Genomic DNA, 72,089 nt, shown 5'->3' with positions numbered 1-72,089 from the left:
GTGACCTGCTCATGCGCTATATACTCTAGACACACTCTAGTGCCCAGAGTCTATCAGTGTGGTGCTGGCCCATGATAGAGACTGCACATGGGCCCCCTCCTCTCTTGAAACGCCCCTGACTGGCACCCTTCCTCTCCCAATAATTTCTGAATAATTACACTCTGTACTTTCAATTTAACCTGCCTACTTGAGGGCACACAGAAGTGACCTGGACCACTTTATGATAATGGGGCTCAGGCTCCTGAGCCTGCCTATCTAGACTTAAAGTGCCCTAGGCCTAATTGTGGTACCCCAGGACCTGGGAGTACCTCATGTTGTGTACCCTTATATATGTGTTGCTGGACATTTGAATGTATTCATTGGTGACAGTGGCTAATGTAGCCAGCTTCAGGAGCTGGCATGCGGTGGGAGAGACTGGACTTCCAATGCAATAGAGAAACAGTGCCCCACGACCAGAGGGGCTTGTACTGACAGTTGGGCGCCAGTTGTTGTGGGTCGTTGGTGAGGTAGCTGGACAGGAGAAGGGGCTGCGCTGTCTTGATGCTTACCTGAGGGCTGCTGCCGTACTCCGGGACGAGCAGCGGAGGTCTCTGAGGTGGGGAACATCTGGTGGGAACAAGCTGTGTCATCCGGGGAGGTTCCTGAGAACAATCAGCCTAAGAGGGGTGTGTCGGACGACCCCTAAGGGAGTGCCTCAGGCGGAGCTGCGGAAATATAGAGACCGAGCTTGTAAAGGAGCCGGAGGTTGAGAGCTGATACTGGAGGGGTAAGAACAAGAAGCTGCTGCAACCTCCCAAATAGACACTCAGTGACATTAGCGCCTATTAACTGGAGGCCTACAATTGTCCACCATTACATATGCATAGCAGTCCCTTCAGAGATCAGCGTGGAGTTTATAGACTGCATTCATAATAGTAAGATTAACCCCCTGATACTGCATATTGGAGGTTAGGTACAACAGTTACCAGCAGTGTTAGGGTGACACTTCAGTGCCAGCACTTGTAATACTTCCGCTATAAACTTAGGTTGCTAAGCAGAGAAGGTACTGACTGTAATACCAACACCATCGCAGCAGGATAAGTTACAGAGGATTACAGTGTTGCATTAATTAGAGACAAGTACTGTAGCTGGAGCTGTTTAAGAACATCTGTACAGGACTTGGCAAAGACAGAGTAGATTGCCAGTTAAATAATTCCCAAAGAACTGTTCTTCATATCCCGGGCAATGAAGGGTGCACCCTATTAACTATTTCAGCGCTGAACTAGCATTGTATGATACTTTTAAAGAACAGTAGTTTGAGGAAAATGTTTTCCTAAAAAGGTGTACAGAAAAGTAACACAAGTTTGCAATTGTATTCTTGATGCAACCTTATCCGTTTATCATACTCACAGGAGGCTGTTTGTATAATTTAGAGATGTTAAGGGAATTGCATAATTAGTAATTCTTAATTGCCACTAGAGAATACTTACCCATTTATAGTTTGCAGGTTCGAAGTCCAGAGTTCGCTGGTGATCTTCAAAAAATTAAATAAACGAGAGTGTTAATGTGTGTGTTACTGTCTACTGAAATGCATTGTTGATATATGAATATTGGCAAGTGTTTCTTTGTTCTTGCAAAGTACAATAATCATAAGAAATGATTCACTAGCTCTATCTTTACTGTTAAACTATGTTGTATATGATTACATTGTGAATAAACTCATAGTTTAGGGTATCACATAATGCCCAGGGTCACTTGCAGTGGCACGGGTCTAATGCCTACAAATGAGTTCAACAGGCCTGTGGGTCTTTTTCCCATGGGTCTATTTCCCGACTACCCTGATGGTCTAGGGAGTCGTTAATTATAGATAGGCCTCACAGAGGGCCTACCTATTATGCTGGGAAAGGCTGCTGTGGGGAGCTTAATTAGCTCTTTTTCTCCCCCCACTAGCAGCACTCTCTGGTCCTCAGCTTCCTTCTTCTGCCACAGGTCTGTCCTGGCCAGCAGTGCTGCCTCTTTTTCCCTGCCTCCAGCTGATGCAGTACATCTTCTTTCCTGACTGTCGTGTCTTCTGGCCTCTTCCGTGGCCGACAATTCTTCATCCTTTTGCTCTTCGTATGCCTTTGAACTGACTGCTCCGCTCAGTGCAAGTGGGCGGAGCTATGACATGGGTAGCCGCAATTGGCTTTCTGCGGTTGCCCCTGATTGGCTGCCAGTTCATGAGCGCAATTGGTTTGTGGTCAGCACCAATTACAAACAGCCACCACTTCCTATTGGCTGCCAGTGTGCTGCCAGAACTTTGATCCAGGGAGCATGTACTTGGCCTACCACTGGATAGATTTGGATGAAAACTTCACAAAGGGGTGGCAATTGGTCTGGGATGCCTAACGGAGTGGTTAGGGTCCTGGTCAGACCACACGGTGAAATTCGCCGGTAAGAATTTTGGGCCTTACACTGGATGAATTAGGACGGCATCACATAAAAAAACTTAATAACTTGAATATTTAAATCCGAGCAATGCTTCAGCTAATAAATAAAAGAGGGGTCTATGTACTAAGACCTGACAAAGCCTGACAACAGGCAAACGCGTCGATCGTGGAGGACATCGATGGGACAGTGAGAGTTTATTCATCACAGCACAGCGTCTCAAAGTCTGCTGGCAGACACCTTCTCACCTACAGTACTTACCGGATCGCTAAGGAGGTTACAGAGAGGACCACCATATACGTTATACTTATACTCCGAAAGCAGATAAGTCTCCTTTTGGAGAAATTTGTGGATACCATAACCACCTATATGGGAGAACAGACTGATTGTGCATTACGAAGGCATTTCATTTGCAGTTATTGCGCACTAGAACCAGTCATTGTGGAGGGTTACTAAAGGTATTTGAAGGTACTCACTGTTTTTGATCTTGTAGTTTCCCTATTGATACATACACACAGAGTCGCTGCACAGTGTACTTTAGCTGCACAGAACCTGTTTGGAATACCTATACATCAATTGACTGTGCTTATTATTATTATTATTATTATTATTATTTCAAGTTGGAGTGAGTCGCTTATTAGCGCATACTACATACCCCTAATTTATTCAACTTTAGTAAGTCGCTAATTAGCGCTACTGCTACACGGATTACCCATAGAATATAATACTTGTTGTCTGTTGTTTTTGGTCCGTTTTGTCTGTATATGCTGTTTAGTATACCAGTATTAGAATTTAGTATATATGATATATTCTACTCTACTTGAGTATTTTGCATACCCCTTTAAATTATATTAAGTAAATCTATCTTCTACAAACTATACTGTGTCATAGTTTCTCAGTATTTTAGTATATTATTCTTGCTCAAATAATATATATATATATACCCAGACAAATGGCGGCACTCCGAATGAAAGAAATTCTATAAACACATAGCTGTGTGGAGCAACGTTTCAGCGCCTTTAATCAACGCTTTTGTCAATGCTTATAATACAAAACAACAATAATAACTAACCTTAAATAGCTAACCACATATAAACCAAACATCTGGCAAGCCTCGTATGCGGTGCCCGATAGCAGTCGCACAGGAAATTGCATCATGATCCCCTCTTTGTGTAACCATGGTGACGCCTATACAAAGCAGCACAGCTGCTGGAATACACGTCACACCGTGATCGCTGCAGCGTATGTGAATACACTAACATCATGGTGATCATATATATATAAACATTAAAATTGCAGCAGCATATAAATATAAACATTACACAGTAAGGATTCTCTACGTCAGCACACCACATAAAGTGATGTAGCCCACTTGAAAGTGGCTACCACAAATGAGTGATTGTGAACAAATATAGCAACAATACGATAACAACAAAAAGTACAAATAAAAATGAGCATACATACAAAAACATACACAAATATCAATGAATGGAGAACAGCAATAAATATACAAAAGTATTCAAAATAGTAGCAAAGCCAATAATCAAGCTGTGTCAACAGCTCTGTGAGACAATTGACTTAAATGACACACATGGACTTAATGCTATGTACTAGAATTATCAAAGGACACTGGGCCTAATTCAGAGTCGCTCGTAAGCGGCCGCTCGTTCGCTCCGAGCGATGTTCGCACATCTGCGCATGCGTATGGGTCAGAATGCGCATGCGCCAACCAGTCAGTGCGGTCGGAAATCGTGTGTTCGCAAAATAGCGAGTGCCTGCTAATTTGAGTGACAGGATGAGGCGTTTGTGGGTGGTAACAGGGGAAGGTGCTTGAAAACGGGGAGTGGAGATCCGAACGCAGGCGTGCCAAACGGTCAAAACGGGCGTTTTTAGGGTGTGCATAATTAACAAAACAGCGTCATCGGCCACGTCACTTGGTTGTCTCTTAGCCTGAACTGTTCGCATGATTGCGGTAGGAAAAACCTACCACAAGCACTGCGAGCAGTTCAGACGCTTTTCGATGTACTCGATTAATCTAATAAATAGCGGAGATGACGTATGATGCGAACGGCCAGGGGGCGTTTTTACAAAATAGCGAGCGCATATTTCGTTCGCTCGCTCAGACATAGAGGTGTCACCAGACCGCAAAGAGAGAGCGCTCTATTTAAATATCCGGCAAATAGCGTCCAGCTCTGAATCAGGCCCACTGTTGAAAAGAAAAAAATGATGTCTAAACACAAGACAACTCAATGTGTCAACTGGACAACAATAAAGATGCACCCCATTTGCAGCTATTATCTGTACCAGCGAGTGCCGGATATTTGGATTTATATATATATATATATATATATATATACACACACATATATACACTTATTCATTGAAAATCTATTGTATTTATTTACATTTTTTTGTATTTATTATTTATCCTTATGGTGAGTGCGCTGGCATAAACCCCATCCTTTAATCTATGTACTAAGCCTTGGATGGAAAAAAAGTGGATGGAGATAAAGTACCAACCAACCAGCTCCTGTCATTTTTCAAACACAGCCTGTGACATGGCAGTTAGGAGCTGATTGGCTGGTACTTTATCTCTGTTCACTTTATCTCCATCCAACGCTTAGTTTAAAGACCCCTCAGTTATTGCACAGATGTGTGAGATAAATCAGACTAAACTTAGATCAAAGGAAAAAAATTTGGTGTAATAGTTTCCATATAGTGTGTTATGTGGCTTGCGCGCACCCAATACCTGTGCTGGTCTCAATTCTCCTTTTTGAGGTTAGCTGCAGGCTGGTGCTGAATTCCTTCTCCTTCCTTCTGGTACAGGCTGCAGTGTCAGTTCTATGTGTGGTCCCCCCATCTGCACTGATGCACTGGTCACGGGAGGTCTGTGCTATACCTTACTGGCAGTTAGCACAGTCATGCTAGTGCTGCAGTGGGGGATAATGGGTGTCCATCCCATCCTTGTACTGGAGGCTGTTAGCTGTTGCTACCGGGTTCGCTGGCGGAGGGAGCTTGGCCGCAATGTTTCACCTGGCCAATGATGTTGGACTTCGTCGGGGCTGTGGGTTTGTTTTGCAGAGGGTGTATATAGGTGTCTTTATGTTGTAGATATCTTAGCTGGCTCCACCCTATTCCCTTCCTTATTGGTTCTGTGATCTGTCAGTCATTCTCTTAGTTGAAAGAGTGATGACTAGCATGAGAATCTACCTTATGGTTTCTTATTAATATTTAGCATTTGAAAATCATGCTTCTAACTACTAAGGTCATATATGGAACAGGGAGGTATAGTAATGTTTGTTATAATCTTGTGTAGAGCTGGCAAGACTACATGTTATAAACTGATAAGCTGCTAAGGCTAAATGTGTCTATGGGCGTTCATTGGAGTTTTATGTCTACAGTTTGATAAATTCGACAGAGGTAGACAGAGTACAGAATGATAGTGTTATAAATGTTATCAAGTGGTGCAACAGTTTCTTGTATTTTTTTATCTGATATGGTTGAAGATGGTACCTGTATGATAACTAGCTATCATTTCTTCTACATATATGGATGTCACTTGGAAGTGTTGTGATCAATATAGATAGGCTACATATGAGAATGTTACTGCAGTGGTCTGACTTGTAGATAATTTAAGGAGTTGAATTTTCCTCATGTGATTCCTTCTTGTTCATGTTTAGTGTTTCCTATTTCCATTGTTTGTAGTGCAGGTTTGGATGTATTTTCATGGTTCCAATTTTAACCCCCATATGGAGGAGAGGAAGGGGGGAGAGGAAGATAGAAAACAGGGGGTTCCACCTACCTGACCTGTGGTTTTTACCGGGCAGTCCCTTCCCTGCTTAGCTTCCAGTTTTGGGTGTGATTGGGCATTGCCAAGGAGGTACAGTATGCATATAGGGATTTCCGCTTTCACACTCTGTCATTGTCTTCATGCTGTGAATCTTTGTTTCTTGTGACACTTGCTTAATATAATCTCTTCACCTCCAAGGTGGTTTCGCATTCTTATGGCATGAAATAGGAGGCTGGAATCTTGGCAATGGAAATTGTTGAAGTGGTCAGAAACATTGTGTGCATCATACCCTTTTTCTATGTTTCTGATGTGTTCATTTAGGAGCTGGCTTAGGGCCTGATTCAGAGCCGCTCGCTATTTGCGGTCGTTCGTTTAAAAAAAGGGGTGGCTATTCAAATGAACCGTTCGCACTTTGCGGTCTGTTCACACCTCTAAGTCTGAACGAGCGAGCAAAACTTGCGGTCGAAATTTTGAAAAATACGCCCCCTGGCCGCTCGCATCATACGTCATGTCCGCTCTTTATTAGATTAATCGAGTACATCGAACAGCGTATGATCTGCTCGCTATTCTTGTGGCTGGTTTTTTCAACCGCTATTTTGCGAGTAGTTCTGACTAAAAAAAAAACAAGTGACGTGGTCGCTGACGCTGCTGTATTAATTATGCACACCCATAAAATGCCTGTTTTGACCTTTAAGCACGCCTGCATTCTGAATTCCACTCCCCGTTTTCAAGCACCTTCCCGTTACCACCCACATACGCCTCCTCCTGTCACTCATATTAGCAGACATTCGCTATTTTGCGAACAAACGATTTTCGGCCACACTGACTGGTTCGCACATGTGTATTACAATCCGTACACATGCGCAGTTGTGCGAACATCGCTCAGTGCGAATGAGCGGCCACTTACGAGCGGCTCTGAATCAGGCCCTTAGCTTCCTCTTGGTTCGTCCTATGTATTGGAGACTGCATGAGCATGCTAGAAGGTATATGACTCCTTTAGAGTCGCAACTTAATTTTTCTTTTATTTTAAATCTTTTTTTTTAGGGGTGTTTGAGTTAAATTGTTGAATTGGGTAGGTGTGTCTACTCCCAGTACCTTTGCATGCCCTCCATCTATAGAGGTAATAAAAGCCAGGGTTATCTTTGTTTAGCCAAGTCCTTTCCCCTTGTATTTTCTTCTTTTCTTGTGGTATGAAACTGCTGACCAATTCCTGTTTAATGTTTAGTGCTCTTCTGTAGACAAAGCTTGGTTTGTTCTGAATAATGCCTTGGAGTCAATCGTCTTTTAGTAGCAGGTGCCAATGTTTCCTAACAATTCTTTCTATGTCTCTGTATTAATCACTATACTGTGTGATAAAATAGAGGTTAGGGTTTTTTCCTTGTGTTCTTTGTAAAGGGGGGTATCCACTAGACGATAAAGTTGAACGATTGAACGATAATGATAAAATTGTTCGATAATCGTTTAAACATTGTTTGCAAATCGTGCAGTAATTGCTTCTAACGATGTACGATGCGCGCTCCCGCTGGTCGTTTGATCGTCTCCTCCATCGACTGAACATGCAGGTCAATTTCACTTGATTGCTTACACATCGTTTACACATCGTTTACACATCGTTCACGCTGAACGATCAAACGATGAACCACTATCTGCCCACTATAGCTGAAAGCTCTCAATCACAGATTAAAACAACATAATTTATTGTTAGATCTTTTGCAAATCGTTTGCAAATCTTTTGCAAATTGTTCAGAGTGGAAGATCATATTTCAAGGGAAACTTCAAGGGAAAATCGTTAAGAGGTTGGACAGGGATAAAATCGTCTAGTGGATGCCCCCCATAAGTTTACAAAACATAAGAAAAACTGCACTATTTGTCTTTTAATGACACAGAAGAAAGTGTTATCTAAATTTTATCTAAACATTACTTTTATTGGATATATATTAAAAATGTCCCAATTGGACAATTTCCAGCTAAATATAATAAAAAACAGTTTATAAAGAATAAAGATATGTGTAATAGTTGGAAAACATGTAAAGAATATGATGTTAAGTATTTTATATTTACTTTATTTTGCATGTTATATTTGAGCAATATCTCTTATCTTAAAATCTCAAGAACACTTTTAGATGAAATATTAGTATCATCAATTTGGAGATATAGGTCTTCAATATTAATTCCTAGATATTCAGCAATATCTGTTATTCATTAGATCTTAATACTGGAGGTATAAAACATAGGTATAGGGATTAAATATTAATATGTGCATAATGTTGTTGGTCTTATTTTTTTATAAATAGCCCATGTTATTATGGGATGCCGGCGCTCGGGATCCTGGTGGTCAAAATTCCAACATCAGCATCCTGACAGGATTAGGATACCGACAGCTGTCGGTAGGTATCCTGACCCTTCTCCTACCCCTAATTCTATCCCTAACACTCCCCCCATAGTGCCTAACCCCTAACCTAACCTTCCCCTCCCCCTAACCCCGCTACTTACATTCAGGATGATATTGTTCGGGATGCCGGCACTTTGATTCTGACAGGTGTCGGGATTCCAGTGCCGGTATTCTAAGCACCGGCATCCCATATGCCAGTATTGCCCGGCCCCAGTTATTACCATGGCATGTAAATATTTCAGACAGACCAAAATTCTATATAATTGACAATTATTGCACACAGATCCCTATATTAACAGTAAGTGCTCTTACACAAATAGGGATATAGGTCATTTAATATTCTTAATCGAATACCAAATGCTTACTATTGCCTCATCCTCTAGCGTAATTGTCCTTGTTCTAAAGTTCACTTTAAATACTCTATGTTTAGCCTCAAGTGGGCAGATTGACTGAGCAGAGGGATGATCTACTTAATATGATCTCTTCTATCCACTGAGGTATTATCTATTCCCACATAAATGTAGGTCCCCCTAACAGTAAGCAATCTCCAAAATATAATAAATTCATAGACATTCAGCAGTCTCTGTTATTGATTAGATCTCCATATCAAAATGTGTATGGATCAAATATTAAAATGTGGATAATAGTGTTGGTCTTATTATCTGTAATTGTTGTTACAGTGGCATATTAATATTTCATATGGACCAAACAACATAGGTCCTTATTTTATAATGGATGCTCTTACATAGCAGAGATATAGGTTATTCAATATTCTTAATCGTGTACCAAGTGCTTATCGTTGAGTATTCCTTTGGGGTAAAAGCTTTTGTACAGTATGTTTCAGTCCTCCGGTGCAGCCAGTTATAAGCAGGTATAACCGTTATTCTGTTCAATTGAAATATTCTGCATTAAGCCACAATTGGATCAAAAGCACAAAGAAAGAAAGTAATTCCTTAATGGGGCACTCACGGACTTATTTTTCATACAATTTGACAGAATGTCAACTGGTTTGGAAAGATTGTATATGTATTTAAATATAACTTTTATTGGTATTTCAAATAAAAAAATGTTTTATGTTGTCCGCGAAATATAAAGTACACAACATGTGCAAAAAGTATAATAGATGTGCAAAATGTATAATAATAAAAATATGATCAATAAATTAAATAATTATAACCACTATGAATCTCCTGTGTATTTTGTTCAATAAATGTAATGGTGTTCCATGAATATTTTTTATAATTTTAGTGATTCATACGGGTGTCTATAGAACTGAGGACATATCATATTCATATATATAAAGGCAACCTGCATATAAAAAAATAGATCCAAGGTCTTATTCGCTGACCAATGATGTCCCTTCTATCAACACTGAATGTATATTCAAGTAAAGGAATAATTCGTATAAGATGTTTAATCATTTGGGGTAACCCATATTCTCATCCAGAATCTGCGCAATCCTTACTGTTAGTAAAGTGAGACTCAGCTTGTGCTAGGAGAAACCAGACAGATTGTTACTATTAGGAATTATAGCAAATCCCAAACTCTATATGATTTAAAGCTTATTCACACATTTCTTGTCTATTGGGAAACATCGTAGTCACTTAGGAATTATTGCCAAATATACGTGACTCGCAACTGTTTCATAAATACCATATGTTATTCACATAGCCTGGTGTCATGCGAGTTGTGAGGTACATACTGGTAAGGAAAGCACTAATAAAAATAAAACTTGATTCCCAATGTTATTAAGTGGGATAAATTAGAAGTTTGTGTATAAATCTATATATGATAAACTAGACATATTTTCAAGTTCACATAGGCTTCATATCTTTATTAACAGATATCTTTAATTGTTCCCATCCCTGCTGCGTCCAACTGTGGTTAAGCTGAAAGTCACTGTCTCTAAACAGCCGATGTATTCATCAGAATTATTCAGATGTATTATGCATAGTGCGTGGGCTGTTATTCTGTCATCAGATTGTGTATATAGTTGTTAATAGTCTGATGACACAAGTCACCCTTTAGGGGTATCACAGATAGTGTAAATAGTTCCACTCAATATATCTCACAGAGTATCACAATATGGCATCATAGAGATAATGTGGATCACAGATCAGTAACAATCTGTGCATAGACTCTTATCTACAGTGACAAATCCCACATATGAGATGAGATATTCAGGTAGATTGGTCACCCTTGGTAGAGTTTGCAGGCATGTACGTGAATATACTCTGTTTTTTGCATCATAGTATAGTATAGGGGTGTGCACCGGCCACTTTTCGTGTTTTGGTTTTGGATCTGGATCTTTCTTCGTGTTTTGGATCTGGATTGGTTTTGCCAAAACCACCCTTCCGTGTTTTGGGTTCTGGGTTTTGTGTTTTGGATCTGTATTTTTTGGAAAAAAAGCATAAAAACAGCTAAAATCACAGAATTTGTAGGTTTTTCTGCTCCTATGCTATTATTAACCTCAATAACCTTAATTTCCACTCATTTCCAGTCTATTCTGAACACCTCACACCTCACAATAGTGTTTTTATGTCCAAAAGGTTGCACCGAGGTAGCTGGATGACTATGCTAAGCGACACGAGTGGGCGGCACAAACACGTGACCCATCTAGGCGTGAAATTGCAGTGGCAGACAGGATGGCAGTTTGAAAAACTAGGCCCCAAACTGTACATAATGCAAAGAAAAAAAAGAGGCGCAAGATGGAATTGTCCTTGGGCCCTCCCACCCACCCTTATGTTGTATAAACAGGACATGCACACTTTAACAAACCAATCATTTCAGCGCCAGGGTCTGCCACACAACTGTGGCTGAAATGATTGGTTCGTTTGGGCCCCCACAAAACAAGCTGGCAATTAATCTGTCCCTGCACAAACTGGCTCTACGGAGGCAAGATGTCATCCTCATCCTCCTCATCCACCGATTCCTCACCCTCTTTAGTGTGTACATCCTCATCCTCACAGAGTATTAATTCGTCCCAGCTGGAACCACAGGTCCCTCTGTACGTTCTGGAGGCTGGTCTCCCTGGAAGAGTTGATAATTCATTTTATGAACATCATCTTCTCCACATTTTGTGGAAGCAACCTCCTACGCCTTTCGCTGACAAGGTTCCCGGCTGCACTAAACACTCTTTCGGAGTACACACTGGAGGGGGGGCAACTCAGGTAAAATAGAGCCAGTTTGTACAGGGACCTCCAAATTGCTTCTTTTTCCTGCCAGTACAGGTACGGACTGTCTGACATGCCTACTTGGATGCTGTCACCGATGTAATCCTTTAACAGACAGACGCACGCTTGTCGCTGCTGCTTTGAGGATGCAAGTGCCGCTACAGCCCACACAATTCACAAAGACAGAAAAAAAAAAAGAATATTTTTATTGTTTGTGGAGCGCACTTTGAGGGTTACACCACCCTTTAACAGACAGACGCACGCTTGTCGCTGCTGCTTTGAGGATACAAGTGCGGCTACAGCCCACACAATTCACAAAGACAGAAAAAAGAAGAATATTTTTATTGTTTGTGTAGCACACTTTGAGGGTGTCACCACCCTTTAACAGACAGACGCACACTTGTCGCTGCTGCTTTAAGGATGCAGGTGCGGCTACAGCCCACACATTTCACAAAGACCGAAAAAAAAAGAACAATATTTTAATTGTTTGTGTAGCACACTTTGAGGGTGTCACCACCCTTTAACAGACAGACGCACGCTTGTCGCTGCTGCTTTAAGGATGCAGGTGCGGCTACAGCCCACACAATTCACAAAGACAGAAAAAAGATAGTTTTTTATTTTTTGGAGCACTTTGAGAGTTACACCACCCTTTAACAGACAGATGCACGCTTGTCGCTGCTGCTTTGAGGATGCAAGTGCGGCTACAGCCCACACAATTCACAAAGACAGAAAAAAAAAGAACAATATTTTTATTGTTTGTGTAGCACACTTTGAGGGTGTCACCACCCTTTAACAGACAGACGCATGCTTGTCGCTGCTGCTTTGAGGATGCAGGTGGAATCTAGATGGGATTTGGAACCGGGGACAAACTACCTCCATCAATTGTCTAAATCCCACTGCACTAATGGCGGATACCGGACGCACGTCTAACACCAACATAGCAGTCAAGGCCTCAGTTATACGTTTTGCTTCAGGATGACTGCTGTCGTACTTTATCCTCATCGCTAGGGACTGTTGGAGGGTCAATTGTTTAATAAAAGTAGTGATGTTCCTACTTCCTCTCTGGGATGATGAACAACTCCCAGCAGCAGCAATAGCACTAGGAGGAAGTGGTTCTTGATCTTTCCCTATTTTATTTTTATCGGAGAAAGTTTGGTCCTCCATTTATGTTATATTGATATATACGTGCGGCTTAAGCGCACACAAACACAGAAAATATTTTTTTATTTTTGCTGGAGAGTAGTGCACTTTGTGGGTTACACCACCCTTTAAGAAATGAGCCAGCCGGCTCTTTACTTACGGGACACAGGCGCACGCTTGGCGCTGCTCCTTTGTTGATGCACGTGCAGCCACAGTGCACACAAATCACAAACACAGAAAATATATATATTTTTGGCTTGGAGTGTACTTTGGGGGTTACAGCACCCTTTAACGGTCAAGCCAGCCGGCCCTTTACTTATGACACAGGCGCACGCTTGGCACTACTTTGTTGATGCACGTGCGGCTACTGCGCACACAATTCACAAACACAGAAAATATATATTTTTTTGGTTTGGACTAGAGTGTACTTTGGGGGTTACAGCACCCTTTAATGGTCAAGCCAGCCTGCCCTTTACTTATGACACAGGCGCACGCTTGGCACTACTTTGTTGATGCACGTGCGGCTACTGCACACACAATTCACAAACACAGAAAATAATTTTTTTTTTGGTTTGGACTGGAGTGTACTTTGGGGGTTACAGCACCCTTTAACGGTCAAGCCAGCCGGCCCTTTACTTATGACACAGGCGCACGCTTGGCACTACTTTGTTGATGCACGTGCGGCTACTGCGCACACAATTCACAAACACAGGAAATAATTTTTTTTTTTGGTTTGGACTGGAGTGTACTTTGGGGGTTACAGCACCCTTTAACGGTCAAGACAGCCGGCCCTTTACTTATGACACAGGCGCACGCTTGGCACTACTTTGTTGATGCACGTGCGGCTACTGCGCACACAATTCACAAACACAGAAAATATATATTTTTTTGGTTTGGACTGGAGTGTACTTTGGGGGTTACAGCACCCTTTAACGGTCAAGCCAGCCGGCCCTTTACTTATGACACAGGCGCACGCTTGGCACTACTTTGTTGATGTACGTGCGGCTACTGCACACACAATTCACAAACACAGAAAATAATTTTTTTTTTGGTTTGGACTGGAGTGTACTTTGGGGGTTACAGCACCCTTTAACGGTCAAGCCAGCCGGCCCTTTACTTATGACACAGGCGCACGCTTGGCACTACTTTGTTGATGCACATGCGGCTACTGCGCACACAATTCACAAACACAGAAAATATTTTTTTTTTGGTTTGGACTGGAGTGTACTTTGGGGGTTACAGCACCCTTTAACGGTCAAGCCAGCCGGCCCTTTACTTATGACACAGGCGCACGCTTGGCACTACTTTGTTGATGCACGTGCGGCTACTGCGCACACAATTCACAAACACAAAAAAAATATTATTTTTTTAGCACTTGGGGGGAGCACCCCTGATGGACAGAGCACCCCCTGGACAACACTACAGCACCCCTTTAGGACTGGGACACTGCACAGGACTTTGGAGTGGACACAGCCCCTATGGACAACTGACTGCACAACACAGTCCAGCCAGCCCCTATGGACTTTGAAGTAGTGGACACAGCCCCTATTAACAACAGCAGCACAGCACAACACAGCCAGCCCCTATGGACTTTGAAGTAGTGGACAACAGCAGCACTACACTACACTACACTACACTACACAGCCCAGCCAGCCCTAACTCCCACCCTCCCTCTTCACTGTCCACAGCCGAGTGAGAAAATGGCGCCGACGCGGGTACCTTATATAGGATCCAAAACCCGCGAGACTCGGAAGGCGGGAAGATGACGTTTTGCCTCGATTTCAGAATCCGAGTCAGGCGGGAAAAGTCGAGCCTGACTCGGATCGGACTCGGATCGGGGGGGCTCGGGGGGGGTTCGGATTTCAGAAATCCGAACCCGCTCACCCCTAGTATAGTATAATTGAAACAAAGTATCTCAATAGTAAACAGAGATTACATCAAGTCACGTGCGCCCACTTATCATGTCCATGTGTCTAACAGACACCCTTCCTAGTAGTATTACAATTTCATAGTGATAACTTTTAAAATAAGAACATAGCACACGCTAAACAGCATGTGCCGCGTGTCTCCTGACACACGTTTTCTTAGACAGCTAAATTATAGGGTCAACCCATGCCCTGGGTTGACAGCTCTCTTGTACCGACTATTGGCCAATCACAGTATTGTTTAAGTTGATGGGCACCTCCTTCGGCCACTCACAACTCTTCCTAATTAGTGATCATTATTATAACCAATCAGGGCAGCCTGTCAGCTCTTCCATCGGTCCAAAATCGGCCCTAGGGAAACTATATAGTAAACAAGCAGGTAAGTGAGGAATTATTATTTACAGTGGTGAATTATATATATAAAGCAGTGACATCATGATTCAGTAAGGGTCTGACTCTGAATGATGTTAATAACAAAAGTTTAAACAGAATTATACTCAATAAATAGAGCTCCTAATATCACATATTAAGGGATATTAGAACCAAAATGGAGCAGTCTGTCAGTTCACCCATTGGTCCAAAGTCATTCCTAGGGAAACTGCAGAATAAAAATACAGGTAAGTAAAAAACTTATGGAGTGGTAAATTCTATATATTAGTTAGTAACCCCATGATTCAGTTAGGATCTACTTATGTAAGATATTAATAATAAGGTTTAGACAAAATTATATTAACTAAATAGCACTCCTTATATCACTTGTTAGGGGATTAATCCAAATGTACTCCACATGCCTTCTATAGCTCTTCAAATGCTAAAAAGATATTATTAATATGTCGACTTCCCTGTCAGTTAATATAAGTAATATGAATATAGGGTCTCATTCAGACCCGCTCGCGAGCGCTGTACACTCGCAAGCGGGTCGATGTTGCCCAAATGCGCATGTGCACGACGGAGGCGCCTCCGTCGTGCACATGCGTGAGACCCGAATAACGACGGGGAAGCCGTCATTAAGGGTCTCACACCAAAGGGGGCGTGCTGTCGATGGTGAGTGACAGCAGGCCCCCTTTGGTGGGCGTGCCGGGGGCGTGGCTGCCAGACGGAGGCGTTCCCATGGGAACGCCTACCGTCTGGGTCCGGCCCCACTGACATCACTAGTGATGTCAGTGGGAGTGATTTTGGCTCTGATAGAGCCAAAATCACTCCAGGGCTTGCGGCAGCGAGACCCTACCACAAGGGTCTCATCGCAAGCCCGATGGTCGCGATGGTCTTGACCATCGCGACCATCATCATGGACGCTCGCATAAGCTGTGGGTGGTCACCCACAGCTATGCGAGCGGCCAGGAGGCCGCACCATTTTCAGCTAGGCGGGCCCTGATTCAGAGCGAGCGCTCTGGTCAGAGCGTCAGGCTCTGAATCAGGCCCATAGGATATATTGTCTGGGAAAATCAATTCTCAATATATAATACCATTATCAGACAGTTAAATCAGACAGATAAATTTATAAGTGAAATGCTGTATTGTGTAGACAAATAAAAAGAAATAGAAGAAAAACAAAAAAAGTGAATGTGTGAAAAGTGTTTAATATATAATGTATATATACACTAATATATAATCCTTAAAAAAATATAATATATACAGTATATCAGAAAGTTCATGTAGTTACAAGAAGGCTCCATAATAAATCTGTTCATTCAAGCCACATGGTTGGAGACCCCCCATCAAGAATGTCCAAAAACTCTCTTTTTGAGCAATTCTTGTGTGATATTGCCACCTCTAATACACAAATTCACTTGCTCGATTCCAAATAATCTTAGAGTTATGGGGTTTCCTTGATGAATATCACGAAATGTTTTGCCACTGTGTTGAGTTTTTTCAATTTTTTTATATCTATCTCCACATTCCTTACTGTACCCACATGCTCAAGAATCCTTTGTTTAAGAATGGTGATGGTTGGGTAGGACTGTGCTCTGCTGTGTGGGCAGATGTGATATGTTAGTGGGCTGAAAGGTGTGCTATATGAGTGAGTGGGGTGCTGCACTTCCTGATTGCAGGCGTACCGGGTCCTGCGTAAAATTGGATAGAGACGGTGGGGTACGGAAGGTGCGCTCGCCTTGTGGGTGCAATGATGATGGGGGAGTGTTGGACTGTGTATGTGGTTGCTAGTGTGTGTGGTGTGAATGAGTGGTGAGGGGTGGATCAATGGAATGACAGGCGGACACAAGGTGGGAGTAAATGGTTTTATTGGAGTAGTCACAGTGCTTCTCCTATATAGTCCCGGGCAACAAGATGGGTGTGGTGGTGGGTGAGAGAGGTGGGTCCAACACTCCCCCATCATCATTGCACCCACAGGGCGAGCGCACCTTCCATACCCCACCTTTGTTTAAGAAGTCTGGTGGTCATCCCTATATATCTTTTATTACAGGGGCATGTGACACAATAGATTAGTCCCGAGGAGTTACAGTTAATGAACTGTGGGTCTTCTGATATTTGTCACTGAATTCAACAGTTCTTTGCATATATGCACAGGCCTTACAATTGCCACACTTAAAAGATCCTTCTGCCAGGGGTTTTCTTCTTTTTAAACTGTAAAGTGGCTATGAACCAATTTGTCTCTAAGGTTCGGAGACCGCCTCCAACTAATCTGTGCTCTTGGTTCCAGACTTTTTTTTAGATCCTGATCTAATGTTAGGATGAACCAATGTTTTTGGATGATCCTTTGTATTTCACCCCATTCAACACAAAAATCTCCAACAAATTGCACAACATTATTTTCATTAACTGTATTGTTTTATTTGGATATAACAGGGAATTTCTATCTTGCTGTAGGGTTTGGTGTTTAGCTTTTTTGATAGCCCTTTTGCTGTACCCTCTGTTGATCAGTCTCTCTTTTAATTCTTCCGATCTCATATGGAATAGAGTAGGGTTCAAGCAATTTCTTCTGAGGCGTAGAAATTATGCTTCCTTAATGATATGTTTATATTGCTTTTTAAAACCTTCCAACAGATTAAACAACATTTGTTTATAACACGTTGTATCCTTAAGTTGTTTATTGGCTTCAAGTATGGAAAGGGAAAACGAGCGCTTGTGAATACTAAATCGGGGAAAACAAAAAAGTTATCGGGCAAACAAACAAACAACCATAAAACACTGAAACCATATGTTTAAGCTCTTTTAGGAGAAAATTGGTGGCAGGTCTAAGCAAGCGTGCAGTGCACTACACTTCCCGTGTAGTGCAGACAACACAACACGCTGCCAGCACTAGAAGCTACAGACAAAGGTAGGGACAGCTAGGTCGCATTGGATCTAATATACCACTGCACGCTTGCTTAGACCTGCCACCAATTTTCTCCTAAAAGAGCTTAAACATATGGTTTCAGTGTTTTATGGTTGTTCGTTTGTTTGTTTGTTTGTCCGATAACTTTTTTGTTTTCCCCGATTTAGTATTCACAAGCGCTCGTTTTCCCTTTCCATACTTGATGTTTTTTAACTGAGCAGCTATATAGACATATCTAGCGCAGTTCATTTACTCTTATTCTTGTTTATTGGCTTCAGCAATTTATTTGTTCTTATCCCATAATATCACATTGCCCTCCTTATCTGAAGGTTTGATGATAACATCATCCCATGATTGAATCTCTTTCAGCACTGCCATCTCCTCTTTGTTAAGATTTCCTATGCTTTGTGGATATTTGAATCTATTGGTCCATTGGATATCCAAATCCCGGGACAACAAGTCGATAAAGATACCTACTTCTGGGCAAATATTAGCTGGTGAACAAAAAGTTCCCTTCTTTCTACAAATGGGTCTGGAGTTGGTGGTAACATTAGTCTCAATGACAGAGTTGCCTAATTCTCTCTCAAGATCTTCCAGCATTTGTGGTGCCTGTGTATCTTCCTGAGACAAGCTTTCTACTATGGTTGCTGGACTCATAGATGTTGATTCGTTATCACGGTTAGAAAAGACATGTGAGTAAAACTTGGTTAATAAGAGTTTCTTACCGAAGAGCTGGAGATCTTTCTCCCACTTAAAACGATCCAGATGGGTAATTGTAGAAAAGGATAAGCATCTGCTAAGGACATCAATATGAACTTCATCAAGGTCCCTTGAAGTCAGATTGATAATCGTGAGTTCCCTATCCTTCTCTTCCATATTCGCTAATGTCTTTTCTGTGATCTTTTTTGAAATCTGGGAGCATCCTGTGCCTCACATGTTTTAAATGTTTCTCGCCCCTCCGTATCTTCCTCTTCATGGTCTTTGGTCCAAAATGGGACCTTGATGTTGGTCTAAAAAATCCCTTTTTGCATAAGTGGGAATGCTTAGACAGCTTAATCATAGGGTCAACCTGTCTTCTGGGTTGACAGCTCTCTTGTACGACTATTGGCCAATCACAGCATTGTTTAAGCCACAATTGTGCAAAATCAGAGTGATAATACTTCATACAATATCCACTGTAATTTTGTTTATTTCTACCTAAATGTAGGCTCACATAATGACAAACAGACTACAATGTATAATTCTTGGTATCTTGTGATCTCCTGAGAAATAATTTATATAGTTGCTATAGATATCCCAGCATAAATATGATATTATTTCCTGTTATAGCATACTAATATTATGGGGTATACATTCCCCTTTTATCGTGCTAGATACACAGTTATAGAGCACAGAAGCAATCCCTTTTAAATTATAAGTTTTCTCTTTAAGTGTTCTAATTATATTCACTTTAGTTATTTATGGTGGGTCCCACCTGTGCCTATTAGCTGTGGTGGGTACTGTGATAAATTTGCCATATTAGTTATCTCTCCTGTAGACATTCAAGTCTGATGTAGGAGCATGTAGCTAGTTGGTTCTCACCCAGTACACTAAACTACTACTGATAATCACCATATAAACAATATAAATTGCTGTGCTTTATGTTTCAAAGTTGGGCAGAGTCTGGGTAGTCACAGAGGCATGCTGCTATCTGAATCTCACATAGTACACAGAGCCTGATTCAGAGAAGTACGTTCATCCGAGGATGAAGGTACATCTCCGATGATTAGGGATCTTTGCCTGTGTGGAAAGCCATGCTGGGATCAAGTGTCTGATCCCAGCACTGGCACAGCAAGCAGAGATGTGTCCCGTGCTTGACACATCGACGACTGGCGCTGTGATGCTGTTTCTGTTCTCAGTGCTGGGTAAGCATAGGCGTCTGAAAGCTGGCGCTGGGGTGGAGTATCTGTTCTCAGCGCCAGCCAAGCATCGGGTGTGGTGGGCAGGACTTGGCTCCGGGTGCGGGCTTACTGTAGCCCACCGCCCAGTAGCCTTGTTGCAGCGGTGGGTATTTGGCTCTGGCCGTGAGCCAATCATGGCTCGCGGTCCAGCAGCCAATAGCAGGTGGCCATGGCGAGCCAATCGCGGCTCACCGCATCATAGTCCCACCCACTCGCGGAATCTTATAATAGATGCTGCAGAGGGGGATCAGGCAGTCCGACGGTGGAGAGGGATGAAGGAAGACCTCCCAAAGAAGGGAAGAGTAGCATCACGGCGGAAGTTCAGGCAGCCGCGGAAGAGGACAGAAGATGCCGTGATCAAGAGGAAAGATAGAAGGCACCGGCTGGAGAAAGAAAAGAAGAGGTCAGCGGCAGAAGAATGCGGCTGAGGACCGGAGAGGACTGTGGGGGGGATCTTTGTTAGCTCTTTTACTTCACAACCCCGCAGACCTCTCCGGTCCTCAGCCGCAATCTTCTGCCTCTTCCACCATACAGGTAGGCCCTCCATGAGGCCTACCATTTACCCCTCCCTAGACCACTAGGGTAGTCGGGCACTTGGTCCGTGGGATAAAGTCGGGTATTAGGCCTGTGCCACTGATAGATGGGCACTAGGCCCGGGTTACATAGGGGGCATTGGGCCTAATAAAAAGGTAATTGCCCACCCCCTATAGGTTTGAGGGACCTAGGCATTAGGCCCAGGTCACTAATTGAGAAAGTAGGCCCATGCCTAAAGATATAAAGTGGACCTGGGCATTAGGCCCCAGGCCACTAGGTGAGCCCTGCTGTTAGGTAGGCCATAGACCTGAGCCCTCATTAAAGTGCTAAAAGCCTGAGCCACTAGTAAGACCCTGGGCATTAGGCCCAGGGCACTGAACTCTTGAGAGTGACTGGGCAGTAGGCCCAGGTCAAAATAGTCATAACTGATAGGTGGGCCCCTGCATAAATATAGAAAACAGAGGTGTGAGCAGTTGTGCGACTCACTTTCCAAGTAACCTGTGGAGAGCGGTCAGGCTCCCACAAAAATAATGTGTAATTCCCAGTCACCTAGAAGAGGAGCTGGCCAGCTCTAGTTAGGCAGGTAGCAAACATTTAAAGGGACAATACCGTGTTTTACTCTTGTGTTATTACCGTCTGTGATTGTTGTTCTGTGCAGGACAAAAGTTGAATGGTTTATCGTTAAACATGACGCACTACCCACACTGTAGGTTGGGGATGATTTAATTGTAGAATGTGTAGTAGCGTGTCACACTTAGGTTTGGTTTATGCCCTGCTTGGCTGTGGTGTTTGTTTATCTCCTTACAGGGACCTGTAGGCGAGTGAGCAGATGAAGAACAAGAGTGGACACGGTGAGCAGTATTTCTGTGCAGTATCTCTCTCATTGTCTGTTTGTCTCTTTCTGTCAATCTTCCTTCTGGGCATTCAGTGGACCTTGCACCCCTGTTTTCACCTGGTGCGCAAGTACCTGTAGGTGAAACTCTGGATCTGAGGCCAAAAGTGCCAGTGATGATCTTCACTTAAAACCCGAAACCCTTTTGTTTGGTCCTCAGTCTGGTAGGGCGCTTCGGTCAACGTTGAGGAAGGACAGTTCTCACATCATCTCCTTCCTCCTAGGTCATCATGTTTGTGTGAAGTCTGGTGTACCAGGACCATCTGTTCATCATATGGCCTGAAGGTGAGAGGGTGTGACGCAAGGTAAGATATGGAAGTACACCTGCATGGCAGCAGGCATCATACTTACCCCTCTTACATTTGGCGTAGTCGGCAGAGGGGACCCTAGTGTATGCTCTGTGGAACCTATGGGCATGATCATAATAGCTGTTCATGTTCATTCTGCATTAGGCTATCGAAGGATACAAATGAACCCTAATTCATCACTGGGAAGGCCTCATCCCAGAACCATTTAATCCAACGTGATCCGAGTGGTTTGTTTCTCCAATTTGTTATTTTTTTTTATTTTCTGGAAATTGTAAATAATGGTGGGATTCTTTTTAACATTATTATATTCTTTGTAAGTTTTTGTACATAAGCTTTGAAGATATTATTGAATTAACATTAATTCTTGTTCTGGATCTGTGTTTTTATGACCCAATGCCTCATATGGCTCATGTTACCTATTTTTTGAAGTATTGATAACTGTGTATGCAGGTGAGAGCATAAGCTCACCTTATGTTTTAGCATTACACTTTTCTTCTGCTGGTGACACTTACCAGGTTTAGTGAACCACATGTGTTGAGGTAACCTGTAAAAGTCACGGTCAGCGAATCTCAGATTGGCGTATCTGGAGGGTTGGCCCGCAGGACCGTGACAATTGGTATAAACTTAAATCCCTTCCTCCACTTAGGAGGTGACAAGTGTGATAGAATAAATAAATTAGGAGATAGGGATATAGGGACCTGATTCAGAGCCGCTCGCGAGCGCACAGCGCTTGCAAGCGGCTCGATGTTTGTCCACTGCACATGCGCCGCGTCCGGCGTGCGCATGCGCGAGCCCCGCCGAGCGACTGAACTTCAGTCGCTACGGGGCTCACTACAAGATGATGGTGAGTGGCAGCTCGCCCAGATTTGTAGGCAGGTAGGGGGGGTGGCTGCACAAATGCAGGCGTTCCCTTAGGAATGCCTGGCGTTTGTGGGACGACCTACTGACATCACTAGTGATGTCAGTAGTGGACTGCCTGCTCTATCAGAGCAGAGAGTCCATTCAGGCTTGCGGCAGCTGAGACCCTACCCCAGGGTCTTGTTGCAAGCCCGTTGGTCACGATAATCGTGACGGTCTCCAACCCACTCACACAAGCTGTGGGTAGACACCCATGGCTTTGCGAGTGGCCTGGAGAGAAAACAAAAAAACGCCCACAGACCCTGTGAGCTGCCTGCGGCAGCGAGCAGGTCTAGTTCAGGGCCATAGTACATGCTGTGGTTGTTTCTCATTGGACTATTGGTAATGGTGTGGAGCTCACCATCCCCGCCAATCAGTGAAAACCTGGAGACTAGCGACAGTAAGAAATTCTTCAGTCTTATTAGATTGAGGCACAAACCTTTATGATATATATTTCAATAAATACGAGGGACCCCTACACATTTTTTTCATCGTATTTTTTAAATCAGGGTCAGCTCAAAGAGCCCGGTGTGGTTATTCTTTTGGGGGGCCCACATATTGTTTTTTTATTTTAACCATTTAATGACTTAATTACATTCAAAAGCATGCACAGATCATACTGATCTATGCATGGTTCTGCTAAACACGCTGCCCGGGAGGTGGTCTATTTCAAACTTCTGTTTTGGCCCAAGTTTGCTCAATTTACACCTGAGTTTACAATCACGATTCTTGGTAAATCACTGTGTTCTATTTCTGTCTACGGAAAGTATTTTTTTGTTTTTTTGCTTCTCTACTGTGATTTCTTAATTCCTGGGAGCACCTCCTAACACAATAATTATGGTAAATCAATTGAATTAAGTTTGGGAAGGATAATCAATACAGAAGTGGTCTGTGCGGATATTTATTTCCATAACCATATATACGGAAAGTATTTGCAAGTTTGGCCGATGGTGTATTTACCTGTGTTTTGCAGAAAGAATCATGAATTTACACTCGTGTTTGCCTTTAGTAAATCTCAGTGTTTGAAAAACGGGGTAAAATACCCATGAATGGCATCTCGGACATACACGATTATTAGTAAATTTACCCCTTAAGGTGCATACACACACAACGATCTTTTGAACAATTATCGTTAACGATATCGTTTATCGTTCCATCGTTGAAAAAATCGTTCACTTTCTGAGTTAAAATGATGAACGATTATCGTTCATGCGCGTTCACGTTTGTAGTTTGTAGTTCAGTCAGACTGACCAACTGAACGATTTTCATTAAGGGAATATGCAAAAATCGTTTGTAGTTAAAAAAAATCATTCATTACACTATAAAACATCTGACAGATAATCTGACAGAAAATCGTTCATAAAATCTTTAATAAAATCGTTGTGTGTGTATGCAGCTTAAGTGTGCAATCAACAGAGCACTTATCATTGAGTGGTGGGATGAGAACAAGTGTTGCAGATTTTAACCTTTTGAAAGTTGATCTTACTGATCTTCTCTAGCACTAAAGACATATTAGGGTAAATTTACTATAGTGCTGGATTTTAGAAGTGGAGATGTTGCCCATAACAACTCATCAGATTCTACTTATCTTCTAGAAGGTGCTAGATAAATGTTAATAGCTAGAATATTATTGGTTGCTATGGGTAAAATCTCCACTTCTAAAAACCTGCACTTTAGTAAATATACCCCATTAACTCGGATGGAGATCCTAATTGGATCCAAATGTACTGAGTATTGCTAACAAAACTGTTACAAATATATGCCACTAAGCTTTTATCACTTTGCCATCTGGTTTGATTTATTGTTTAGATGTACTGTTTGTGAGATAAGTTTATGCTAATAGAGATCTGTGTTAGTAGATCTACTGATTTTTCATTTTTATGTATTATTAAACATTATATTGACTAATATACACACTCCCATTCATCCATTTATGCATCCTCTGCCCTATTGACAGTACCCTTGACTGTTCAGTAATGTGGGGACACTACAGTGTGGTAAAATGTGACAGTACAGTGTGGCATAATGTATGGGCACTGCGATGGCACCAATCGGATCCTGCTGGTGCACGAGAGATCGGAGATGCCATGATACTGTTCATGCGCTCACAATCTTGTGAAGAGCGGACTACTGTGTGGAGGCTGGAGTGGGCTGGGCTGGGGGGCAGAGTGCCATCTGCCCCCCCCATACCAGTACAATGTTAATTATCAAGGGCCGTGGCCGCCTGCTCCCCGGCCATTCTGTGCTGTAACCCCATCACTGCCAGCCAGTAGAGATCTTTCTAAGAAGCAGAGGCTAACAGAAAATGGCTGCCCCCACAGAAGACTACTGAAAGATGGCCACTGTTGACCAATGGGGAATCAGGGTTTCTTTTCCCAGGAACCCAAGGGGCTAGAGAGAGGAAAAAGGGGACTGGGCTTACCAGAGGAAAGAAGATGAGTAGGTGAGTAAGGGACTATACTGTGGTTGGCATAATATTAAGGGGCAATATTATTTCAGAAAGTGGATGAGGCACTACTGTGTGACAAAGAGAATAAGGGGAACTAATATGTGGCATAATGTGAATAAAGGGAACTAATGTGTAATAAGGGTACTACTGTGTGGCATAATGTCAATAAGGGAGATTATTGTGCAGCATAATGTGTATAAGAAGCCCTACTGTGTGGCATAATGTGAATAAGCAGCATTACTGTGTTGCATAATGTGTATATGGGGCCCTACTGTGTGGCATAATGTGAATAAGCAGCATTACTGTCTGGCATAATGTGTATATAGGCCCCTACTGTGTGGCTTAATGTGAATAAGGGGCATTACTGTCTGGCACAATGTGTATATAGGGCCTGATTCAGAGTTGGGATTATTGAGAGAGATAGCACTTAACTGTGTATCTGGATAAACCATGTTGCAATGCAAGGGGTGTAAATACATTTAAAAATAATTGCATGCTGGGTAAATACTGGTTGCTTTACATGTAGCCCACAAATACTGCACAGCTTTATTATTACATTACAATTTAGATGTCAGTTTGGACACCTCCCTCCCAAATCTAAATCTCTCTGCGCATTTTAAATCTGCCCCACCTGCAGTGCAGCATGGTTTCACCAAGATGATCAGTTGAGAGAGATCTCTCTCTCTATTCCCAACAATGAATCAGGCCCATAGGCCCCTACTGTGTGGCTTAATGTGAATAAGAGGCATTACTGTGTGGTATAATGTGTATTAGGGCCCTACTGTGTGGTGTAATGTGAGTTGGGGGCACTATTGTGGAGTGGGTGGAGTGTCATGATGACATGCCCCATTTCAAGCAACCACGCCCCTCGTGATGCGTGGCCACATCTATTTATTGGGCACCTGCCTTAAGTGTGCGCATACACTGTCTCTAAAATTATTTTACATTTGTTACACTGAAGTAAGTTCTGGTAATGGGCTGAAACTGGGACAACCCATTACCAAATGTCTAGTTTCGCCTATGCTCCACACTCACCACTACCTATTTGTACTACCCCTGACTCCTCCTTACCAAACGCTATCTCTCTACTCTACCTCCCTGACCACTGCATACTCACCACTACCACTCTGCACTGTTTCCTTGACCCTTCCAGACCTAACACAACCTTTCTGCAATCTGTACTATCCCGCTGGCCCCTCCATACCAAAAACTGCACTGCCTCCATGACCACCACAACCTCCCTTGCCCACATAACTGACTGCCATGCACAGGAGTAGATCACCGACCTCTCCAACTGTTATATATATATATATATATATATAGATGAACAAAATAGGGGGCACTCAATCGGACTTGAAATAAATGTAAAGTGGCAAAGTTCCTTGTCAACGTTTCGGAGTTTAATCCATCGTCAGGATATGGCACCAGACATCCCCACATGTCCCTAATATGTCATGAGACATCCCCACATGTCCCTAATATGTCATGAGACATCCCCACATGTCCCTGACATGTCAACAGGAATCCCCACATACCCCTGACATGGTATCATACATTACCACATGCCCCTGACATGGCAACAGAAATCTCCACATGCCCCTGACATGGCAGCATAAATCTCCACATGCCCCTGACATGTCATCAGACATCTCAACATACCCCTGACATGTCATCAGACATCTCCACATACCCCTGACATGGCATAAGACATCTCCACATACCCATGACATGGCAAAAGACATCTCCACATGCCTCTGATATGGCATCAGATATCCCCACATTCTCATTAAATGTCACCAGACATCCCCACATGCACCTACATGGCATCAGACATCCCCACATGCACCTACATGGCATCAGACATCCCCACATGCACCCACACAGCATTAGACATTCCCACATGACCCTAACACGGTATCATACATTCCCACATACGTCTCACATGTTATCAGACATCTCCACAAACCCCTGACATGAAATCAGACATCTACACATACCTCTGACATGGCATAAAAAATCCCACATGCCCCTGACAAGGCATCAGACATACCTCTTAAATAGCACATACCTCAGATATTAGTACATGCCCTAACATACTATAAGATCTGCCCATATGACCATTATATATGCCCATCAGAACCACCCCCTTCCCCCCAAGCCATTAGATTTTCCCATAAACTTCTAATATTATATATGCCGGTTGCACACACATCAGGCCTCCATCACTCTATTGTGGCTTTATGTGGATGCTGGAATCTGATGCTAGAACTTATACAGTGGGGTTGGAGGGCACATTTTCCTTTCCTCTTCTTGCAGCCCTGCCTGGAGCCATAATTTATTATTCTGCTACATTGGTGATGTAATGGTAAAGCAACTCCATCAGAAGGTGGTCCATACTTGCCTACCCTCACGAATTGTCCGGGAGCCTCCTGAAAATTGTGTGCTGCTCCAGGCCCCCCAAAAAGGGTGACAAGCCTTTTGGTTTTTGCCACCCCCTCCACCCCCACCATTTTAAGAGAACCCCCTCAGCGATGGAGACTGATGATGCGATTCAGCTGTATATCGTCATTGTGTAGCGGGGACTGGGCCAAAATGACGCGATCGCTTGGCCGTGCCCTGCTCCGCCCACAAACCTGTCCGGCCACGCCTTCTATTCCGGCCACACACCCCTGCAATGCCGATCTGGCTGCTCCTTCCTGGAAGGGGAAGCCATAATATTGTCCACCCAGAGGTGGTCCCCAACGCACACACATAGCTTACATGCTGTTTTTCTAATTTTATTTTTAGAAGGTTCTGACAATTTCCAAAAGAACTGAAAATGTAATGCAGAGTATATATTAGGGATGAGCGTGTTCAGATTTATGGAATCCGAACCCCCCCGATCCGAGTCAGGCTCGAGTTTTCTCTGATATCGAGGCAAAACATCATCATCCCGCTGTCGGATCTTGCGGGTTTTGGATTCTATAAAAGGTCCCCGCATTGGCGCCATTTTTCACTCTGGTTATGGACAGTGAAGAGGGAGGGTGGGCATTAGGGCTGGCTGGGCTGTGTTGTGTTGTGCTGTGCTGCTGTTGTCCATAGTGGCTGTGTCCTCTCCAAAGTCCATAGGGGCTAGCAGGACTGTGTTGTGCTGCTGTTGTCCATAGGGGCTGGCTGTGCTGTGTTGTGCAGTCAGTTGTCCATAGGGGCTGTGTCCACTCCAAAGTCTATAGGGGCTGGCTGGGCTGTGTTGTGCAGTGTCCCATAAAGGCTGTAGTCCTAAAAGGGTGCTGTAGTGTTGTCCAGGGGGTGATCTGTCCATCAGGGGTGCTCCCCCCACGTGCAAAAAAAACAATTATTTTTTTCTGTGTTTGTGAATTGTGTGCGCAGTAGCCGCATGTGCATCAACAAAGTAGCAGTGCCAAGCGTGTGCCTGTGTCATAAGTAAAGGGCCAGCTAGCTCATCTGTTGAAGTGTGGTGTAACCCCCAAAGTGTGCTCCAAAAAAAATAAAAAAATTTTTTTTCTGTGTTTGTGAATTGTGTTCGCTGTAGCCACACGTGCATCAACAAAGTAGCACCAAGCGTGCACCTGTGTCATAAATCAAGGGCAGGCTGGCTCGTCTGTTAAAGGGTGGTGTAACCCCCAAAGTGCACTCTAAAAAAATAATAAAAAAATTATTTTTTCTGTTTGTGAATTGTGTACGCTGTAGCCGCACGTGCATCAACAAAGTAGTGCCGAGCGTGCGCCTGTGTCATAAATCAAGGGCTGGCTGGCTCATCTGTTAAAGAGTGCTGTAACCCCCAAAGTGCACTCCAAAAAAAAATTAAAATTTCTTGCCAATATGCTATTTAAGACACGGAGTGGCAAGGAATGGCTAAGGTCTTTCCCTATGTTCATGACTAGTGGTTCAGCTTCACATGACGATGGAAGCCCTCCTCCCACTACAAAAAATCAAACGAGTTAAGCTGACAAAAGCACAGCAAAGAACTGTGCGTTCTAAGAAGATATCACAAATCCCCAAGGAGAGTCCAAGTGTGGCGGCGGTTGCGATGCCTGACCTTCCCAACACTGGATGGGAAGAGGTGGCTCTTTCCACCATTTGCACGCCCTCTGCAAGTGCTGGAAGGAGCACCCACAGTCCAGTTGCTGATATTAAAATTGAAGATGTCACTGTTGAAGTACAACAGGATGAGAATATTGGTGTAGCTGGCGCTGAGGAGAGAGTTGATGAGGAGGATTCTGATGGTGATGCGGTTTGTTTAAATCAGGCTCCAGGGGAGACAGTTGTTGTCCGTGGGATGAAAAAGACCAAACATTCCACCTCTTTGGTCTGGCAATATTTCTATCCAAAACCGGACAACAACTGTCTTGCCATATGTACCATATGTAAAAGTTGAAAAAAGTAGGGATAGGGACGTTAACCACCTAGGAACATCCTCCCTTAAACATCACCTGCAGTGCGTTCATGAAAAGTTACTGTCAAGTTCAGAAACTTTGGCTAAGACCGTAAGCAGTCCAGGGACACCTAAATCCCTTTGTCCTGTTGTATCCAAGTGCCTGCAAACCACACCGTCAACTCCCTCCTCGTCAATTTCCTCCTTAGTCAGGTACAGAAGTAGTCCTGCAGGCCATGTCACTGGCATGACTGACTCTCCTATCTGGGAATCCTCTGGAGGATCCTGCATTGCTACGCCTACTGCTGCAGCTGCTGCTGTTGCTGGGAGTCGTTCATCATCCCAGAGATGAAGTAGGAACACCACTACTTCTACTAAACAATTGACCCTCAAACATTCCTTAGCGTGGAGGATGAAATACAACAACAGTCATCCTGAAGCAAAGCGGATAACTGAGGCCTTGACTGCTATGTTGGTGTTAGACGTGCATCCGGTATCCACCATTAATGCAGTGGGATTTAGACAATTGATGGAGGTAGTGTGTCCCCGGTACCAAATCCCATCTAGATTCCACTTCACTAGGCAGGCGATACCGAGAATGTACAGAGACGTCAGAAAAAGCGTCCTCAGTGTCCTAAAAAATGCAGTTTTACCCAATGTCCACTTAACCATGGACATGTGGACAAGTGGAACAGGGCAGACTAAGGACTATATGACTGTGACAGCCCACAGCGTAGATGTATCACCTTACGCAGCAACCAGTAGCAGCAGCTCAGAAACGCCAGCTCGTTCCAAGGCAGGCTACGCTGTTTATCACCGGTTTCAGTAAGAGGAACACCACTGACAACCTCTTAGAGAAACTGAGGGAAATAATCGCCCAGTGGCTTACCCCACTTAGACTCTCCTGGGGATTTGTGATATCTGACAATGCCACCAATTTTGTGCGGGCATTACATCTGGGCAAATTCCAGCACGTCCCATGTTTTGCTCACACAATAAATTTGGTGGTGCAGAATTTTCTGAAATACAACAAGGACGTGCAGGAGATGCTTTGGGTGGCCCGAAAAATTTCTGGCCACTTTCACCATTCAGCGACTACGTGGCGAAGACTGGAGTGCGAGCATACAGTCTTGAACCTGCCCTGCCGTCACCTGAAGCAAGAGGTTGTGACGCGGTGGAACTCAACCCTCTATATGCTTCAGAGGATGGAGGAGCAGCAAAAGGCCATTCAAGCCTATACATCCACCTCTGACATAGGCAAAGGAGGGGGTATGACTCAAGCGCAGTGGAGAATGTTTTCCGTGTTGTGCAAGGTTCTCCAGCCCTTCGAGCTTGCCATATGTGAAGTCAGTTCAGACACTGCCAGCTTGAGTCAGGTCATTCCCCTCATCAGGCTTTTGCAGAAGCAGCTGGAGAAAGCGAAGGAGGAGCTAAGACAGAGCGATTCCGCTCAGCATGTAGGACTTGTGGATGAAGTCCTTCATTTATTGAAATCAGAACACTACATTTTGGCCACCGTGCTCGATCCTAGGTTTAAAGCCTATGTGGTGTCTCTCTTTCCTGCTGACACAAGCATGCAGATGTGCAAAGACCTTCTGGCGAAAACACTGTCAGCTGAAGCGGAACGTGACAAGTCAACAGCTTCTTCTTCATTTTCTCCCGCAACTGGGGCTGCCAGGAAACAACTTAGGTATCCTAAGCAACCCACTGGCCGTGATGAAGGGCAGGCAGGACCAAGTTTGGACATCTGGTCTGGACTGAAGGACCTGGCAACAATTTCTGACATGTCTTCTGTCACTGCATACGATACTGTCACCATTGACAGAATGGTGGAGGAGTACATCAGTGACAGCATCCAAGTAGGCATGTCCGACAGTCCGTACCTGTACTGGCAGGAAAAAGAGGCAATTTGGAGGCTCCTGTACAAACTGGCTCTATTTTACCTAAGTTACCCCCCCTCCAGTGTGTACTCCAAAAGTGTGTTTAGTGTAGCCGGGAACCTTGTCAGCGAAAGGCGTAGGAGGTTGCTTCCACAAAATGTGGAGAAGATGATGTTCATCAAAATAAATTATCAATTCTTCCAGGGAGACCAGCCTCCAGAAAGTACAGAGGGACCTTTGGTGGTGGATTCAAGCGGGGGCAAAATAATACTCTGTGAGGATGAGAATTTACACAACACTGAAGAGGGTGAGGAATCGGTGGATGAGGACGACATCTTGCCTCCGTAGAGCCAGTTTGTGCAGGGACAGATTAATTGCCAGCTTGTTTTGTGGGGGCCCAAATGAACCAATCATTTCAGCCACAGTCGTGTGGCAGACCCTGGCGCTGAAATGATTGGTTTGTTAAAGTGTGCATGTCCTGTTTATACAACATAAGGGTGGGTGGGAGGGCCCAAGGACAATTCCATCTTGCAACTCTTTTTTTTCTTTGCATTATGTACTGTTTGGGCCTAGTTTTCCAAACTGCCATCCTGTCTGCCACTGCAGTGTCACTCCTAGATGGGCTGCGTGTTTGTGCCACCCACTTGTGTCGCATAGCATAGGCATCCAGCTACCTCGGTGCAACCTTTTGGACTTAAAACAATATTGTGAGGTGTGAGGTGTTCAGAATAGACTGGAAATGAGTGGAAATTAATGTTATTGAGGTTACTAAGAGCATAGGAGCAGAAAAACCCACAAATTCTGTGATTTTAGCTGTTTTTAGGCTTTTTAAAAAAAAAATACAGATCCAAAACACAAAACCCAGAACCCAAAACACGGAAGGGTGGTTTTGGCAAAACCAGTCCAGATCCAAAACACGAAGAAAGATCCAGATCCAAAACCAAAACGCAAAACACAAAAAGTGGCCGGTGCACACCCCTAGTATATATATACCTTCAATTAAATACTGTGAAATGCAAAGTAATGTAATATTTCATTGTAAGACAAATCATTGAAATGCACATATCATTAATTTGTGGACCTATGAAAAAAAATGGAAATAGTTAAAAACCATGTGGTATGTTTAATGTGGAATAGTAATTACACAACGTTTTTTACTGAAAATATTGGAAGTCAGGAAAAAAAAAATTAATTTACTGCTCAAGGAAAACGGGTTGTAATTGAATATCCCTGGGGATTAAAGTCCGAGCCGACCACTCTTTTCCCGTCGCTGTAAATTACCGCATCTAGTTGAAACCGGCCCATAGACTGAGTGTTGTGCACTTGGGAACTTTGGAAATGTTTGATACTTAAGATGTATTTAACAAGGATGCCATCAGTTTTAAAGTGGGCAGGTTAAAACAAGTTGTAGACAGACAGATCATCGAAACATTCACAGCATACTTAAGCTGGGTACACACTGAAAGATATATTGCCCGTACCATTGAACGGGCAATATATCTTTAGTCAGGGCCGACGCAAAGCTTTATAGTGCCCAGCACCGTCCTGTTCTGGTATATTAATTCAGTAATTTGTGATAAAACATATAAAAAAATAAATATATATATATATATATATATATATGTATTGTAGACACGGGTTGTAGAAATGAGAATTCAAGTCAGGCAGGTACTCGGTAAAGCAGCGTCTTTAATGGCAGCAGACACCACTTGGTAGCATAAGTGAGCATAACATAAATAAACAAATAAACACAAAAGGTCCCAGCACTCCTCATGCTTAATAGTCAGCAGTGGCTTGCAGCCACAAACGGCCATGCTCTCCCAGCATAGCCCTTGGTCCCTGGCACTACAACACTCTCCTACTAACTGGTCGCTAGTCAGCATCAGTGCCCAGAGCAGTGGGTGTATGAGAATTTTAAACTCTTCCTGTTCCTCACTGATGAACTGCAGCTGGGTCTGTGTGACTGTGCAAACCTGGAGTTCCACACTTCCACTGCTACTGCAGAATGCACAGGCTTTCCTCTAGACTCCCTTGGCCAGGTCCGTAACTAGGGTAGTGCGACCTGTGCCATGGCACAGGGCACCGGAGGGCAGGGGGCACTGTTTGGACTTATCAATTTACCTGTTTATTATCATTCTCACTTGTAGCTTCCTCCTCTTTTATCCCCAGCATCTCCTGGCCTCCCCTATCTCTTCCCTGGCCCTTCCCCTTGAGGCCTTGGCCCTTTTTCAGGTGCACTACCTTATGTCCCTATTTAAAAAATTGTGTGTGTGGGGGGCAATGCTCTCTCTGGCACAGGGCATCAAAAAGTCTAGTTATGGCTCTGCCCTTGGTAAATTAAAAAATGTTTTTGAAACATTTGGCAAATGGTGCCATCAATAATATAAACACAGACAATGTAAGTCCTGTATGTAGTTCATAAGCTGTGTCCAGTCAAAGTGCACTTAAATTGATTAGATATGCATAAATGTAGCAGCAGGATTCATATTAAAGATATCTGGTAGTTTTGGGAAATATGTATCCTTATGTCAGAAATACCAGTACAGTATGTATGCACGCCTGGCAACAGTTCCAATAAAATGATTTTGTTGGATTACCTGCTTATTGAACTGTCTGCAAAGTGAGGAGACCCAGTTACTGATGACCCAGTAGAGTGCTGGAGTCGGGAGCTGCAGTATAACTCCGCTGGGTTTACACTTCGAAGTAGTGTTATAGCGGCTCTTAGATTTCAAGCCGCTCAGGTCCTCCGTCTCTATGTGGCATGCTCCAGCTCTAAGACCTGCTAGCTAAGAGAGCACAGCAGCGTCTGTGTAAGTCTCAGGGACCTTTTTGCTGGTGTTTGTCTGTGTGAAGACTCCAAACTGACTGGACACAGTGGACTTTGGTGAAGGGCAGGAACACGCTTTGTCCACCTCTGTGGGCTTTTTCAAGCTGAGTAATTGCATAAAGTAATTGCTTAAGAAAGCTCTGGACCTTATTATTGACAATAATATAAATTACATGCAAGCAGTGAAATTGAGTATTGAATATATTTAAAGGGTCGCATTGTACTTTAAACTTTTAATGTACTGTTAGTATATTCTTGCTCCAATTGAGAGTCCTGACAAGTAAACCCTTATTTATTGTTAAAAGTTGCATATAATTTTTCTGAAATATGTATGTTTGTTAAGTAACCCATTAGTATCCACAGGTTCTCATGGCTGCTTTACTCGCAGATGCCAGAAGTAGTCAACCTTGTTCCGAGTTCCAGTATTATAAACATTAATTTTGATGGAAGTGTGATTTACTAGTGAATGTATAACTGTTTAAATTGTTAATTGTTGTAATGCTGTCAAACTTGTGATAGTCCTCTGTAAAAAATTGTGACTTTAATTTGGAACCTGTAGTGGTAACTTCTTGTGCTAGTATTACCCTCCTTACCTATCTGATCCACCAAGAAGAGCCAAGAGACTCATTCAGTTCTGGTAAGATTAGGAAACCCCACACCGCACCTTACAATTCCTTTGGGGTGCTACAGGAGTAATTGAATATGACATCATCAATGGGCGGTCATATTCAAATAGCTCTGCTGGAAGATATATTGCCTGAATGATTGGTAAGTGTATATGCACTTACCAATCATTTGATAGGTCGGCGAGTTGGCCAAGTGGTCGACTCATCGGCCAGGTGTGTACCTTGCTTAAGCTATTGAAGTAACTGACTTTGTCAATTTTGTGGAAGGCATTAATATTTTGACTTGTGTCATCATGCAATGATAGTGTCATGCTGGTGATTTCTATGAGTTACCGATGGAGCAGGAGCTAGCGTTCTTAAGTGTATCCATGCACATAGCCCCTCTACATTAGTTTCCCCAGTCCTCACATAGAAAGACACCTGATTCAGGTCCTCTAGTTTTCCTCCCTTTTGTTTTTGTTATATTAAACTTGTGTCTATGAAATTGTATGACCCTTTGTTTGCATTTTGTAAGATATTACCCACATGATATATTTTTGGTCCATTGTAACTCCGGATGTTCGTTCTAAAATTGATACCTATTTGTTTACCCCCCAATCCCCCCTCTCTTTTTTCTTTTACTTTATCTATGAAAAACTCAATAAAAATGATTGATGTTAAAAATATATTAACTTGTTTTAAAATTAATGTTATATTATTAAATAAAATTTAACTTACTCACTTAAAATTATTACGTTAGTGCAGAACTGTGGTTTATATTCCATAACTGCTATAGTTTTTACTGCTGTTAAACAGTCCATGAAGAATGGCTCAGGAGGCACATGTAATAATCACATGCTATCTTTGACGGGAAAACATGAGTAACATTTAAGCCATAGTCCAATTATGGTGTCAGTGTTCTCTATAGTAGCACCCTTTTTAAAAAATGTGTGATGTTTCTATTAGAGATGTGCTTTGGTTTTGGTTCTAATTCATCATCATGCTTTGGTTATGCCAAATCCACCCTCACGTGTTTTGGATTTGGATCAGGATTTTTTTCTAAATGTTAAACAGCTAAAATTATGTAATTTGGGCCTCTTTTTGTTCCTACAGTATTATTAACCTCAATACAATTAATTTCCAGTCAGTTTCAGTCAATTTTGACCACCTCACAGCTCACAATATTGTTTTCCCCCATATTGGCCAAAGGCTGGCTGGCTAAACTACGCAAAAGAGCATTGGCACAAACACACGGCAGTTTAAATGGGTATACAGTAGCACATCTATGAAACACTGTGGCACAGCAGTGGCAGACAGGATGGCAGTTTCATAAACTACAATATACAACCCAATAGAAAGAATGTTTTCATTAATCAAGAACTAGATCAGAGGCCCAGGGGCAGTACAGGGAAATTAAGGTGGAATTTATAGTGGAAGGCAGATAAAGCATTGATTGAATGATTGATTGATTAAGAAAATTAAATGTGAGACGTAGCCTTGCAAGAGCTGTTTTGCAGCAACTAAGAAGGGAAAAGGCTATAAAAGAATACAATGTTAATAGCCAAGGATTTCTGACAAGGGTTGCAAGAGAAGCTGGCCATACTACCCCCTCCTCCCTAATTGGGTAACACACTCCTGTAATACATTTATGAGGTTAACTAGAGAGTCTGAGTATGAGGGAAACTAGCTCAGAGGCTCAAGGGCAGTATAGGGAAATGGAGGTGGAGTATGTAGTGGACGGCAGGTAAAAAAGAATGCTCGATTGATTAATTAAAAAGCTTAAAATTGAGACATGGCCTTGTGAGAGTTGTTTTTCAGCAATTAAGAAGAGAAAAGGATGTAAAAGAATACCAATAGCCAAGGATTCCTGACAAGGGTTGTAAGAGAATCTGGCCATAATACCCTCTCCCCTCCACCCGAATAGGACCTGGCTTTGCTGAGCTTCTGTTCTGCTCAAAATGTACATCTGATTCACACAAATAAAACAACTGGAAGTGACAAAACAACTTTGCTAGGTTGCACTGATCAATTTGATGTATGACATTTGTGCTTTTGTTTTTGTGAATGAGTCTAAGTCTGTTTATGATACTATGCCGTGGCGGAGACTTGTTTTAACGTCATGTTCTGTTGTGTTTGTGCTTCATCTGCAACTTTGTATGTGTTTAAAACTGATTCATGGGCAGTTAAAATCCCAGGCCGGCATCTCTAGTACACTTTGAGTGACGTTTCACTGCATCTGCAATGCAAATAAGATGCAAAATTTTAATAAAAAGATGATACGCTACACCTCTCAGAGCAACTCAGTCATGCTGGCTGTCTCGCTTAGTATGGCATATTGGTGTATGAGGACACCTGTATCCAGAGCCGTAGCTAGACTTTTTGGTGCCCTGGACCAGAAAGAGCATTGGCACCCCACCCTCATTTTTCATATAGGGACATAAGATACTCACCAATAAAGGGGTGAAGTCTCATGGGGAACTGGCATGACAAATCTGATTTGTCCTGTATGATAATGAAAGGGTAACAATCCAGGTGTGCCACTGTTAAACAGTGTGAATCCAATGGCTGCAGTGATGATACAATAATTATGCAGTATAACTCACCAGCTCTAGATGTAGGAGAGCAGTGGTGTAGCTGCACCTGCATCAGGATATGTCATTTAGAACAGCCATGTACAAGCCTGGAGCCAACAGTGTAGTTCACCGACTGAAGGTATAAAAAAAAAATGCTACTTGTAGTGTATATGCAGCAAATATCAGTGGTGGGGAGATCTGTATATGTACCCTGCGCCGGGCAGCTGAACTCACTGGCAAAAGGTAGTCAAGGTGTGCTGGTAACACCTGACTGCCACCTGAGAGGTCATAGGTTTGAGTCCCGGGTATGACAGTATTTTGAAATGTTTGTATTAAATAAAAGAGGATGTGACTGAAGGCGTTCAGTTCTGGATGTGGGAGACTGTGGATGAGACGTGGAGGGGTGAGGGAGATCGCCGGCTAAAGGAAGAAGAGGGCAATGCAATACACTAATGGTGGATGAGAGGCAGCATTCAGTCCTAGATGTGGGAGACTGAAGGTGGCCAGATGGACAGGGGTTAGCCAGGGAGGTGATAGGGGTGGCTGGGAAGAGCTGGCTGCACCACCATAGTTACAGCCCTGCCTGTATCTCCTATGTAGTAGGCAATGGCGTAGCTACAGGCCTACTAGTGCAGCTGCTATGGGGCCCGGCCCTCCCCCTGCACCCAGTAACTCTACCAGCGGCTTCTAAGCAGTGTACTGCTGCTGCAGGGCACATCTGCTGTCACAGGCCCAACCAGCTCTGTCAGTTTACCCATTCACCCCTTCTTATATACCATGTTATATCATACACAATAAGTATTAAGGAGTCTAATAATTGTAAAAAAAATATCTATTTTTTGTTTATAATACTTACTATATGCTAATCACCATTCAATTAAACCTTGTATGTCAATTAAACAGATAGATTGTAAATTATCTAATGTTTGCACAACCATAATGCATAAACTGTGGAAAGATTATCCTATATCCCCCATAGGTCTTGCTATGAGGTACTGTATGCAGTCGGGAATTCGGCAGACCTAATCCTGACAGCCGGCTTCCCGCCAGCTTGATCCCGGTGACGGTTAAATGACAGGCATCTAAATCTAGATGCCTGTCATTTTACCGACGTTGGGAGACCAGCACCCGGCATCCCGATCGAAGTGATGCCGGGCGCCGAGCGCGGACAGCCGCAAGGGGGAGGGTTAGGTTAGGGGCTCCCGGGGGGGACTTAGGGTTAGGCACTCCCCTCGGGAGTTTAGGGATAGGCTAGGGGGAGGGAGGGTTAGGGTTAGACACCCCCGGGGGGAGGTTAGGGTAAGGCACCCCCCCAGGGGACTTAGGTTTAGGTGGCGGGGAAGGGGGGGTTAGGGTTAGGCACCCCCCCGTGGGATTTAGGTTTAGGCGGCGGGGAAGGGGGGTTAGGTTTAGGCACTTAGAGGGCGGATTAGGGTTAGGCACTGGGGGGTAAGGTTAGGTTAGGCACCCCTAAGGGAGGCTTAGGGTTAGGGGGTAGAATTAGGTTAGACAATACTTACCTTGGACGATCGGGATTTCCTCCACTGCCGGGATGCAGCTGTCGGGATTCTAACCGCCGGGCATGGGTCCGGCGGTAAATCATACCGATTCCTGCTATGACCCTGGTTATTGGTGAATGCTTGAGAGTAGCTGTTGAGATAACATGAAGGAAAATGATCTATCATGGGACCCGCAGCTATAAGGGAACCCAGAAAATTTAATGTTTCTGGCATGTTCTTGCAAGTATGTAGATTGAGCTTGGGTGTGGACCCCAAGGTACCCTAACAGTCCATGTTTTAAGTATATACATGCTTGAGCACTGGTGACTTAATTAGTATCTCAGTCAATTTATGCTCAACCATAGATATCCTGGAGTGTTATGATGCCTTGAGGACCAAGTTTGGTGACCACTGCTGTAAAAAATGTAATTTAATAACTTATAGAACTGAAGATCTGGTCTTCACCTATAGCAGACCTTTTTTCCTCAGCTGTTCCCTGTCTTGTGCAGTAGTGTACAGTAGGTTTATATTACTAAATTGGTTTATACAAAAGATGTACTGAAGAATAGTACCCTGAATTACACAGAGCAAATAGAATAGTCAAGTGTAAGTACAGGGCCGGCCCAAGCCCAATTTTGTAGGTAAGCGAATATTTTTTTACAGCGCCCCGCGCACGCCAGAGGCATGCGAATGAAAAATATAAAGAGGCATGGTCTTGTAGGAAAAGCCATAAACATACCTAAAGCATGTATTCTGCTCCTCCATGTCTCAAATTGACTTCTCCCCACCATATCTTGTATTGTACCCCCATGTCTTTTATTATTCTCTCCCCCTCTATTTTATATTGTCCTTTACCCCCCACCATGCCTTGTATTGTGTCCCTGGTGCCATGTATTGTTTTAGTCAACCCCCCACCCTCTGACTTATATTTTCCATCTCCATGTCTCATATTGCCCTCTGTCCCCCTCATACCTTGCTAATTTGCCACTGCCTTCAGTCCTCTCCGTGCTGCTCTGTCTCTCCCATCATTCTCCAAGGTACTGCAGAGCCGCGGCAGCATCAAAATGTAATCACTCGGCGCTGCTACATGGGTAGTGTCCAGAGGGCGCATATCAGCGACAGTGGTCGAAGTGGGAATCCTGAAGTGGGGGTATGGAGTCAGCCTGTGTGTGCGCCAAAATATAAGTGTGACCACGAGTAACAAGGGCCACTCAAAATGGGGTTGTGTCAGCATTTTCTTAATGTCTCACGCCACCCCGGCTCATCTTCCTCCTTTCTTTACTGAACCCCTGAACCACTCATACTCTCCACCCCTCTTTAACTATGCACTTTTCACTCCCTGCTTCTGGTGACACACAGGGGTGGTGGGGTACACAGAGGAGGTGAGGGACACAGGGGTGGTGGGGTACACACATAGGACAGTGAGGAAGGACAACGCACATATGGGGGAAGTGAGGGAGAACATGGGGACAGGTAGGGAGGACAACGCACACAGGGGGACAGGTAGGGAGGACAGCGCACACAGGGGAACAGCGCACACAGGGGAACAGGGTGGGAAGACAGTACACACATGGGGACAGTGAGGGAGGACAGTACAGACATGGGGACAGTGAGGGAGGACAGTACACACATGGAGACAATGAAGGAGCACAGTACACACATGGGGACAATGAATGACGACAATACACACATGGAGACAATGAATGAGGACAGTACACACGGGGACAGAGAGGGAGTACTGTATATGCACAGGGGGTACAGGGAGGGAGGAATGCATAGACACAGGGATAGGGAGGGAGGACTGTATATACACAGGGGGGTAGACTTTACATATACAGGGGGACAATACACACAGGGGGACAGGGCGGGAAGACAGTACACACATGGGGACAGTGAGGGAGGACAGTACACACATGGGGACAGTGAGGGAGGACAGTACACACTTGGGGACAGTGAGGGAGGACAGTACACACATGGAGACAATGAATGAGGACAGTACAGGGAGGGAGTACTGTATATGCACAGGGGAACAGGTCGAGAGGACTGTATATATACACGGGGTACAGGGAAGGAGGAATGCATATACACAGGGATAGGGAGGGAGGACAGTATATACACAAGGGGGCAGGCTTTACATACACAGGGGGACAAGGAGGGGGGACAGTGCGTGTACAGTACGTGATAAGCCTGGGATATACATATATATGTCACCTTTTTCCTCCTCCTGCTGTGGCTTCTACCAGTCACTCTCCCGTGGCTCCGCTCCATCCTCTGGCTCCTTGTAGTCCTGGCCGGTCTATGCGCTGTGGCAGGCGGGCCTGGTTCTGGGATATGCATAGCAGCTGCACATAGGTCTCTGAGCCATGCAGCCCAACCTCCTGCTTCTCAGCACAGGACGCGAAGAACTCACACCTCTGAGATGCTGAGCTACACTGACCGTGACTGCCGCGGTGCCCTCCTCAGGCTGGCACTCTACATAGCCGCGTACCCAGTTTATAGGTCGGGCCTCCCCTGTGTAAATAGTAAATAGCGACAAACATACAGTAAACTTGGATCACAAACTGCAGTCACGTTAGACTGCAGACAAGGATAATTAATATACAGCCTTAGGTCAGTACAGGTGGTAGACAAGCATAGTAAGGCTCACAAACTGTGGTTAGGGAAGATGACAGAAAATGATGGTCAAAAATGAGCAGGATCAAAGATCCAACACCTTAGTCCCCAGAGGATGGATTTTGAGAGACAAAGCTAAAGTCAATGGGCTAAATAGTCAAACTAGAATAGAGCTTTACATAGCAATATTTTAGGTCAATGGGTTGCAATTAGTGAATAGGTTGAACATAGGCAGGACTCTGAATCTAATATTTTACTGTTATCACCATAATTCTTTACATCTAGTCACAAAATCCCATAAAAATTGGAAACTTTTTTGGTCGGAGTTTCCAAAACAGGAATATGGACATTTGCCAGTGTATGAGTGATGAGGATAAATACTGTGGTCACATTTGCACAAAATGAAAAGAGTTGCAGTAGAGCATTATTTCTATTTAATAATGGCCAGTTGTGTCCCTATTTTCATATTTAATCTACAAGTGGAAATATTTAATTATACATTTGAAAGCTTAATGGAAATCATAACTTTTCTCCACTGTAGAGAATGCATGAGCAATGAAAAGCTGAAATAACTACCTAAAATAAAAACCACACAAAGTGTGAGCCTGTAATATTTCCACTGAGGTACTGAAATGAGAGCTTTAGTGAGTCATCACTTTTAGTTTCCATCACAAATAGTATATATCCCTTAATGCATTTGACTGTCTAATAACATACAGTAGGTTCATGAGCTGGAAGGGAAAACTACCCACAGATTGCTGGTTTAACCTTTTGGTTCTCATAAATGTATAGCCATTGCTGGGATATAACAGTGAAACTGGCACATCGCTCACTAACAGTCGCTCCATACAGGTGTGGTGGGCGAGCACTGTTGTGTAGACCCTATTAACCATTGTATAACATGTAAGTAAGTTGAATAAAGTTTAAAAGTGATACATTATGATTTCACCTTACATACTGTACCTTAAATCACAGGTTCTCAAACTCGGTCTTCAGGACCCCAAACAGTGCATGTTTTCCAGGTCTACTCACAGAATTACAAGTGAAGCAATTGGCTCCACCTGTGGATCTTTTAAAATGTGTCAGTGAGTAATGACTACACCTGTGCTCCTGCTGGGTGACCTGGAAAACATGAACTGTGTGGGGTCTTGAGGACCCAGTTTGAGAACCACTACCTTAAATGATATTGGATGCAGTCTAGATCAGTGTGAACTTCCCACTTACTCTGCTATTTAAGGAGGAATAATGCAAAACAATACTACATACAGAGATAAAAAACACATAACCGCATGGAATATTGAATCATAATGGAATGTTAAAATATAAATTTATTTTAAAATTCAAAAAAAGTGATAGGATAATGATTATAAGAAATATTTGGTAAAGAAAAAAAAATTTCAGTATTCAGTCCAAAGATGACAGAGAGATTAATCAGAATAGAGATCCAGACATACGCTACTTAAAATACATTTGAAAAACATAAAGCGAACGTCTAGAGGTGTATAAATAATGACACATCATTGGTTATACAGAGGAATAAATGAAGCCTTCTAAAATAAGACACAGGCTGGTTATATTAGCAAATGAGTTGTACAGTACTATTGCATAAGGTTAGTATAATTTACCTTCTATTGTTCTGATTATAATTAACTCTAATTTGTAAGTTGACAAAGTATCATCAGCACTGTACAAGGCAGTAAGCATAAAAAACATTTTAAAATCACAGAGTTGAAGAGCATAAGTACAATACACAAGAGCTAACCAGCTAACAGCGAACTTTGAAAACAATATGTGAACAGTTTTGTATTACACAGCCTTGCATAACACAACCTTTAATCACATTTTTTGTAATACGGATCCCAGTAAAATAGATGTTTGCATCATCAACAGTCTAGCAGAATACTATGTTCTAACCACCTACAGATATCCAAAAAACGGATGGATCCTAGACACATATTGTTACTTCCCTGTTTCACAGCAGTTATTGAGCTGTTGGATTTGCAGTAATCCTAAATATACTGATATATTCAAACCCATTCTTGTTTTGCTACCACCTATAGGGGCCTATTTATCATTGATGACAGAGGGGATGGTGGCCCTTTTTATTATTTTAGTGATTCCAGGACAACTGCTCAAAAAAGTTTGCCAAAATACTACAGGACGCTTCTCCTCCAATCAGAAAGAACCAGAATTACCATTTAGAGGAAACTGTTTTTACATACAGTATATTCCAATATGGATTAGTTATACAATGGTGCTCCTGAAGGGGCATATTATGATCATAAAATAAAAAATAGAGATGAGTGAGTCATGTTCTCTGAGTACCAGACCCACCCGAACATTGTGAATTCTAACCTGAGCCAAGTCAGGCTCAGGTCTTCCCACCTGACTCGGATCCAAAAACGAGGCAAAACATAACCAATCTAATGTTGGATTCCTGCAGGTTTTGGATTGCATACAAGTCCCTCCCTGTGGTGATCTGTGCCATTTGTTTCACTGCTGTGGTACTCCACTGTGGCTGTGCTGTGTCCATCCAAGGGCTGTGCTGTCCATCCAGGGGGGCTGGATGGACAGCATCCATCCAGGGGATGTAGTGTTCCATCCAGGGGGCTGTGTTGTGTCCATCCAGGGGCTAGGCTGTATTTATCCATGGCTGTGCTCCATCCAAGAGCTGTACTATTCCATCCAGAGGGACTGTGTCCATCCAGGGGGGCTGTGTTCATCCAGGGGGGCTGTGTTGTGTCCATCCAGGGGCTAGGCTGTGTCCATCCAGGGGTTAGGCTGTGTCCATCCAGGGGCTAGGATGTGTCCATCCAGGTCTGTACATCATTCAGGGGCTGTATTGTTCCATCCAGGGGGGCTGTGTCCATCCAGGGGGGCTAGGTTGTGTCCATCCAGGGGCTAGGCTGTGCTCTGTCCAGGGGCTTTACTGTTCCATCCAGAAGGCTATGTCCATCCAGGGGGGCTGTGTTGTGTCCATTCAGGAGGGCTGTGTTCATTCAGCTATGCTGTGTCCATCCACTCCCTGTCCTCTGTTACACATTGATACTGCAGTGAGTCCATAGGCCATAGCCCACTGCATTCAACAACTTCAAATAAGCAGCACTGTGTCTCTGAGCATTGTCAGTTGGTTGTAAAAAAGCACGAGTTTAAATTAAAAAAGTTAAAAAAACATTTTAAGTTTAGAGAAGAGCAGTAGCAGCAACCAAATACTTTCGCTGCAGCTGCGGCCACCAGTCATGACGATACTAGTACTTCAATGTCATCTGCTAAAGCTGATGCCCAAGGGCATAGAGGGTTTAAGTCAGGGCATCTAAAATCAAAGAACCAATATTTTACAGTGGTAAAAAAAAACCCCATCTCTAATAAAGGGAAAGTATAGTGCAGAAAAACATAAAATTGCCAAAATGACATTCACCACACCAAGTGACAAGGAAAGGCTAAGGCCTTGGCCTCTATTTATGAGTGGTGGTTCTACAACTGTCAGTGAGGCATCTTCTTCTGCCTCTCATGCCGATGTAAGCCATTTTCACTCTAGAAGAGTGAAAACCACTAAGGCACAGGAACCAACTGTGTGCTCAGAAACATCACAAATCCCTGAGGAGAGTCTAAGTGTTCCACGGGTGCAGTGTGTAAGCCTGACCTTTCCAATACTGTACTCGTAGAAGAACCTCCTTTTGCACCCTCTGCATATGTGGGGATGAGCAGCACATTTCAACATGCTGACATAGAAATTGAGGATGCTAGTATATCAGGATGAGGGGGATTTTTATGTAGCTGACACCAGTGTTAAAAACGATGTTGATGAGAATGTTGTTGATGAGGTCATTCGTGTAAGTCAGGCACCAGTGGAAACACTTGTTGCCCATGATAAGAAAAATGGCACATAATCAAAAACAAGTGACCTCGGCGCTGGTATCACTCCTTGGAGTCTCTACAATTGCTTATATATAGCTAGTTCAAAAAGAAAAAATTTCTTTGACACACTAATTATTATACAAGCTGCATGTCCACAATACAAGGTGTGTGTGCACTCAAATGAAGAAACTCAAATTAAGACAAACAGGTGGGACAGCGCTTAATAGAATTCAAATTATGAAATGGCAGAGAGACACATAGCAGTCAAATTTCCAAAAAATCTTGGTTTTAATCACATATAAAGAATCATAGAAGATAAAATAAAAATACAGAACATGGTATAAATTTGCTAATAAGTATACTACTAATATTAACTATATTGTATGCATCTATATATCAATCCAGAATGACATTTAGGTTTTCAATATATAATATAGAATGTTGTCCCGCGGGAACTTTTTCATATAACATTAACAATTGTACACAAGGATATACAATTATAGAAATATACGTTTAAAGCATCAAATATATTCAGTGTCAGACTGAGACATGAAAGGCTCACCGGGGCCCATGATTAAGGGGTGTGGTTATCCACCAGAGGGGGTGTGGCCAGACACCATAGATGCTTGGCTAACCATTAGGCAAATCTTTGTGTAGTTTCTACAGAAGGGAACCAAGCCCCCATGATGATAATTGATCCTGCTCCACCAGGTTACTGACCGTTTAATAGATTATCTATAATTTGAGGCCTGAAACCTGACACCTAAGGGAGAGGCATGAGCCCACAGGCTGGACTGTACCCCTGTGGGACAGTCCAACCTTGAATATATTCTCTGGCCAGTGCTCTAGCCCAATGAAACAAGAAAACTCCCCTTTTTTAATCTATAAACTAAGATTACCTCACTCCTCTTTTTTTTTTTAGTTTTATATGCTACTTATACACTACCCTGCTCTCCCTTGAAATACCATTTGCAGGGCTTGGGTATGGTATCCCGACAGCCAGAATCCCGACACCCATAGGAACGCAAGGTACATATTTTCCTAACCCTACCCTAACCCCCCTCCCCAGTTCCTAAACCTAACCCCCCTTCCTAGTTCCTAAACCTAACCTCCCCCTCCCCGCACCCTAAACCTAACACCCCCTCCCCAGTGCCTAAACCTAACCTCCCCCTCCCCGCACCCTAATCCTAACCCTCCCTCCCCGATGCCTAACCTTAACCCTTCCCCTAATGCCTAAACCTAACCCTGCTACCTGACACTTAGCTTTCCCTACACCCCAATGCTTCCCTTTGGGATGCCGACGGTCGGGATACTGGTGCCGGGATCCCGACCTCTCGGGATTTCGGCATCAGTATTTAGACCATCGGCATCCCGCACGCCGGGATGCCGACTATATCCCCATTTGCAGTATATATACATCACATCAACTATTATTACAATTGAAATAATAATTATACTTAAAGCTTTACACTATGTACTTGCTTTGGCCAATATCTTGTTGGTGCACAATTACTTTAGTCCTAAAACCTGGGTTTTAATGTATTTATTTGAATAAATTACACTGATGTTGGTGACAGAATGATATATCAGATGTCTCCGCTGGTGGAATATAGTTCCTGTATAATAGTAGACTAATTGCACTGTTTCAGTCTTGCGGAGGGTTTGTTGTACTATTAAGCAGAGGCTCAAAGTTTTACGGTCGCTTCAAGGGGCTTAACCAGAGGTATAGGGGCCCCATAGCAAAATTTCCCCAGGGCACCCATAGGTCTACCTATGCACCATGCATTACCCCCTGTAGTAGTGCATATTATGCAGTGCCCCCTCTATTAGAGCCCCTTATGCAATACCCCCTGATGTTTTGCCCATTATGCAGTGCCCCCCTGCATTAGAGGCCATTATGCAATGCCCACTATATAGAGCCCCTTATGCCATACTTGCCTACCTTTGAAAAAGCATTTCAGGGAGATTGTGAAAGCGACACCTATGAGCGTGCGGTAAAGTGGACGTGTACTGTTACATCTGAGAGGCGTGTCATAAAATTGAATTACAGTACATGCATATGTAAATAAACCCCAAAGCTATTAGTAAGCTGTATGTGTTGATGAAAACACACTGATACTTTTCAGAAAATGCATGTAGCCTTAGGGATCATTGTGCCTTATAACCAATGCAGGGAAATGCTATTAATTATCCAATTTTAATGTATATATCTCTGTTTTTACTTTATATAACAGCTTCATAATGGGAGTATAGTGCAATCAGGGAGATTTCTGCTATTTCAGGGAGTTGGCAAGTATGCCTTATGCAATGCCACTGTAGTTGTGCCCATTATGCAATGCCCCGTGTATAAGAGCCCCTTATGCAATGCCCCCTGTATTAGAGCCCCTTATGCAGTGTCCCCAATAGTGCCCATTATGCAGTGCCCCAGTAGTGCCCCTTATGCAGTGCCCTCAGTAATTCCCCTAGTAGTGCCCCTTATGCTGTGCCCCCAGTAATGCCCCTAGCAGTGCTCCTTATGCTGTGCCCCCTCCCAGTGTAGAACAGGCCCCCCACCCCTGTGCAGTACTTACCTCTCTTCACGCTGGTGGCTGGGCATCGCTCCAGTCCACTCCATCAGCGCTCCCGCATAGACGCTGCCACTGAATGGATCTAACTAGATCCAGCAGGCGCAGGCTCCTCTCATCGCTTGTGACGTCATGACGTCACCCGCACACCCGCACACCGCATCACTGGGAACACTGGCCTCTGAAACGATCAGCAGCAAGTTGATGTCTTTGCTGGCCATGCTATAGAGGGTGCAGGGGGATGCTTGCTGAGCTGACGGGCCCCCTAAACCGCCAGGCCCCATAGCAAGCGCACCCCTTGCACCCACTATAGTTACGCCAGTGGTCACTTCAGTTTAGCAACTGTAATTATTACTTTAAATTGTCCTCTCTGTCTTACTGAAGGAATGTACCTCAATTTAATTTCATGTGTAGGTGTGGCACCCCCAAAGAACTGCTTAGGGTTAACTCCCTGGCAGTCCTTTCACATGCACAGTGAATGTTGCTGTGGATTGACTCTAGGACCCAGGAGCAGCCAACTACTGAGTAGCACTGCTAGTGAGTAGCACGGCTCAGCCTGGGAAAAGTGGAACTAGGAGAAGGAAGCAGTAGAGATGAACATCGGAAGCCCGGCATCAAATGGCAACTAGCCATTGCATCTCAACCATTAAATAGTATAACCACCGAAAAGGGAGCGGAGCCTCGCAGCGTCCCCCGTCCACGTCACTGTGGGGGCATGCCCAGCACTCTCCAAGATGCAGGGCTGCCCCCAGGCTCCCCCTACACTGAGAATAGATGTTGTGCACATGTGCACGGCATATATTCTCCTGTTGCTCACTCCTACAGCCAGCCATCGGATGGGCATCGAAAAGCTGTATCCGATGGCTGGCAAAAATGAAATTCTCAGTATTCAATGGAAAAAGTACTTCCATTGAATCGGAATCATCGATGGTTGCTAACCATCAGCTTTTGATGTCCATCCCTAGAAAGCAGGTATCTGCAGCATGACAGAAGCTGTGGAGTGTGCTGCATTGAAAATTTACAACCCTGTGTCACCAGTGTCAAGTTCCAGATGGGGTTTGGATTGACTGAGGGCCTGATTTGCTAATGCGCACGCAACGCATTTGCTAATATCAGCAGGGATATGCAATCAATTGCATTCGCATTGTGATCGCAGTATAACATAAGGACACCCACTTGCCATTACTCACATCCGTAACACTTAGCAGAATAGCAAAACCATCGGTACAATCGAGTACGATGGGACCCATACGCACACTGGCACAAGCCCTGACCTTACTCAGGAATTGCTAACAGCTACGCAGGCTATGAGTCCTCACACTGCATATGGCTATGCAGTGAATAATTTGTGCACGCCCATGCAATGGCATTCATATGCACTGGCACGCCTGCGGTCGCCTGAGCACCCCTCCCATCACCACCCACATATGGCACTTCCTGTCAGTTACTCTGTTATGGGTCTGCGTAGTCTCTGCGATCGCAGTCCCGATCACAGCATCTAGTTTGCGCGCGTACTGCGATGCCTACGCATGTGCAGTACAAATTAATCGGCTGATAACGTGCGTATTAGCAACTGCGATCCTTGCTGAATAAGGCCCTGAGGCAAGAGTCTAGTGCAGCAGACCGTGACATAGAGCAGGAGGAGTTGTGACCACTATTCAGAGAGAGAGATTGAGCTGTGCTGCTAGCACATGGGGAAACCAGTCCAGACAGCCCCATTCAGAAGGAGGAAACGCTATACAGTGTTTGCACAGTGAGAGAACTGTGTCAAGAACTGCAATACATCTATGGTGAGCTCTGAATCCCCAGCACACTACACTACACTTCACAGACAGTACAGTACTTATATACAACCTATTGGTGCATACAGGGCCGTAGCTAGGGTAGTGCGGCCGGTGCCATCGTACAGGGCACCACAGGTCAGGGGGCGCTGTTTGGGCCTGTAAAATTTCTGTTTATTATCATTCTTGCTTGTAGCTTCCTCTTATATCATCCCCAGCATCTCCTGGCCTCTCCTATCTCTTCCCTGGCCCTTCCTCATGAAGCCATGGCCCTTTTTTGGATGCATTATGTCCCTTTCAAAAATGAGGGGGGTGCCAATGCTCTTTCTGGCACAGGGCACCAAAAAGTCTAGTTACGGCTCTGGGTGCATAGACAAACTACTTCCTAGTAGCAGTGGCAGTCAGATATGTACAATATGCCCATGTGTTGAGGTGAGATTGACAGAGGTCCCTTTCCCAAGCAATGCTGGGGAAAGCTGCTGAGTCTGGTACTGGAAGTCTTATTGCAGTGACACTCAGGACAGGACTAATTACAGACTGAGGGCCTGATTCAGTAAGGTTCGCTAATGCAATCGCAGCTGCGATATCAAATGGAATGCAGCAGCGAAAGTATGCTAATGCCTGCCAAAGTACAGCTGGCCTAAAGACGCCCCTTGCTGCCTTCTCACATTCGTATATGACTTTGATTACCTGCATAAACATCGGTACCATCGAGGCCCATGGGTCATTCACGCACATATATAGCAGGTCTGACCTGCCGCAGAAACTGCAATTCTCGTTGCACACAGTGAGTACTCCAGCTGCGTATGCAATCGCAGTGTCTAATTTATGCACACCCATGCGAAGGCGTTCAAACGGACAGGCACGGCTGTGCTTTTATGACCACTCCCACATCACCACCCCCAAATGCTCACAGCCTGTCACTCTGCGATAGCTTCATCTGTGCGTCCGTAATCGCAGTGAGATCGCAGCGCATGCACAGTGTGGCTTCGGCGCATGAGCAATGGCTAACAATCCCTCGATCTGCGTACGTGATCCTTTCTGAATCAGTCCCTGAGACAGAGAATATACCTTGGCAAAACTTGCAGGGAATAGTAATTACCTGCACTGTAATACCTCAGGGAGACAGTGCATCCCTACTGCTGAAGCACCCGGGAGCTAAATAAGTTTCAGGGAACAAGGACTTGTTTACCTAGTTTTGTAAGAAAAGGAACTCTATAACTCCATAACTTCCTGGAGATCAGCTACAGTGCACTGTTATTAATCCATTAAAATCCAACGAATTTAAGGAGTGCCCACTAACTAACCGCAGCAGAACTATATTATACTTGTGTTTCAAGGTACCTTTGGGTACTGTACACATTTGATTTCTCATAACATCAGAGGGTATATACTTTCATAGAAATAGGTGATTTCATCTGCTTAATAAGGTCAGTTAGAATTGTGATTGCATAATGTTGTTGTGCATCACTGTGTCTCTATTTTGATGGTAACCATAGAAATGTTATATTGTAAAGTTGTGTTATTTATTAAGAGTGCTCAGTACTATAAAGTGACCAGACATAGAGTTCGTAGTGAAGTACTGTACAGTAGAAACGTCTATTGCTGGAATGTACCTTGTATTGTAAAGTACCACTCGTTTCCTGTCTATAACAAGTTTGTGAAGCTTGATTTCCTCTTTACTTCCTAACCATATTGAGCAAATAAAAACTTTTCTTAATAAACATGTTCTCAAGTGACAAATGATAAATCAGCGTCCTTGGGTGAATACATCCGTCTTATCTCCCTGAAGTGAAGAGATGTGGAAGAACCTAGACAGTGGGTGGAGACTTTGACCATCAGGTAAAGAGATCACCATCACATGAGTTTACCAACTTACTTGCACACCCGCCTGATTCCACTCTTATAATTCTTATCAGGGTATAACATAGGTAATATAGTCACTCCTGAAATGTCATATCTTCACTGGCTATTATGCTTATCTATCCAGTTTATGTACAGTGGGATTAAGGTATTTTGAGGATGCCCTGGGCAGTGCTGTCCTTCCCAATGGTTGGTAGCCCCACCCCCTCGGCATGATGTCATGAAGTCCTGCACTCAGGGGGAGTGGCCGGCACTAGGCACTGTAAAGCCCTGTTATGACACTGCATTTGAGTAAGAGTATAACTCATACTTTGGTCTTATTACCAAAATATGAATTATACTCATAGTCAAATCCAGTAACAGAAAGAAAAGTAGATGAGCCTGGAGGAACTTCTTTTAAGACATAACCATTGTGGAATGTGTTTTATTTTACTTTTCAAATATTAAAGTCACAAGCCTGTCTTATTTATCTAAGTTCTAGAATGGTGTGGAAAACAAGACATTACTAGGTATTAGTGTACCTATTCTTGAGGTCTGAAACGTTGACCTAGATGAGTCAGAAAAACAAACAGAGCCGTGTGATGTGACCATAAGCAGAAGGAAAAAAATCATCTCAGTATTATAATATTAATAATATTCACTATTTGTTTTTATCACATTATTCATACACTTGATGTTTGAATATTACCTTCAATGACCATAACAGGATCAAATGGAAAATATGACCTTATTTAAAGCCCCTACACATCTTGGATTATAAAAAGGTTTATTTACTAGAATAGGAGCGTTAACGCATCAATACCCACCTAACACCTATCAAGTTGTTTAGCTGTGTTAATTATATTATTGTATAGGGTACATACTACTGGAAGCTGATTCATACAGACCAATCTGCTTACTCTACCAACAAGGCTGGTATTAAATTATAGTCATTTGCAAACAACAAAAAATTCCAGACTCACAATGTTTGTGTCCAAGTGCTCGTACCCTTATTATATTTTTAGTATTATTATATTTTTAGGTGTCCTAGCATATTTTAAAGCGAACATTCACCTACTTTACATTTGCATGCATTTGTATATTAAGTTTTGTGGGTTAGTGGATGTTTTGGCAAATCTGCATGACAAGAATAGTAAAGATGTTATTCTAGTGTGGTAATATTGACAGGTATTCAAACATCCTAATTCAGAGGTTCCGCGGTCCTCAAGGCACACCAACAGTTCAGGTATTAGAGATATCCATGGTTGAGCACAGCTGGAAAATCAAATTAACTGAGGTACTAATTAATTGGTCAAGCATGAATATCCTTAAAATCTGGAATGTTAGGGAGTCTTGAGGACCGTGCTTGGGAAGGAACCTCTGCCCTAATTCATGAAGCATTGAGGACCTCATTCAGAGTCGGTTGTTGCGGCCGCACGGTCGTACGCCACCGATGTTCGCTAAACTGCGCATGCGTAAAATTCGCAATGCGCGTGCGCAAACTAGCTGTTATGATCGGAAATATCTCTCTCCTTGAACTTGGCCAGGTCGTTAGTTTGAGTGACAGGATGAGGCGTTTGTGGGTGGTAACAGGGGAAGTTGCTTGTGAACGGGGGAGTGGAGATCCGAACGCAGGCGTGCCTGACTATGCAAACAGCGTTTTATGGGAGTGCATAATTAACAAAGTAGTGTCATAGCACACGTGACATGGGAGGATTTTACACTGACTTGATCGGAGAGCTTAAGAGAGGGTATGGTCAACCTTAAGCTCTACGACCAGCTCCGATGGTTCCCGATGGTCTCGATTAATCCTTATATGCCCGGAGATGACGTGTAAAGCGAACGAGAAGGGGGCGTATTTTTTGTCTTACGGCCGCATCCTCCCATTGGTCGTCCAGCTAACGATCCAATCTTAACGACACAACTTGCGAGTGCATCATTTGCATATCCGGCCCCTTTTCCCTTACGACCGTGCGGCCGCAACGACCGACTCTGAATGAGGTCCTGAATGCTTAGAAGGGTTGTTCCAGACAGATGACAAGCTGATTAGCAGGCTGCTGCTGTTGCGTATAAATAAAACCACGGGAAAACCTTCTTTTGTATCTTTCTTAATACCTGGGAGGAATAATAGAAACTAATCCTGAGAGAGATGCCTTTAGGAGGGCACATACTTTACAATATATTTTGCAATTTTAGTAGTTTCAACCAATCTGCATGACCATCATACAGTGTATACGCCCATTCTATCCTTTATATATGTTGTTCATTGCATCATCCCATGTGATATGCTGCATGTCAGGTGGGATTAAGAGATGTACAATGTGGTGCACACATCCTGTAGTGTGTACGCAGGACCAGACATTGGGCCTAATTAAGAATTGTATGCAAACCTCATGGTCTGCGTATACTGTAACTCCGATTGTTGGAAATCTGAGCAGGGATCTGCACCGCGCATATGCTGGTCTCCTTCTGCACCTATGATCACAGTGTGCCTAACTGCAGCATGATTAGCAAGCTGCGATGGTTTGGGGGCGGTGCATGGGCAGCGACAGCCAGTGTTCTCTAAAATGGTGGCGTGACACCTCCATTTCTGGAAGTTCCTTGATCGGTGGGTTAGTCCCTGTGGGGATGTGATGATGGACACCTTCTGCTTTCCCAAAGTCGGAGGGATGTTGACTAAACGCCTCCACATTTTCCTGTACCACTTGGAGCGCTCCCTCATGCCTCTTTTCTGGGGTGTCTGAATCCCCGATTTGTATCTCGCTCCACCAGGGAGTCTCACTGTCAGCAGCTGTCAGTTGTCCAGTCACTATTCTCTGGTGGGCCACTGGTACACTCTCCCCAAACACATCTTGAAAGTCAACCTGGATAAGCTGTGCCACCGGGCAATTTTTAAAAAGCCTTATTGGATAGCTGTGTGGATTCATTATCCGGACTGGTACTCTTCCATGTTCTACTTTCGCCAAGGTCCTAGCTATGGCAAAGGGGTATTGTCCATCAGAGTCGCAGGATTCGAGTATGACCTCATAATTTTGACCAGCTGGTCCAATCCTGGCCTTGCACCAAACAACATGTTCCGAATTGGGTCTCAAGAGAATAGGCCGAATAGCCTATTCTATAGCAATTCTGGCTTTTCCCACTTCTCCCTGAGCATTGGCAAATTTCTTCTGCCTCTCAAGCAGTCGCACAGTCTGCTGCATTGTCATTCGCTCCTTTGGGGCAGCAGAACGCATTTCCATCTTGAGAGCCTCCACCAATTCGTCGGGACAAATTTTGAGGACATTCATCCCGAGAATGACAGGGGGTAGGTGTTCACTCTGTACTGTGGTGACCAAACACCCTTGTCTTGTGAGCTCAGCCTTGCCGATATTCAAGTCAGCTTCCCAATAGCCGCGATAATTGATTTGTTGCCCATTGCTAGCAAGTAGCTGCAGCCAAGTAGTCGGTGGGGTCAATATTTCTTGTTCATCCCAATACCGTAGGAACTCTGTGAATCTGATAGTGGTCACTTGTGAGCCGGTATCCAGTAGAGCCGGCACCTCTATGTCGTTAATCCGGATCTTCAAGTGGGGGCACTCTCCAACATACCGAGGCCACCACTCCTGCAATGATGGACCTACTGAAGTGACTCCTCCCGAGGGTCAGTCCCTCGCCTCGGGATCTCGTCGTTTAAAGTTTCACTGATGCAATTTCTTTCGATGTGGCTGCTCTGTTTACACCGCCTACATATAGGTCTTCCCTGGGAATCAAATTGATCCATTGAGCATTTACCTGAATCTCGTGGGATGTGCCAGGTTGCTCGGTTTCTCCCGCCACAGTCTTGGCGCCATTCTCTGTGCCTGGCTCCAGTTTGTTCTTATCGGATCTCTTTCACCTCTCGACCCAGCTCTGACATATTTTGCATTAATTCTGTGTTACTTGTAAGGACTCCGATTGGATCGTGACCGGACTGTACATGTTGTGTGGCCGTCCCCTTAGGCGTTAGGAGCTCAGGTCTCAGGATTTGACTGACCTCAGTTCTCATTTTCTAAATGTTCTAAAGATTCGTGATCTGCAGGGTCGGCATTCTGGTTTAGACCAAGGATCTGCAACACCTCCTCCTTAAACTCAGAGAATGAGCATTCTGGATTCTGACGTCTCCACATTCTCAATTGGGAACGTGTCGCTTCTCCTTGCGACCCTTCAATAAATAAGTTGATGAGGGTTTCATCTTCTTGTTCTGCCTCTCGTGGTTCTAAGGCTTGAATAGTACGCATGGCTTCCTGTAGGCCCAGGGCAAACTCCCTTAATGACTCCTGAGGTTTTTGTTTTCTAGCATAAAGACAGCCCTTAAGTTCTGACAGGGAGCGTGAGTCAAAGATGCTGGCTAATTTTTTTAAATATGGCTTCCACTGTTTCACGTTGTGCATCAGACCACACTTTGACCTCATGTCGTGCAGGCCCTTTCATTTGTCCAAGCAAGATCTCTACTTTTTGCGTGTCGCTCAGTGGATATAGCCGAAACATAGACTGCATTTTGTCTTTAAATTCTTTGAAAGTACTCGTACCTGGTGTACGTGCATCTCCCGAGTACGTCGGTAGCCATGGGGCCCCAAAATAATATGGCATGGTAATAGGTGAAGTCTCTGTCGTTGGTAACCTCCTCCTGTTGGGTGAGGCATTTATTGCAGGTAAAAATCTTCGGCCTGACGTTGATATAGGAGATTGGGGTTCTGACATCTTGTCTATTGTAGTTTGCTCCGATCCTGTTCACGGACGCCAAGTTGTACTAGTAGCCTAAGGGGTGAGCGTTGATGAGCGGTGTATGTGTCGTACCTACTTCCTTCTGTATTTGTAATTGGTCCCGACCTTCCGTCAGCTTTTGGACCACGCTCCTCTCCTGGAATCCTTTAGTCAGTGTGCAGAGAGACAAGGACCCTCCAGAGAACCCCCCAGCAAAGTCACTACTCGTTCGGACAGTGACTATGAATTTTATTTAACTGGAACACGGTGTCATGATACTTTGGTGAATAAAAGGTCAGTTATGCAAATCAACATACAGTATTGGAATTACTGTTGGCTATAACTGCATTTCAAAATTCACAAATGCAACTACAATCTCAGGATCACATTACATACATTACATATTCAGATAGCCCTTCAAGACAGTACTCTTAGCTAACTGTGAAACAGATATAGCAGTCCTCCCTGCTAGTATTGGTAGCAGACAACACAGTTCTCATAGTATGTGGTAGCAATTAATGCTGTTTTCCTTGTAGCACTAGAATAGCAAGTTATGCAAATCTCCTTGTAGAATTAGGGTAGCAGTTATGGCAATCTCCCTGTAGAATTAGTGCAGCAGGTTATGCAGATCTCCTTGTAGATTAGGGTAGTGAGTATCAGTTCAGTTTTTACTTCCTTACAGTGGGTAGGGCTGAATACTGCAGCTAGCTTATACTGGCTGCCTAGTTACTGAAAGTCCTTTCCCTTGGGTGCAGGGTTGGCTGGATCACTCCTTAGTGAGGAACAAACTAGTGGGCTAACAATTGGGGATAAGTACTGTGGGCTCTTGACTTGTCCATTTGCGCTATCTCTGTTTTATCTGGCCACCCCCTTCAGCTGGTCTCCCCTGTGGCTTACCCGGAGGATCAGCTGTCTCGGATGTTTGCGGCTCCTGGTTAAAACTGGTGTCCTGGCAGCTGCCTTCAGTCTCAGACCTGTGGAAGTATCACAGGCACAGCTCCTGCCCATCGTATGTTTGCTCGCTGTCCGCTCTCCTTATCACAGTGACTGACACCTGCAGCGTGGCTCTCACTCAGCAGCCCCTGCAGCCTCTGCTCTTCGCTGATTCTTGCAGCTCACACTGGATCCTGACAAGCTCCGTGCCTGCTCTTGTCAGCCCAGCTCTCCTCACAGCTCTGTTTTCCCTCCTAACAGGCTCCGCCTCTTCAGTTCACAGGTCAGGCTGCTCTTTTCTCTCAGGGCTCTTCCTGCTCCTCACTCACTCTGTTTGAGTCCCCTGGGTCCTAAAGCCCTCCTGCTACCCACTGATGTCACAATGTGAGGGGAATGATTAACCCCCTCAATGCCAGTGTTCTTTCACATAAACAAGAGCTTCCATTAGGGCCAGACAGTCTGTGTTGGGGCATCACAGATGCAGCAGCCAGTGAGAGTCTGACACTCATTGGCTGCTAAAACAAACACACTGCCGCTGGGTAGTACGAGTGTACTACCTGGTGCCAGTGTGCTTGTTACTATGTAGTGTGGACCGCACTACACTTACTGATCGGCGGGCAAGGGGGGTTTCTGGGTACTCAGAAACCCCCCCTGCATGCACGTATGGTATGATTGTAAGTGAAATTGTATTGACCTTTGCATCATTTATTACATCATTTGGGTTTGTAGTGTACCTACAGCAGCTTTTGACTTTTAAGTTGAATAAACTTGCGGTTTGCTGTTTATCTGTGGACGGACAACAGGAGCTCTCATCAGAGGAAAAGAAGCAGCTTCAGCATTACTTATTTGCTCATGCCGTGCTTTTCTGCAAGTTCATCTGCCGAAACAGAAAATATTTAGGACTCCCTTCATCTCAATATTTTCTTAGCAAAATGTGCTTAAAGAATTATCGGCGGCAGCATTCTTGGAGAAAGATCATTCCAGGGTAGAAAGTTAATATAATATCTATGCAGGGGTGTATTAAGAGAAGAGAGGGCCAGTGTTCACTCCCTGTCCGGGGCCCCCTCCTCTCTACCTGGCTGCCGTCAGCGAACTGACAGCAGCAGTAGACTCCGAGCACTAGTCTGTGCCTGGAGTCTACTGCGCATGCGCAGGTCACCAGGAAAAAGGTGCACCAGCCATTTTCCTGGTGATTTCCTACTGTATATGCGCAAAATGCAGGGAAAATGGCCACTGCGGTAATTTTCCAGGTGTTTGGTGTAGCGCTACTCTGTAGGACTTCGGAGAGGTAAGTATAAAATAAAATATGGGTGCAGAGTGTGCCCAGTGGCCCACATGCACCGCACACTCTGCACCCATTAGAAATACGCTCCTGTATCTATGCAGGGGGGCAGAGAGGGGGGGGCAGGTTCAGATTACCCGAGGGGCCCGGCGCTGCCCTCCCCTCCCTCACAGCAGCCCAGCACACAGCGTGTGCTGAGCTGCAGTGGGAGACTGTTCATGGTTGCTGAGGAGCAGCCACATCAGTCTCCTATGCCTATAGGGGTGAGCGTTCACACTGATCGCACCCCCCCTGGCTTTGAGCCTGGCTGAGGGGGCTCAGAGCGCCCCCCCACCCCAGCATGCAGCGCCGCTACGCGGTGCTGCAAAACTTTTTTTTTTTCGGGAAGGGGGCTTGGCCACGTCTCCCGTGATTAGGCTACGCCCCCTGTTACTTGGGCCCGCCGTGGCTCTTGGGGAGCCTGTATCTATGTCATAAATTATTCCACTGGGAGTCCTCTTTGCACAGGTATGTCCTGCTGCTATGATACGTTCTCTTGCCATTTACTGTAAATATTGCAATGCAACCAGCTATTTGTCAACCGATATCTTAAAAAAAAGTAAACAGTATTGATCATGCTGCTTACATACATATTCAGGTTACACATTAATATTTGGCAAAGCTATGTTATCCACATTATCAGCTTTAAGCCTAGTCAGAGTTTTGATCAGGGGTTAAAAGTGGGCTGGAACGGGGTGGAACTGAATTCTGTCACCTCATATTGGATCCACTTCAGTCAGGCTTTTGTTCCGAACACTCCACAGAGACAGCACTGACTAAGGTAGTAAATTATCTGGTCACTACCAAGGCTAAAGGCCATTACTCACTTCTTATTCTTCTAGATCTCTCTACTGCCTTTGACACTGTTGACCACTCTCTTCTCATACATACACTACAATCCCTAGGTCTTCAAGACACAGCCCTTTCTTAGTTCTCATCCTACCTATGTGATCTCTCTTTCACTGTTTATTTTTCTGATTTTGCCTCCTCTTCGCTACCTCTATTAGTTTCAGTACCGCAAAGCTCAGCCTTAGGTCCTCTGCTTTTCTCAATCTATACCACCTCTCTTGTCAAACTAATCAGCTCTTTTGGTTTTCAGTACCATCTGTATCTACCTATCCTCCCCAGATTTATCACCATCTGTGCTGGTCCATGCCACTGAATATGTCTCTGCCATTTCATCTTGGATGGCATCTCGCCACCTCGACTTAATATATCCAAGACAGAATAAATCATATTTCTACCACCCAATTGTAGTTACCAACCTGATATCTCTATCACTGTTGACAACTTGACAATCAACCCCACCCCACAAGTCTGCTGCTTAGGTGTCATCCTTGAATCTGAACTGTCCTTTGTTCCCCACATTCATTGTCTCAAAATCATGTTACATACATCTAAAAAACATATCCAAAATTCAACCTTATCTTACACAAGACACTGCAAAAACTCTAATCCATGCACTCATTATTTCCCGCATTGACTATTGCAATAGTCTCCTTACTGGTCTTCCCAAAAACAGGCTCTCACCACTACAATCCATAATGAATACAGCTGCGAGTCTGATCTTCCTCGCCAAATGTTCATTGTCTGCTGATCCACTCTGTCAGTCCCTCCATTGGTTACCGGTCTTCTACCATATTCAATATAAAATACTTACACTCACACATAAAGCTGTTAACCAAACCACACCAACATGTATCTCTTCACTTATCTCAAAATATCTTTCAACCCGACATCTCAGCTCTGCACAAGATCTGCATCTATCATCCACATGCATTACTTGTTCTCACTCACAGTTACAGGATTTTTTTCAGGCTGCACCCACCCTGTGGAATGCCCTCCCAAGCACAATAAGACTTTCCGCTAGTCTACAAACATTTACCTCTTCAGACAAGTTTATCAGATTCCAGAACCGCCCACATAACCTTCATAGGTTCCCTATCTAATTACATCCCTTCTTACAGTCTACACAGAACCTCACATATATTCTCTCACATGTTCTGAACTTTCTATGGATTTCAGACCTCTAGTATAAAGCCTGTTACTAACTATGGCCCTCATTCAGAGCCACTCGCAAACAGCAGTACGCTCGTTGCGTTCCGATGTTGACTAACCACGCATGCGTCGGTGTTACACTGCGCATGTGCGTACGGCAGATTGCGAGCTTTTTTTCTGTCGTTCCTAAAATAGCGTACAGGAAGTGACATGTCAAATGTGATTGACAGAACAGGGCGTTTTTGGGTGTTGACGGGGGTGGAGATGGAAAAACGCAGGCGTGGCGAGGCGTTTTTGGGGCGTACATACATTAGCAGATGCGAACGTCAAATGTGTTCGGACCGTCACATACGTCACTGGAACATCCTCTTTCCCTTCAAAATGCTCGCACAGTTTAGGGTCTGGATTACTCGACCACATTGGCGATGGCCTTCTCCTCCGTCCCGGGACTCCACGATGTTGCAGCGATTAATCGCGGGTGGTCACAAAAGCAATTAGTGTTGTATTGAAAACCGGCTTGGTATGTGTTTGGAAAGCAGTTTATTGGGATAGCACAAAACCGTACGCAGGTGGAAATCATACCTGCTAATGTCAGGATTACACAATCAATTGGCGTACATTTTTTTGGGTTTTTTTTGGCCTCAATTTGTTGTTTATGGCCTATTGTGACAATAATGTCATCATGTTTTAATTAGCTCCCCTTTTTTTTTTTAATGTGCAATTTGCATCGTTATGTGATTTTTTAAACGTTCCTTCAAGAGGCCTTTTTTTTATACAAATGAAATGGTTTTTGGTGTCCTTTTTTGCCTTTAGGGCCAGGATTAAATGTAACCCATTTGTACAATAATGTCACAATACAATGTCAGATTTTTTTCATAAATTTATTGTTTAAACACAAACCAATTGGCATAATATATATATTTTTTTTTTTCTGCCAAAGATACTTTTTTTCAAAAAAAAATAATCAATAACTGATAACATAAACGTACAAAAATAACTTAAAAACATTTCACAAGAAAGGAGAGGGAAGTTTTGACCAGAAAGGAATATGAGCCAAGCACAGAAGGAGTGTGGGAAAAGTCGCCATTGCTGTCACCATTTTTTCGCCCGTTTGGATGGGGGAGGGTGGGCGCCAGACCGGGTCCGGGATGCCATCGGGCTGGCCTGTCCAGAGGCAGATGTTGTGGCCTCTGGACTAGGCACAGGGCTAGGCACATTTGGAGGATTGGCTGATGTTGTGCCAGAGGTGGAGGATCCTGATGTTCCGGCAGGAAGGGAGGTCGGCTCCACCATGTGCTGGCGAACGAGCTGCTCCAGGGCATCGGCGATGCGGATGTTGGCCCTGGTATTTTCCGCCAGGGCCTGACCAATGGTCACGTTGGCCGCAGCATTTTGCTCCAGGGCCTCAGCCACCCGTATCAGACTGGCGTCCATCCTCTGCAGAATCTCCGTATGGAAATCCGATTTGAAATTGAGTTCTGTGAGGAGGCCCACTGCCTGCGAGGGGGCACGCCCTGGACTGGCTTCTGCAGGGTCCTCAGCCGGATGTACTGGTTCCTCCCCTGCAGAGCCAGCAGAAATTCTGCGGCCAAGGCTTCCCTCTGGAGCAGACTCATCCGCCTGTGTCTCTGTTGGAAAAATGAGAAAAGACTCACATTAGAATCTACATATTGGCACAATAGCATTTCAGAGTTGGTGACATCACAATACTTACCTGGGCCAACATGAGGAGCCGCAAAGTCTGGCATGTCCGTATCCATGTTGGACACGCCAAACACCTCCACAGGCTGCACACACCCCTGTGCCAGCTCTTCTAAATCGGTCAACTCCAATGACACAGGGGTGGGACCCCCACCTGTCCCCCTTGCATGCCTAGCCCTGTCCGCGAGTTTTTGCTTTAGGCGATATTTGAAGTCGCCCCATCTGTGGGGAAAAATGGAAGCCATTATCCTTTGGTTTAAAATGGGGTTTGTTTTTAGGGGGGGCAAGGGTTTACTTACCGCAGTTTGACATCCCGGGCTAGACGGACATAATCACCCACTCTATTGACAGCAACGGCTACCTCTTCCCACATTCTCCACTTCTGGCTTAGACTCATATTCCTGTCTGCCTGTGGCAGGATGTCCACACACTTCTGGATCAAAACCTCCATCTCCTTTCTTGTGAAATGTGGCTGCCTTTTTTTTTTGCCCGCTTTGGCCGGAATACTGGGCCCAGCAGCCTCTTCCATGTCATCCTCCTCACCTATTTGTGTAAATTTACAGAATTCACAAAATCACAACTTGCCTAATCTTATGTTTCAAATTAATCGTTGATAGAAAATGCATGAAAGACTTACCGCCTGACTCTTGGCCATTTTTTCCCTGGTCTGTCGCCATGTCTGAGGTCCAAACAAGAATGAATGTGTTTTCGTGACGTATTTATACATGCGTCCTTATTTTGCGGCCGCATCATTGATTGTGCGTTCCTATGATCCCTCCTTAATTTGTGCGGGAAACGAAACACTATTTATGGCTTGGTGTGTCTCAAGTCGAGGTGGCGTTTTTGGATTGTTGGAGGTTATCTTGGCTGGAGTTTATTGATTGCGTAGAAAGGAGTTGGAAGTTGGACATTGGTTTGTTGGTTAGATTTGCTTTTTTTTTTCCGTTATCTTTGTTGGTTTATATTTTTGGGACCTCGTTTGTTGATTTGGTAAGTTTTGTGAAGTCTAACTTTTGTTCAATTGTTGTTTCATTGTGTTTCGTATATTTTGTAATTTTTGGATACCTAATTTATTCTATTTTAGATTTTGTTTATTTTCGACCCCAAAGACCTTTTGATTTTGCATCTTAGATATTTGCTCTTGGTAAGTCCATTTTTTATCTTGTATTAGCGAACTAATTAGCGCATTTTTAGTAGTTACTCTTGTGACTTGTATTAGCGAACTAATTAGCACATTTTTAGTAGTTACTCTTGTGACTTGTATTAGCGAACTAATTAGCGCATTTTTAGTAGTTACTCTTGTGACTTGTATTAGCGAACTAATTAGCACATTTTTAGTAGTTACTCTTGTGACTTGTATTAGCGAACTAATTAGCGCATTTTAAACAGCTTAATAATCATTCTAACTTTTTGATGGTTTAGCTTTCGCTTTTTGAGCCAACATTTCGACCCGTTTTGATGTACTGTGTTAAATGTCGCTTTGCGGTTTTGCTAAATGGGTGTTTGGCATATTTGAACTTTGGTCTAGCACAAAATGTATCCACAAAAATGCACAGAGTGAAATGTGTCAAGTAATTTTGTTGTTTTTTTTCAGTTTGGACGTATCATGACAATACCCCGGCATGTAAGCAGCAATGGATGGTATCATCAAGCTAAGTTGTTTTAATATAGTTTTGGGGTGGGTCAAAAGCCTTACTTTGAAATTTTTGAATTTCAGGTTGATCTGGGGAGGATTGTTCTGGCCATGCTCCCGGAAGCCGACCAACCTCAATCTCATCCCAGGCGTAGGCATCGTAGGCATGCAAGGCCCCAGATATTTCGAACACGTGTCACCCTTTTTGGAATGCCCGATGATGAGGTTTTAAGACGCTACCGTCTACCTCCCAAAATCATCATAGACACTCTCTCATTAATAGAAAGTGATCTTGAGCGGCAAATTGACAGTCCAACAGCAATACCACCACTGACGCAATTTATGGCGGTGTTACATTTCTGTGCCTCAGGATCGTTTCAAACAACGGTGGGAATAGTGGCGGGCATCTCCCAATCCTCCTTTTCCCGGATCCTGAGGGCAGTGATGGAGGCACTTTTCAAGCACCTCCATCATTTTATTCAAATGCCTTTTGGATATGGGTGCCCTTAGTGTGGCCAAGGCCAATTTTTACCAAATAGCTGGCTTCCCACACATCATAGGGGTTGTGGATGGTACTCACATACCACTTCAGCCTCCAGCACGGCTGGAGGCAATATTTAGAAACAGGAAACACTATCACTCCCTGAATGTAATGGTGGTATGTGATGCCTCCCTCCAGATCCTGTCCCTGAATGCTAAGTTACCAGGAAGTGCACATGACTCCTTCGTCATCCGGCAATCAGGGATATGGCAGAAATTAACCAACCTACAAGCTGGTGATGCGTGGCTTCTGGGTAAGTGGAGACCTTTAGTACATAACAATGTTAAGCTTGATACACAGTGTTCCTGATGTTGTCTCTTATTTTTCACAGGAGACAGTGGATACCCTTGCATGTCCTGGCTGCTCACTCCTTATTTGGCTCCCACACCAGGCCCACAAAGTGAGTATAATTCCGCACTTACAGCCACCAGGCAAGTGGTGGAGCGCTGTATCGGCCTTTTAAAAGGCCGATTCAGATGCCTCCACCGCTCTGGTGGCGAGCTCATGTATTTGCCGGATATGGTGTCGAAAATTGTGGTCCTGTGTGGGATATTTCACAACATCGCCATGAGGAGTGGTGTCCCAATGCAGCCAGAGGATGCCTTACCTGAGGATGGCCCCCCCGAGGTTGGTCGGAGGTCAGTATGTGGGGGGGCCATACGCGATGATGTGGTGGCCAGATTTTTTCGGTAAGTTTGACCCAAACTACAGTGTTTATACCTAATGTGTTTGTGTTTGTTTGCGAACATCTAATTTTTTTTTTTTTTTTCACCATCTTCTGTTTGTTCACATAATCTTTGCCACTCCAACGCTCACTACTTCCTGCTACCCTTACCAAACCTGGATCTGGTGATTTTGTCCATATATTCTGGAACCCATATCGCAACGCCATGTTTGTGGAATCATGTTGGCATGGTCCTTCGTCAACCAGTTCTTGATTTTTTTTTTTAATTAAATATTTTATTTGTATGTGTTGTATTTGAGATTATCACTGTTTTTTTTTTTTGGGACTGACCACTTTGATTTCTCATTTATGTTGTGAATAAATGTTTGGAGAGTGAAATGGTCTTCCTTTTTTTGGACGTTAACAGCAAGTGTAACCAGGTTAACACACCTTACAATTGACTAAGGGGTAATCCAGTACTGACACCAGTTGATGTAAACTGAAATATGTTTGCAGGTTCCCAACCCACACCAAAAGGAAGCCTGTCCAAACCTTTGGATTTTGAAGATTGGCCTAAGCAGCTTGCACACCAACTAGGAACCTGTAAAATGGCGAAATATCTAATTGACACTACACCCAAAAAGGGAAATGACATTGTTACTGTTATGTGTTTCTTGTGGCTGTTTAACATACAAATACAAAATACAATCTAACTTTTAAAAAAGGGAAATCCTTGCAGGAACAGTCTACTTATGTCAGGGAAAACTATTTGTGTTTTTGAAAAAAAGAATGAGCCAGAACGTATATTCGAACTACAAAATTTATTTACAAAACGAAAATAAACAAAAAAAACTACTGGCGAAGGATGCCAGACAGCCGGTCAAGGGCCACAAGAATGCCAATGACATGTTGGTGCATCTGGCCAACACAATCGTCCACCTCTTGTCGACGCCTCTGTTCCTCTGTGGGTGAGAAAAGTGTGTGGATTAATAAAACAATAGGGAATCCACATTAAAAAAACAAAAACACAACAAAATCACTCCTAAACTGAAAAAAGAAAAACCAAAACAAAAAGGGGGTGCTGGCAAAAATACAAGGCCTATGTACAAATTCACACAGGTGTGATATGTGTATGTTGAAATCAGCAGGAAGAGGTAAAGGCAAACTGCTAAATCACCAAAAGTAAACCAAACAAGCACGAATAAAGGCACGACACATGATTACATACAAACAGTTTGTGGTTAAAAAAAATGAGAAAGAAAAACATACCGGGAGCCAAAACGGGAGCTCCGGAAGTCCCTCCAATGTTCCTCCTCGGAGGAGCCTTCATTCCCCAAAGAACGGGGAGGGGTAATGATGGACTCCGGGGAGGGGGTAATTGGAAGAGGGGTGGGTGGAGGAGAGGGGGAAGTGGGACGGAGGGGAAGGAGGCCCGACAGTTCTGGGAGAGGGTCTGGGAAGGCTGGGGAGGAGTGGGGTATAGGGGAAATATTTGGGGTGGAGTGTTGGCTGGGGGTTGGGGATAGTGGCCGGGAACGCCGTCTGGCCGGACGGTGACGGCGTAGTCTTGGCTGTCCTCCTAAAATATGTCAAACAAATTGAGGTTAGTTTCTGGGCAAATCCGGGGCCCAAATAAAAAAAAAAAAAACCAGCAACAAAAAACATGCAAAAAGGAGTAGAATGAAAAAAACAGAAATAGAGGAAAAACAAGCACACGCTGATATGAGGACAAATAATTAATAGGACAGACAGGAAAACATGCACACGCAGATATGAGGACAAATAATTAATAGGACAGACAGGAAAACATGCACACGCAGATATGAGGACAAATAATTAATAGGACAGACAGGAAAACATGCACACGCAGATATGAGGACAAATAATTAATAGGACAGACAGGAAAACATGCACACGCAGATATGAGGACAAATAATTAATAGGACAGACAGGAAAACATGCACACGCAGATATGAGGACAAATAATTAATAGGACAGACAGGAAAACATGCACACACAGATATGAGGACAAATAATTAATAGGACAGACAGGAAAACATGCACACGCAGATATGAGGACAAATAATTAATAGGACAGACAGGAAAACAAGCACACGCTGATATGAGGACAAATAATTAATAGGACAGACAGGAAAACATGCACACGCAGTTTGCCCCACAAACACAAACATGAAAACCACAATACATAACACTTACTTTCAAGGATCTGCATGTGAAAGCATGCCAGCAAGCGGTGCGTTCGCCGTTGCAGGTCTGACCACCTGCGCTCAAGCTGCCCGATGTTGCGGCGTGAACCCAACGACCGCAGGCGGGACCGTGCCTCCGCATACGCGGAGCGCTTCTGCCGGTTGGTGATGGGTGGAGGCTGGCTGGTGATCCGCCTATCCATCACCTCCGTAAGCACCAGCAGCTCGCGCCTGGTGAATGCGGAGGCTCTCATGATGGCAATGGAGTTTTTCATACAAAACATTTTTGATAAAGTGTGGCAAAAATTTCTGATTGGCTAATGTATTTTGGAAATTAACAGGAGCAATTTTATTGGTTAGTGTATGAGTCATGTGTTCAACAGGGCCAGAAATCTCTGGAGAGTTATGATAGGCTTGATGCAGTGACATGCGTTTGCAAATTTAAATAAAGAAATGAACCCCGGAAAATATGCGGGGATCCACAGCAATAGAACAATTGTTTAATTGTGGTTCACATGTTTTTTGAACAATAAAAGCGAATGTTCCATCCGTACGTATTCTGCGGGTAAACACAAACACGGACAAGAGTAAAGTTTCTTGCATTGTGTTGAAAAAAAAACAAACAATTAAGCTAATTGATACATTGATTGGCATGATACGATTGCGGGAGGTAGGCAGAATAAAGGAGCAGGTAATCGACATCTGACAAGGCCACTTCCGGTTTCACTTGTGCGTGCGTTCCCTTCAAGCCATTTCGGGGATGTACGCTCGCTATTTCGCACGCTCGTTAGTTAGAGGAGGGGTCGCCTGAGTTTAGGGAGGAATTTTAGATGCGAACGAAAATACGAGCGAGCCGTTGAATTTAAATAATTTTGTACGTACGCCTAACGTACGTGCGCCCGCTTGCGAGTGGGTCTGAATGAGGGCCTATGCCTCATAGTCTGTGCAACGTTACTTTCAGTCTTTCTTGGACTCCTGCCAGATCCCCGCTGTGTTCCGGTTCAAGTTCTGATACAGGTTATCAGCTGCACTACAGAACTCAGCATTGCCATTGTCTTTCCGTTGTTATCCTGCTCTATTACTACTACACCATTCTACGCTACACTATTTGGTTTACTTGCTATTATTGACTCATATGGATATATTGGGGTTACTTCTTCTACAGTTGTCAACTGCACCGTTACAGTCTATCTTTCCTGGAACTCCATTACGCCGCAGGGCTGAACCCTGCTCCGGACCTTCATTATTCCGCAGGGTTCAACCCTGCTCCGGACCTTCATTACGCTGTAGGGTTCAACCCTGCTCCGGACCTTCATCACATCGCAGGGCTTAACCCTGCTCCGGACCTTCGTCACATTGCAGGGCTCAACCTCGTTCTGGACCCTCATCACGTCTCAGGGCTCAACCCGGTGCCGGACCCTCATCACGTCTCAGGGCTCAACCCTGTTCCAGATCTTCATTACGTCTCAGGGCTTAACCCCATTATGGATCTTGTTACATCTCAGGGCTCAACCTTGTTCCAGACCTCCGTCGCGCTACAGGGCTCAACTCTGTTATTGACCTCCATTCTATTCTGAGGCCCTAGCCTTGTGTTGGACTCAGGGTTTCACCCCACACCAGTTCAGGGTGTACTTGTTTCTCACAGGGGCATACCCCTGCACCTGTTAGTGCATGTCATGAACTTTGTGTTATTGAGATTTAATGTGGAAATTTGCCATACAGTTTTTGTTCTTGAATAAATTCTATTTACTTTTACTTTGTGCTGGTGATGTTTCATGAAGGGGTCATTCCTGGGGCCACCTCAGTTAATACTACCTAGTAAGCCTGACTCTTCCCAGGAGTCTCAAGTGTCTGTAGCCATGACAGTTTGCACAGACCCAAAAATGAACCCAGATCTGGAACAGGCTAATGGGGTACAGGTGCTCCAGGGTTTGACCGCCCGTCTGGAAGTACAGGAAAATACACAAGTTCAAGTTTTGCGATGTTTACAGGATCTTTCTATACGTTTGGATAAATTTAAGATACCTGCTACGAATGCATCAGTGGTTTCTGCTTCTCATTTACATCTACTGACTCCAACCACTTATGACGGTAATCCAAAAACCTGCAGAGGATTTCTCAACCAATGTGAGATTCATTTTGAATTATTACCGCAAAGTTTTTCCACCTCTAGTATTAAAATGGCTTATATAATGTCATTATTGTCTGGTACTGCTCTCGAATGGGCCTCTCCTTTATGGGAGAGAAATTATGCTTTAATGTCTAATTACCAAGCTTTTGTTTCTACTTTTAAGAGGATATTTGACGAACTTGGAAGATCAGTGCACATTTTGCGATTGAAACAGGGAACATCTCCAGTTGGTCAGTATGTGGTTCGTTTTCAAACTATAACGGCAGAACTTAAGTGGAATAATGAAGCATTAAGAGCAGCCTATTGGAATGGTCTTTCTGAGAAACTTAAAGATGATTTAGTGACTCAGGATCTTCCTGAGAATTTGGATGAGTTGATTTCATTGACTATTAAAATTGATTTGCGGATGCGAGAACGAGGGGTTCAGAGGAGTCGTACTGACCATACTAAAATTTCTCTTGCCCAGTCTCGTTCCTCTCATGGTACAACTGATGAACCTATGCAAATTAATAAATCTAAGTTATCTGAAGTAGAGAAGCAATGTAGGAGGCGTTCCAATTTGTGTTTGTACTGTGCGTCCTCTGAACATTTTTTGGCTAAATGTCCAATAAGGCCGGGAAATGGTCATCCCTAGTTGATGGAGGGGAAGTCAAACTAGGTGTTCTCTCAAAGAATTTCTCCAAAAAGGATTGTTTAATCTCTGTTGGTATTCCTGATTTTGGTTCTTTGTGTCAAGTGTTTTCTGTCTTGGTAGATTCTGGAGCAGCTGGCAACTTTATTTCATCTTCATTGGTTCAAGAGTTGCAGATTCCTGTTGCCAGATAATCCCGTTCTCTTTCCCTCTCTGCAGTGAATGGGACTAGAATTTTTAATGGATATATTACGCAATAAACATAGTCTATGAAGCTGAGGTTTGGAGCTTTGCATGAAGAAAGTTTAGATTTGTTGGTATTACCTACTTCTATGTATGATATACTTCTTGGTTTACCATGGTTAACTCTTCATAACCCTCATATTGATTGGACTTGTTCAAAAATCATTTCTTGGAGTCCTAAATGCAAACTAAGTTGTTTGATTCCTGTTGTTATGATTGGCTGAAGTAAAAGTAGATATTCCACCTTCTCTCCCACAGCCTTATCATGAGTTTGCTGATGTCTTTTCTGAACAGGCGGCAGACATACTTCCACCGTATCATCCCTGGGATTGTCCTATTGAACTTATTCCTGGTAAAGTAGCACCCAAAGGTCACATATACCCTCTCTCTGTCCCTGAAACTCAAGCCATGTCATAATATGTGCAAGACAACCTGCGGAAGGGGTTCATCAGGCCTTCCTTGTCTCCCACTGGAGCGGGATTCTTTTTTGTAAAGAAAAAAGATGGTGGACTTCATCCATGTATCGACTTTTGAGGTCTAAATGAGATCACGGTAAAAAATAAATATCCTTTGCCTCTTATTACAGAGCTGTTCGGCAGAGTCAAGGGGTCTCGACTGTTTACTAAACTTGACTTAAGGGGAGCTTATAATTTGATCAGAATTAAAGAAGGAGATGAGTGGAAAACTGTGTTTAATATGCAAGATGGTCATTATGAGAACCTCGTTATGCCTTTTGGCTTATGTAATGCTCCCGTAGTGTTCCAGGAGTTTGTGAACAAAATTTTCAGAGATATACTTTATCAGTTTGTTATTGTTTATCTTGATGACATTTTAATTTTTTCCAGGAATCTTTCTGATCATTGTATTCATGTCAAAGAGGTGCTAAGTTGTCTTCGAGCTAATAAGCTTTATGGTAAGATCTCTAAATGTGTTTTGGAGGTCCCGGTTATACCCTTTCTGGGGTATATTATCTCTGGTTCCGAACTTCAGATGGACCCCGAGAAGCTGAAGGCTATACAAGATTAGGTTTTGCCCACTTCATTAAAGTCTATTCAGAGATTTTTAGTCTTTGCCAATTATTATAGAAAGTTTATCAAAGCATTTTCAACAATTGTGGCTCCAATTTCTGCTATGACAAGAAAAGGGGTTAACCCCAAAGTGTGGTCCCCAGAGGCATTGAATGCCTTCCAGACTTTCAAAGATGCATTTTCTGTGGCTCCTATTTTAGTTCAACCTGATGTTGAGAACCCATTTATTTTGGAAGTGGATGCGTCCACTTATGGAGTTGGTGCCATTTTGTCACAAGTTGCCGCAGATGGGAGAACAGTGTCTTGTGGTTTCTTTTCATAAAAGTTTTCCAGTGCTGAGAGTAACTATTCCATCGGGGGCCAAGAATTATTAGCTATTAAATTAGCATTAACGGAATGGAGATATTAGCTAGAAGGTGCAAAGCATCCAATAATCATTTTTACAGATCATAAGAATTTGTTGTATTTGAAGACAGCTCATTGCTTGAACCCACGACAGGCTTGTTGGGCACACTTTTTCTCCCATTTTGATTTTATCCCCAGGTATCGTCCAGGTTCATTGAATAAAAAGGCAGACGCACTTTCTCTCTCAATGTTGGAAGAGAAAGAACAAAATGAGGATCAAAGGTACCCTATAACAAACCCTCTGGCCTTTTCTTAACTTCCATCTCTCCTGATCCTACTCCTGGAAGGATATTTGTGGCACCTGAATTACGAGGTAAGCTCCTTTCTTGGGCTCATAACTCTTGTTTTTCTGGACATCTAGGGGTTCATAAAATGTATTCATGCCTGCAACGTT

The 72,089-nt window shown here is 43.8% G+C and overlaps 1 pseudogene; it reads right to left on the bottom strand.

Moving 5' to 3' along the window:
* Positions 1 to 54,647: 54,647 nt before the first annotated feature.
* Positions 54,648 to 56,256, bottom strand: LOC148540804 (uncharacterized; annotated as a pseudogene).
* Positions 56,257 to 72,089: the final 15,833 nt, after the last annotated feature.

This window comes from Taudactylus pleione, unplaced genomic scaffold, assembly GCF_031769625.1.
Source record: "Taudactylus pleione unplaced genomic scaffold, aTauple2 ptg000017l, whole genome shotgun sequence".
NCBI classification, from domain to species: domain Eukaryota; kingdom Metazoa; phylum Chordata; class Amphibia; order Anura; family Myobatrachidae; genus Taudactylus; species Taudactylus pleione.
Note: the sequence above shows the minus strand (reverse complement) of the source record. Positions and strands in the feature narration are given on the sequence as shown.